The sequence below is a fragment of the Alligator mississippiensis genome, chromosome 2 (assembly GCF_030867095.1).
Source record: "Alligator mississippiensis isolate rAllMis1 chromosome 2, rAllMis1, whole genome shotgun sequence".
Classification (NCBI taxonomy): Eukaryota; Metazoa; Chordata; order Crocodylia; family Alligatoridae; genus Alligator; species Alligator mississippiensis.
In genome coordinates this window covers 75157146-75229234 of record NC_081825.1, presented here as the reverse complement: position 1 = coordinate 75229234, position 72089 = coordinate 75157146, and positions in this window count along the sequence as shown.

Genomic DNA, 72089 nt, shown 5'->3' with positions numbered 1-72089 from the left:
CGGCTGCGCCTGGACTTGGACCGAGGAGCGCCGGGAGCTGGCAGTCTCCCTGCAGCCAGCCCCGCACGCCGACTCCGTGACCGTGACGCCCCGCACGAGGACCTTCCTGGAGAGGTTCCTGAAGGACGCCGTCCGCAACAAATACGCCGGCAACCTGAGGGCCAAACCCGACCAGGGCAAGGTCTTCGACGTCACCTCGAAGTGGGACGCCAGCAACCACTTCATGCCTAGCGGGAGCTTCACACGCTTCGCGGACTGGCGCTTCCTCCACTGCGCCCGCCTCAACTGCCTGCCTCTCAACGGGGCCGTCCGCTTCGGCCACCGGGACAAGAGGTGCCAACGGTGCGGCTACGCGGCCGAGACCCTCCCCCACGTGCTGTGTAGCTGCAAGCCGCACGCCAGGGCCTGGCAGCTCCGCCACAACGCCGTCCAGGACCGGCTGGTGAGGGCCATCCCGGCCGCCGCGGGGCAGGTCTCCATCAACCGCACCATCCCGGGCTGCGAGAGCCAGATGCGCCCCGACATCGTGATCACCGACGAGGAGGCCAAGAAGATCACCATCGTGGACGTCACCATCCCGTTCGAGAACCGGCGCCAAGCCTTCACCGACGCCCGGGCTCGCAAGCGGGAGAAGTACGCCCCGCTGGCCGACACCTTGAGGGGCCACGGCTACGACGTGACGGTCGATGCGCTCATCGTGGGAACGCTCGGAGCCTGGGACCCCAGTAACAAGAGCGTCCTGCGTGCCTGCCACGTCTCCCGCCGCTACGCCAAGCTGATGCGCTGCCTCATGGTGTCCGACACCATCCGGTGGTCCCGCGACATTTACGTGGAACACATCACGGGCCACCGCCAGTACACGGACCCCAGCAGGAGAACAGCCGCCGGACCGGACCCGGAGGGGACCGCCTGAACCGCCCCCCCCCTGCAACAGACGGACCTTTGCTTCAAGAGGACTCATCAACAACGGACGACGACCCAGCGCCACCCGAAGAGGACCCCCGCGATAGACTATATCTAGACTGAGACACTTCATCTTCGGACCACTTCTTCCACCATTGCGGACCATTGTCACAGGTATGTGTGTTTCTATCCTCTTTCTCTCTCAGCGTCGCGAAACCTCCCCCTCCCTCCCCTCCCCCACTCCCCTCTCCCCTTACCCCCGGGCTTAGTTGGCTAACTTTGTATCGCATGTAACCTAGGTGCGTTCCCAACCTCACCCCCATCCTTCTATTGTTAGTCCCTCGCCCGGGCGTTCTGTATTTCCCTATCGGCTTTGTCATCTTTTTTTTTTTGGATTTACCATCCTTACCATTTACTAATAAAAGTCAATCAGTTCTGATGAGTTCATCAGCTGCTGTTCTAGGCCAAGGAATGCTTTCAGTTTCTGAAGCTGCTCTGTAAAAGCTGATGGAGCCTACCACTGTTGTGGCCACCCTGCTTGTCATGGTTTGCTACCATAGTGACCACCACCTGGCCCAGGTCAGTCTCAGTCCTGCATGCTCCTCCATGTAGCACAACTGCATGGCCAGGATCACTGCGGCATCTCAGGCTCTCTGCTACCGTGATGCTTCCACCCAGACCCCTGCAAGCCAAACACCTTCTCCTGAACACTCCACTGTAGACCTCCTGCATAGCTGGCCCCAGCCCCCAGCCCCTCTGTGCCCCACCAGCACCATGCTCACTGTGGACAGTTTTCAGAAAAGCACTTTATTCCCCTTCATATACACAGACACTGTCCACCCTCCCTCCCCAACAACAGAGCCTCTCCCTCCTTTCCCCCATTGGGATGAGTGGTGGGGCAGGACCCCAGCAGGGGGCAAGTGGTGGCTGACGGGGGACCCAGGGCAGGTGCTGGGGCAGGGGCATCTGGCCTGTGGAGATGTCCCTGCACCTCATCTTAAGCCCACTGGGGGACTTGCTGCTGGCTTTTGGGCAGCTGCCAGGGGACAGACAGGGCCATGGCTGGAGGCTGGCCAGTGAGCGGCATGAAGGTGACCGCCAGGGCCAGGATGGTGCCCAGCACCCAGAAATCCTCCTCTGTGACCTCCACTTCCCTGGCCACCATGGCAACCTACCACTCCTGTGCCTCCAGGTGCCTCTCCTTTAGGTCCAGGAGCCTGTCCCAGAACAGCATTTTAAGGGTAAGGGGCTGCTGCAGGCAAAAAACTGCCCCAGCTCTGAGGCTGGAGAAGCTCCAAGCCCTGTGGCCCTGGGGCTAGCTCCCTGGTGTTAGGGATGACTGGAAGCTCCTGGTTGGCATCTACATGTGCACGACTATGCAATAATTACTCCACGGTTAATTTGCTAACCATGGAATAGACTACTTGACAGTGCAGTAAGTGTCTGCATGTGTAGACAGTGATGCTTTACTTCACAGTCAGTTAGTCTACTGTACAATAAATCATCTCATGTAGACGTTCCCCCAGACACTTCATACACAAGACCCTTCCTTCCTAGGTAATCTACTCATGTAAGTACCTGTGTCAGGTGGTGACCTGTCTAGTGTGGCCTACTTCAAGAGTATCAAATCTTTCACTAACAACAGTGGTAGGCTCCATCAGCTTTTACAGAGCAGCTTCAGAAACTGAAAGCATTGCTTGGCCTAGAACAACAGCTGATGAACTCATCAGAACTGATTCTACTAGTGGTGCAACACCTACTGGTGTTACAGAGGTCAGATTGTCTGAGACTCAATCCCACAATTCATCAATATGCTTGAGAAGCGCCTTTCCATCTGAAGTCCTGGTCTAAAATGCTTCTGGCCCTGTATCTCCAAGGACAGATGCAGGCACCCACTGCAGTTTTGGATGTATACACCTTCCTTTGGTTCAAAAGTTCTTAGGGTGAAATATTCAGTTTCTTAAATAACTTTATTTCTTGCCTTATCTAGTATTCAGCTACCATATGAATGGAGCTGCTCCAAACAGGTTTTCAGCTGGCAGGTCATGGAGTAGTTCTGCAGGGCTATCAGTGAATGGAGCAGTGAATGGAGTTACACACTGCCATAGTAAGAAATTAGCTAACCATTGCTTCCAGTCACCATCAGTGAATTGCTTCAATGCATCTTAGTAGCTTGGACCATCATTTGTTTTGGCCACTTAATGATGGGTGGGATGGTATGGATGTGGTATGATAGATAAGATTCCTCCCCATAAACTTATATGCTTCAAAAATGAATCACCCCACATTGTCAGATACAGTGGTATCTGAATAACCAAGTATTATAAACAGCTTCTGTAAAACTTGGATTACCATACATGAAATTATTAATGCAATGGAAACAACTTCCAGCAAATTTTAAAAAGTTTTCTCAATGTCAGCTTCTGTCTCTGGCCACCAGACAACTTCTGGCAAGCACTTTCATATGAACAATCCCCAGATGTCCCACATGAAAAGCATTGAGAACTCATGTTCAGTCTGCAGTAGGAATGACCACTCGGTTACCCCATAGGAGGCATCCCAGAGGAAGCATAGGCAGGGCAGAAAATTTATGTTGTTTTGTAACATATGACTTAGATTCATTTGTGACCTTTGCCATAAGCCACCCTTTTCTACCCAGTTAAGAACTCAGGCTAAAACTGGATCCTTAACTGTCATACAAGCAATGTCATCTGCCTGGAGAGTAGGATCAGAAAAGGAATTTAGCATTAGAACTTCAGAGAGTGGAGGAAGAGGCCAGGATTCATGGAAGGCTAATGGCAAATGACTCAGTACATCTGCACAGGCTATTAGCTTCCTGGGACGGTGTTGAAATTTGCAGGCATATGCATTTAAAAGTAAGGGTCAGTGGAGCATACATGCTAAAATGATATTGGGTGTTGTTCCATTCTTGGTGAATAACCCTAGCAAGGGTTTACTCTCTGTCACAATTGTGAATTTGAGGCTGTATATGCCATCAAGGCATTTCTGAACCACAACAATGATTGCAAGAGTATTATTCATAGTTAATGAATAGTAGGCAATGGGAGCTTCATGTCCATTTTTCTGCAGGTGACTGAAGATAGGCCCCATTTCATATGATGAAGTAACACAATTCAGGAAAATTGGCTTCTTCATGTCATAATTCTTAACAGACTGGCTGATGGCAACATCCTGAGGGATAGCCAGCACGGGTTTGTTGCAGGTAGGTCTTGCTTGATCTATCTTATTTCCTTTTATTACCAGATGACCTATCACCTGGACAAGGGAGAAGAGATTGATGTCATATATCTTGACTTCAAAAAAGCCTTCAATCTGGTATCCCATGATCACCTCTTAGCAAAACTGGCCAACTGCAGCCTCAGCTTCACCACAATCCGCTGACTGGGGAATTGGCTCCCTGGTCGAACCCAGAGGGTGGTGGTTAACAGAAGTCAACCACTGTGGTGTGCTGTGACCAGTGGGGTCCCTCAAGGCTCTGCTCTTGGGCCTATACTATTCAACATCTTCATTAATGATGTGGACACTGGTGTCAGAAGTGGACTGGCCAAGTTCACCGATGACACCAAACTTTGTGGTAAAGCATCCACACCTGAGGACAGGAGAGAGATCCAGGCTGACCTGGACAGGCTCAGGAAATGGGCAGATGAGAACCTGATGGTGTTTAACACTGAAAAATGCAAGGTTCTCCACCTTGGGAAGAAAAATCAGCACCATGCTTATAGGCTTGGCAGTGTTACACTGGCTAGCACTATGGACAAAAGGGACTTGGGAGTAATGATTGACCACAAGATGAACATGAGCCATCAATGCAATGCTGCAGCTAGTAAAGTGAGCAAAAGGCTGGTTTGCATCCATAGATGCTTCTCAAGCAAATCCCAGGACGTCATTCTCCCCTTGTACTCAGCCTTGGTGAGGCTGCAGCTGGAGTACTGTGTCCAGTTTTGAGCCCCACAATTCAAAAAGTACGTGGAGAAGCTTGAGAGAGTCCAGAGAAGAGCCACACGCATGATCAGAGGTCAGGAAAACAGACTTTACAATGACAGGCTGAGAGCTATGGGGCTCTTTAGCCTGGAAAAGCACAGGCTCGGGGTAATCTGCTGGCCACCTATAAGTCTAATCGGAGTGACCACCAGTATCTGGAGGAATGTTTGTTCACCAGAGTGCCCCAAGGGATGACAAGGTCAAATGGTAATAAACTACTGCAAGAAAGTTTCAGGCTGGACGTAAAGAAGAACTTCATTACTGTCCGAGCCCCCAAGATCTGGAATAGCCTGCCATCAGAGGTGGTTCAAGCACTTACATTGAACGCCTTGAAGAGAAATTTGGATGCTTATCTTGCTGGGATCCTATGACCCCAGCTGGATTCCTGCCCCTTGGGCAGGGGGCTGGACTCGATGATCATCTGAGGTCCCTTCAAGGCCTAGTATCTATGAAATCTATAAAAGAATAGTTTAGTAAGCTGTCAGATAACAATAATTGCTTCACATCAATGAAAGATTTTTTGTGCAGGTTAGTCCATTTCCATGTGGCATCCTTATCTAATAAACAATGGAAAGTCAGCAATTGTAGCCTTGTCTTTTAGGAAAGAATAGTTGGAAATAAGCAAATCTCAGAATGCTTGCAGTTCCTTATTCTTAGGTGTTGAAGTCTTATGAATAACTTCTACTTTTCCACTAGTTGATGGAACCAAAATTCACCCAGCTCAGAAATTTAGGAATTCAATACTGGTTATCCAAAAAGCACACTTCTTTTTCTTGAGTTTTAGATACATTTCTCACAGTCAGACAACTAATTTTGGTATGCACCGTAGTCTGATGAGGACATCATCAACAGATGACACAACTCCCTTAAGACCTGAAAGTCAGTCATCCATAACATTTTGGAAAACTCCTGGTGCAATGCTTACTCCAAATTGTAGGCTCTTGGCTTGGAAGGCTCCCTTATACTTGATTGTAATTGTCTATGCATCACCTGCTTGATCATCCACAGAGAGCTTTTGATATACTTGGGCCAAGTCTAATTTAGCAAAAAACTTCCATCCAGCAAAAGTGGCAAAGAGCTGGTTTACTGCTGGAATCTGGTATGGGTGTTTGTGTAGTGCTTTGTTAACGGTACACTTGCAGTCAGCAATTGGATATCACAATTGATTTCATGATAAGTACAATATGAGTGGCTCATGTCAGATCTAAATTTGCTTCTAAAACACCTTGTTCCACAAGTCAATCTATTTCCAAATTAATTTTTGGGTGAAGGTTAAAGGCAACATGAAGAGGCTTCTTTTGAATCAGAGCCACGGTTGTATCCAACATAAATGACAACGGCTGGCCCTTATTGGAACCAAGCTGTCCATTGAAGACCCTGTTGAAATCCCTTAGGACATCTTGGGTGCATCCAGATGAGCGTGGTCATGTGGTATATGGTGCTGCAAACACATTTGTAGTACCAAATACTGCACAGTCTGGAGTTCTCCACACTGATAGGGCATGTTGCCCAAGTGTGTGCTATTCCATTTTTTTCTGTGTTTTTTTTTTGACCCCTGGATACCCAGCACTGGGCAGATTCATGCGCTCTACCTTCTACCACCAGGCTGAGCTCCATGATACAACCCCCCCTGCCCTGCTCTATATACATATAACCTATATTCAGTTAAACATATTAATAGTTCTCCCAAAATGCTCATAGGCGTAAATCAAAATTTTTTGTGACTTCTACTTGTGAATGTTGATGCATCTTGGTGTTTTGAAGCGTGAAAGGACAGAGAATAATTACAAAGAGCAATCATAAAAATAGCATGAATGTAATCAAAGCAATTTTACTTATAAAGTCAAGTTAATAGTTACAAATATTTTTGCCACATACATCTATCTTTATCTTCTACTTTTAATAGTATTTCAGTAATATATTTTCCTTAGAAAGTTTAACAGAAGTTTTCTCAACTCCCAAACATTACAAAAATAGCTGCATGAAAAATTACATTACAAACAAAACATTACAAAAATAGCTGCATTTTTCAAGGACTCAAGCAGTGTACACTTAGGCACCTAAGTTTATTTACAAACCTAGCAGGTGGAATGGGATCTGGCCCCCACTGGTTTGGTTTCTATTATTCAATTATAATAAAATTACACATTGAACTATATTATCCAAGTTTGGATTTAAAACTACATCTATAATACAAATACTACCTCATCTGAGGTTAAAAGTTTAACTAAACTTTTCCCAAGGATTAATTACATCCTCTTGTTCTTGTCTGAATTTTTCTGCAGGTAAATGTGGTGACTTCAAGGCCCCACATTTTCTATATAAAGTATTCTTCTAGCTCACTTGACATTCCTTGACATTCCTTCAAAAAACATTTTTATCTGTCAACCTTTTCAGCACCAAATATTTACTGATAGCATCTGTTAAGCTCTCTTCATTAGAGCATGGTACTAATAACACTATGGTTGCAGGTCCAGTCCCTGGTTGGATTGGATGATCTCCTGAGGTCCCTTCCAGCCTTACTTCTCTGATGATAGTGAAGCTCTGTAACAATATTTGATTTAGAAAAATGGTATTAAAAGAGTTATTAAAAGCAAGTCCTTTTCTATCAGTTCTTTCTCCCAAAACCTGCTATCATCAAGGCATGAAAACAGGAAATTATAATTTAGTTACCTATGTGATTATAAATTCCTATTTTGGTGTAGCCAAATGATCATGATGTTAATCTTATTTTTCCTCTTTGGGAAAAGCCTCGATTCATCTAATATATATATAGTATTTCATATTTGTAAAAAAAAGGATGATCCCAAATTAGTATAAGAATAGTTTTCAGCTAATTAAATCACCATTTGATTCAATGACTGTTATTTCCAACTCTGATGGTATCATTACTATTACATCCTCCAAACTGAACCGACAGATAATGTTGGGGATGAAGATACTATATTTTATGTATACAAGATAAACTTGACAAATGTAAGGTAGGAATCAGAAATGGCAACTCCCTAATTGGAGAGCTCTCTCTACCACTGTATGGCATACAAATACATGAGAAGCCAGAGCAATCATCACATTTCAAATTTTGGTTAAAGTTTGAGGGAAAAGACTCCTTTAAAACCCTTAATAACTCAGAAGTAAAGTAGATAGGGTTCAACTTGTATATGAACAGTATTCCTAAGCTTGAAAATCTCTTATTCTACCTTCATAGAGTAAAAGGCAGCAGCTATTTAGAAAGAAAACATAAACCAAAATTTAAAAAAAATTCTAAATTCTAAATGAATGATGAAAGAAAAAATGCAATTGTTAAACCCATAAAGTGAGTCTCCAAGAGGGCATACACATCTAGGAATCCAGTTTCCCATTACTTCTCTGAGGCTTGACAAGTGAAACTTCCAAAAATGATAACAATGTATATATTTATAAACTCTCCTTCCAAGAATAAATTCCCTCTGTTAAGACTTCAGAGGGGAAAACTTAGGTAAAATCCAAGTATGCACTTTTAGGAATTTGTTTTTCAATCATTGAGTCAATCCCCATTGCAAGCGAGCAGCTGTAGGGTAGCTACAACTGATGCTTATACATTTCAGCTGTGGCTGCCAGTTGAGAACTGAGATCATGTAGTCAGTTTTTGTATGCATTATATGCCCATCTGTTCTTCCGTCTGGCAAAAAACATAGAAGTGCTTTATAAACTCCTTTTACCAATACACCAGTTGTTAGCTTCCTGCTGATAGCCCTGGTGTAGGCTTCATTGGGTAATTATTTCAAGCAGAAAACAACCAACCCACATGTTCAAAAGTAATTACTAGTTCAATTAACTAACCAGAAGCAGGTGATTTTTTTTAGTATCCGGAAACAGATAGTATTGTAATATCTGTGTATCTTAAATGTAAGTATTTAGATAACATCTGTGCAGTTTTATACCTGGACAGATTTTGTAAATGAGACCAAAATGTAATAGTAACAGGAATTTTAGAAATTAGATAATAAACAATAGAAGGCTATCTGAACTTTCCTAAATACTAGTTGGTATTGGCTCAGTATCAAAATCTGTTCTTATTCAGCATCTTCATTAATGATTTATAAGATAAGTAAATAGCACTGGTAAAATTTGAAGATAGTATTAAATTGGGAAGAACTGCAACCCCAGGGAGGACAATAATAACAGGGACCTGAGAAAGCTGAGACACATGGGCAGGAAACAACAAAATACCAGTCGTGGTATAATCCAAAAGAATACATTGGCGGTAGAATGAACCAAAATTGGCACAGTCTATGAGAGAAACATTGAAAACAGAAATATTAACGAAGAGTTAGGGGTAACAGTGGACAGCAATTCAGACATGAAAATATACCTAGCCAGAAAGCAGGAAGTAAGAAAGATCACCTTATCAAAAGCAACAATAATTCATTTTCCTCCTTGGAGCAATTCTTTTCTGGGACACCTCCAATTTCTTCCTTACCTGCCTGCCCTTACAGTTTCTTTCACATGAAGCAGCTGGTATTTCTGTGTAAAACAGAATATTGGACTATATGTTCCCATGATATAGCTGGACACCTAAAACCGGATTGGATTAGTGTGGTGATGGACTGTGGTCCTAATGGGCATTTCCCATCTCCAATGCCTATCATTCATCAAATACTTTTCCAACTTAGAAACTCAGAAATGTCAATAAAAATATAAGTATCTTTCCCAGCTAATATTTTATTGTGTTGCATAAAAGTAATCAAAAAGACAATCCTCAACATTTTAATATAAAAAATTTTTTTTTTTCAAACAAACCTAATTTTCATTTTCCATATCTTTTCCCATCAAGTCACTATAAAACTGAATCAGTAAAATTTAACCTTCCCTTAGAAGGCTAAGTTCAGAATTTAGTTATCACTTCCTTCAAAATACTCTCAAAATCTGCTTCTTAAAAGTCATCATACTATCAGTGCTTTAAAGCATGTTTTCAGATATTTATATCATACTTTTGATCATTTAATTTTTGTGTAATGTACAACATATTTCACTTTTCTTGCCTTCTGAGAAAACAAGTGGCAGAAACCAGACTCCCAAAGTATTTATTTATTTTCAGCATAGGTAGTTATAAGTTTAATTGATATAATTATGAAACAAATTAAATATTTATTTCTTGCTCAAGAGCTAATGAGCTGCCAGTAACATAAACTGATTTATTAATAGATTAGTACTATAAAAACTGTGTAAGGATACTAGGAACATTATCTCATGTATTAGATGACTTTATTGGTAGTGAAATACCTGGCATAATTCTGATATATCTTGTGATGGTGGATTGTGGAAAAGGCCCTCTTTCTACCATCCTGAAAGTGCTGTGTAAGATCGACGGAGCACACATAACTAATGACATACAGCATTTATATCACCAAAGCACTGCAGAGACATTCATTAATCAAGCTCATATACATTCCTCTGAGGTACAGAAGTGTGTTACTATTCTAGCTATGACAAGTGAGGCAGAAAGACAAACTGATTTACCAAAGGCCACATGTGGGCCAGAGCCATCATTGGCACTCAGATTTTCCTGCATCCCATAAAATCATAAAAAAAATACAAGTGCCATACTGGATCAGACCAATAGTCTGGTATTCTGTCTTTGACAGTGGCAGAAATTGATGCTATAGATGGAGACTACTGAACTGGATTTCTCTAGAGTGATCCATCCCTTATTCAGTATCCTCCCTGTCATTTACCATTATTGGCTTAGAGGTGCCAGAGAAAGCACCTCCAACTATTTTGTTCATTAGCCATTAATAGATCAATTGTCCATTAATTTATCAAGTCTCTTTTTGAACCTGGCTATGCAACATGCATCCATCACCTTTTACGGCAAAGAATTCCACAGGTAAACTATGCATTGCATAAAAAAGTAGTTTATCTTTTTAGTTTTAAACCTGTCACCTACTAATTTCAGAGGGTGTCCTCTAGTTCTAGTATTCTAGGACTTTGTGAACAACAGTTCCATTAACTTGGTCCCTGTCCTTCATGATTTTACAGACCTCAGGCTTCTCTTTTTCAAACCAAAGATTCCTAGCCTTTTTTAATCTTTCATAGTATGGCAACTACTCTGGCAACCTGATCATTTCAGTTGCCTTTCTCTGTACCTTTTCTAATTTCACTACATCTTTTTTGGAGATGTGGAGAGAAGAATTGCACTCATTGTTCAAGATGTGGACACACCATGGATTTGTATAACAACACAATGATGTTCTCTGTTTTGTTTTCAATTCCCTTCTTAGGGTGCCTCCCCATGAGTGGGAACATGCATTTCCCCGGGAACAAAGAGCAGTGTCACAATGTGTGCCACTGCAACTTATCCCAGGGGAATCACTGTACACTCTGGCATGCAGCATGTTGCTTCAGGTGGTGTAGGGGGGATGGAGCTGGGGCCAAAACCTGGGCTGGTCCCAGAAGCCTTACCTGGCATTGGGGGGGGCCTCCAGGGGCTGCAGCTGCAACCATCCTGCAGCAGGGAGCCTGGCCAGCAGCCAGGGCATATCTCCACCTAGCCAGGCTCCAATTTTGGGCAGCATGTACTGCTGCCATGTGCACCACCCTGATTTTTTTAGGCACAGGGTTTTTTTACATTAGGTTCTCCTGATGTCAACCTCTACCTCCCCATGCTGAAAATTAGAAGCATGATGAATGCCTGCATGCATGGAACATGCAGTGTACAGCGCCACAGACAGGTCTGTGGTGCTGCATATCACATGTGCACGCTCATCTGGACACTCCCATAATGATTTCCAACATGTTATTGGATTTTTTGGACACTGCTGCACATGGAACTGAGTTTTTTAAAGAACTACCTACAATTACTCCAAGGTCTCTTTCCTGATTCATAACAGCTAATTCAAAACCTAGCAGTGTGTACATATATTTAAGGTTATTTTTTTCCTAGAGGCATTATGTTATACTTGTTGACAGAACAATGGTCCAAGGAATAGCAAGGGTTAATAGGTTTCTAAAAGTCTGTTTGTGACAAAGTATCACATTCTCAGCCACTGTGTCTGAAGCAAACAGGCTGGGAAACAAGCAAAAAGTCTTGGAAATTGAAGACATGCAACACAGTGTTCCCTGAAAACCCTTAACAAAGATTAGGTAGCATTAGGTCACAGTGACCAGCTGCAAAGCCCCTAGGATTTCTGGTTTTGGTGGACAGACCAAATTAGGAATCCAGACATGCCCAAATTAAGACAGTGATAAATAACTAAATTAAGATGTATGTGTGTGATGAATTTGTGGAAACAAAGAACTAAGTTAACAGAATAGGATGTGGACAGTATGACGACCACAGGGAGACCAATCAATGATGTCTGGAAATAAAGAGTCATCAGAGGAGAAAGAATACAAAAGGAGGATCCCCAAGGAGGGGAATCCCGAGGCCACCATGGGAGAAGGGCACACCACTGGCCCATCTCACCCACCCCATTGCAGGAGGTGGATCTCTGCCCTGGACCTCTGAGGCTGCTGACATCTGACATTCAAGAAAGAACCACAAAGTGAAGCTCACATACTGGCCAGGAGTACTTCTCCTCTGTGAACCCTGAAACTGGTAGATAAGTAGAAATGGGGGAGGGGAGGGATTTTGTTTGCTTGCCTGAATGACTATCTCTTATCACTGTGTATCAATAAAATTTGCCTATTATTGAATGGAAGAAGTCATAGTCAGTCTGAGGGTTTGGGCCCACCCAGAATAAGGTATCTGGGTCATAAATCCAGTGCCAATGCAAGACAGTATCCATCATAGGCAATGCACCTATCCATCATAGGCACATGCCCCCCAGAGATTGGCCACCGCTGAAGCTGCCACTGGCTTCTGTAGGTGGCCACTGCCCCACCCCCTCGTTGCCAGTGCAGCCACCAGTGGCTGCTGGCAGTCTCCACTCACCACCACCGACAGTGCAGATGGTGGCTACAGTCAGTCACCACTTGCCACCCATTGCTTGCCACCACCCCTACACTGCTGACACCACTGCAGCCCCCTGTGGATGCTTCCTGTTCAGCCTGCCCTCACCACCAAGGTCACCACAGCTGTGTGTGGGTGATCCCCGCTCACTACTTGCATGCCTCCAATTCTGATGCTGCCACCACTGCCTGCAGGCAATTGCCATGCCCTCCCAGCCTCCAGGGGCATGCGTCATTCATGGTACCCATCTCACTAAGACAGGCTCCCTCTGGCTTGCTCTTTTTTTCATCCTACACAATTTTCTCTGTTGGCTTCCCCATTACCCAGCCTCAACAAGAATGGTGGAGAGTGCCCTTCTTAGCCCACCTACTTAGCCCATAGCCTGGTGGTTAGGAAACTTTGCTGGAAAGTAAAAGATATGGGTTTAAACCTACCCTGGTTCAGGGGGCCTAGAATATGGATTTCCTTCTCCCTAAGCAGGTGCCCAAACTACTAGGTTACTTGGCCTAGTGATTTGTGGTACATACAAGCATTACATCTCAACCAGTAGAATTGCAGCATTCAGAGTACAAGCATTCACTACAATTCAGCCAGACAAAATGGCCAACATGGTGGAAATCTCCACCACATCAGGTGAGGATGAACTTTTTTCCAACTGAGATTTACCATTTGAAGGATACCTTGTATACCTCTTCAATTACTTGGAGCTGCTGCAGTGCCTTCCAACACCCTAGTATGCTTTGCTCCCACCACCACCCCTCCAGAGAGAAAATCTCAGACTTGAGCTGAACTCTGTACACTCCCTTGTATAGACACTGACCAATCCAGCCCTTTCATGAAAATACTGAAGACTCCCAACATGCATCCTTCTGTATGGACATGGTCTGATCTCCCTTGCAACCCCTACCTATCCCCCACAAGACATTTCCTTAAAGTATTGGCCATGTACATGGAAAAGAATAGGTTAGAGGTCATGGATACCAGAGGGGACAGGATCCACACTGCTTAGGTATGGGAAAGGACAAGTTTTGGTGGACCCAGATCCATCATACTCAACCTCCTCCTATATCCAAGCTTCATTGATCCCACCCTTATTGAGACTCCTTAACCTCCCCTGCCCCCACCACTCAGCTGCAGCTCAGTTTGACACAGTGCCCCCCCCTTTCTCAGCCTCCAGTCCCAGACCCACCCCACCATTCAGATATTACTTGAAGAACTGGAGAGCTGATGCAGGAAGGTTTTTTACTGACCTGCACTAGATTGTATTGGGGTACAAGAGAGGCAACGATCCATTAGTCTGCTGGTGAGAAAACTGACAGGTTTGAGACAGCATAAGTCCTACTGTTTGTCTGCTGTCTGACAACCTGACAATTTTAAGGAAGGGAGGAAATAGTGTAGGGAGGGGAAGCATGATCCCACTTTCTACAGCCTGACCTGTGCCCTAGGCTTCTGTTATCCATCTCCAGGGAGACAGGGGGGGCATACAAAGCATGCTGGGATGGATGTACACTCTGTGTTTCCCTGGCTGGATTCTTTCATCATTGCAGGCTGTCTGCAGAGCATGCAGATAGCTTTTTGAACATGTGTACAGGCTTAACCCTGTTGAATTTCATACAGCTTAAGGGCTTTGCTATGCATTAATTTTAGGCACCTCAGGGAGCTCTTAACTCCTGTACTATTCACACATTAAGATGTAAAAAGTAGTTTTAAGTGCCCTTTAGGTATCTTAAAGTTAAACCATTCCAGAGCAGGGTTATCTTTATCTATGTTATCCAGCTCATGTTCCATGAATAAGTCACCACCCCCGCCCCCCCCCCACAGATACGTTGCCAAAGTCAAGTACACCAGGATCCCAGGATGCTGCATTCCCACCATCCTGTTCTGCTTTCCACCCCCTGAATTTACTGACACCAAGCCAACTCCCCCTCCAACCTCAGGCGGGAGGGGGTGGGGTGAAGGTGAACTGGCTAGGAAGCTCACAGGGGAAGACTGGTTTGGAAGGGAGGTCGGGGGGGGTAAATTGGGGAGCAAGGTAGGTGGTCAGATGAGGATCCCCATGAGCTGGGGCTACCAAATCCCAATCCCAATTTATTAAAATATAAGACTTTCTTTAATTTACCCCACTTTATATCTTTTTTAAATATTTATTTTTTAAAATTCTTTTTATTTTATCCTTTATGCAGTGGTTCCCAATCTTGGGTCATGACCCAAATGAGGGTTGTGGGGTCAATGCTCATGGTATCACATACAAAGGATGAGCCATGTTGTGTACCAGTAGCTTCCCCACCTCCAGGCCACCGCTGTAGCCAGTGCCACACTCTTGCTCCCAGGAGAAAGTTATCACCAAAAAAAAAAGGTTGGGAACCACTGCTTTAGTGACTTCAGTGACTGGCTTCCTTCATTTAACAACCCAGCCTCCAGTCACCATTCCCACCCACTGCCTCTCCACCTTCCATTCCACTACCCAGTCCCCATCATTAAAACTCTCTTCCTTCCAACATCATGCTCCCATCACCAACAACCTATCTCCCCAACCCACCCACATCTAAAACAGAGATAGAAGCCTGTTCTGGCTCATCAGTGGCAACTCACAGCTGTAGCTCCTGGTCAGGTCCCTGCTAACAAGGTAGCAGGGTAGGTTGTCACTTTTCACTGCAGGGTAGGTTGTCACTTTTCACTGCACAGTTTATATTTTCCTTAGGACAAAAGTGTCCCCACCAGAAACAACATAAACCAGAAAACAAGCAAATACTTAAACAATAAACAAATAAACCAAACCTTGAAGTCCTTTCCCAAACCCTGAGAGAGTAATCCCAACTCTGTACAGGTTCCTCTGCCCTCCCTCTCTCCTTCAGGGCCCTTTCTTCAGAGCCTTTAACTTCTTCTGGGCCATCCAATCATCCCTGTCAGCTGGCCCAGTGCTCCTAGGCAGGCAGGCAGTCCCTTCCAACAGCCTGCAGCTGGGCTGCAGCCCCTAAGCCATTCATCCTGCTATACCAGCCCTCTAGTGGCAAGTCATAGCTGTGCAGGTTGGGGGCATTCAGAGAAGATTTTTAGCCTAAATGTGTGACTTTAAACTTTAAATACAAGCTAACACTAAAACCAATCAACATTTGAGAAGCTTAAAGTATAATATGTAACAAAGCTAATGATAAACTGCCAAACTTCAAGTGGTTGATTCCAATGCCTGTATGTACACTAAGGTGGTGCCTTCTTTTTTCTCAAACTTACATTGGGTTGTATGTCCTCTTGGGGGGATGCAGGGGAGTTGAATACAAAAATCTATGTAAATGAGTAAAATGCCACTTACCAATGTAAAGCGAAGTTAGATTTGAGCCCATAAATCCAGTACCCATTTAGGAGATTGAACTATTTGCAACAATGGAATTAGATTCAGTTATATATTAAAAAGAAAAGCTAACATCTCATTTTCCATAAAGTATGAAGTATGTATGAAATGTATCAACATGTATAGGTACTGATTTAAATGGATATGCATAAGTCATGCATAAGTTGTACTACACCATACATCTGGGTTTTCACATAAAGGATAACCTACAAAAAGCAACTTTTTTTTTTTTTTCCTTTGGAAATGTACCCATTCTGAATCCAGACATCTTGGGCACAGCTTACTTTAAAATTCTAGCCATTTGCTCTCAGTATTGACTTCTATCTCTTTATCAATATCTTTTTATCTACTCTTCTTTAAAATAAGTTTCTATTCTCTAAAAATGTTTTTGTTACACCTTTAGTCCCTAATCTGTATGCTAGACTTTCTTGCTGGCCTTCTCTTTTTTGATAGGGAAAAAAAGTCTTCCATAAACTTTCTGTCTCACAACCCATGCTATAATGGTGCTGCATTTTTAGCTGACAAAGCTAAATGTAGAACTAAGTTACTACTTGATGCTTCTCAGTAGTTTTTAACAATCTGTATCTCCATTTTCTGCCTTGTTTACAGTGTTGGAGCCTTCCTTGATTATTGGTATTTTCAAATTAGCATAGAAATAATTTCTTCTTCCATTGTCATTCTGAGTTTCTTTTCAATTTTTATTCAGCATTTCAGTTTCAGTTAGAATAGCAACTTTGTACAAATGATGGAAAAGACATGATACAGTAGCAACACTTTACAGGAATGTTCTTTGAAACATATTAGGGAAAGGAGATCTTCAGTGGTGCATGCTCATGATTCTACCTGCTAATCCATTCAGACAGATTAAATTAAAATCATTAAAGTAAAAAAGCTTTCCTAGTTTTTTCAGATACATTGCAAAAACAGGCTTCTTGGATATTTCTTGCTCTTTCTTTTCATTATTGATTACTTTTTGAGTCATGACAGAGCTGTGAGAGCTGTATTGAACAAAGGCCCCTTTCCTTTGGCCTAGTCAAATTCTAGAAAGAAATAGCTCTCCGTGTATCTGAAGACAGATGGTAGCCAGTGCTGTTCCTTAAAGAAAGTCTAATTTATGACTCCCTACTCTATCCCCCAAAGGGACCTTAGAACAGCTGGTAACTGCAGCAACATTCTGCAAACATACTAGGTCAGTTTTCAACCCTTTTGCATAGCTGAATCAGCAAATACTAAGACCCCAAATCTGTGCCCTAAGGACCTCACATTCTGAAGATAAGAGAATTACCTAGAGATGCCATAGGTGGCAAAGAAAGTATTGATTTAAAAAAATTGCTGGGCAACAGGTTAATGGTCAGATGTGGGGTAGGTTACATTTCTAGTACCCTATAGGAAGTGTCCAGAAGACTCCAAATCTAATCATCCTAGCAGAGTCTGAATGGAACCTTTGAGAGCAGCCCCCTCAGAAAAGCCAAAGAACAAATGGCAAATAGCCTGTTACCTGTACTGATTTCCTCCAGCTCAGATCTGAGATACATGGAGAAGGCAGGGGGGGAATGGGCCTGAGGCTTGCTTATCATTAGACTCCTAAGTAAAATAAATATACATCTATTTTAAATTCCTGGGACCCTTGCAAAGTCCTGCTACAACAAAGGATTCAAATTATGATGAAGTTTAAAATATAGAAAACTAACATGAGGAAAGACAAAGCTTTGTTCTCATTTTTCAGACTTCACAAGGAAACTTGAATTCTCAATTTCTTTGAAAATCAGGTTGCATAGTTTTGCTTTAAGAAATTATTGTTAAAAATATGCAACAGACTTAAAACAAGGAAATGAGACTGGCATTTACTTCTTATTACTAAAATATTTACTTATTTTATTCACAGTTTTAACTTACTTATCATTTGGTTTGCCAACTGTTAGACATTAGACAATCCAAGCTAGTAAGCCTGGCATTATACTTCAGAGTAAAATTACAGCTTTATTCATACAGTATTTTTTAGCTATTATAAAACCTGCAGCTTTTGTGATTTTTTAAAAAAGAATTTTAATTTGTGAGTTTCAGTGAGGGAATTCTTTTCCTGCTGAATTTGAAAGTGAAAGTAATAAAATGTAATTATCTTTTTAATGGCATATTATAAGTAAATTAGTAATATATATAATCAGCTGTTATTATATATTCTCCTTTGAGGTGTCAGTCACGTTAAGGATTTCAATGCGAAAGACCAGCATGTTCAAGAAGGTTTTCTGAGATGATTCTAACTACTACTTAGAATTAAAGAATTAAACAAAATCTAAGTTTAGATACATTACTAGAACAAATCACTACATTGAAATGATATATTTCATTTCTAATTTTACAAATTCACAAGCTTACAAATGTATTATGATGCTTTGAACTAGTATATTTCCTGTGCAGAGAGACTGGTACTTACTATTATTCTGTATATCTTTTTACTTTAAACACACTGCTTATTTCTGTAAATGACATAGGGCTATATCCCAATTCTTTTTCTAAGTGTCTAGGAGCAATGTCTATGTAGAAAATGTACCATGCTAGGCAGTGCTATCCTGAAATACGTATACCTATATATACACAGCATAGCTGTGCCTGTAAAAAGCTGAGAGTGAGCTAAATAACACTGCTGAGAGATGGTGTTCTTTAGCCTGCCTGTGTGTTAACAAGCCCACCTGCCATGTAAATGAAGCTACACTAGCTACACTGCTTCCATTTCAAGAGACAACCTACAAACATCATCCTGTGTCTGAGGTTTTTGCTGCCTAGCATACTAAGTCTGCAGAATAGACCTTCGCTGGCTCAAAAAAATGCAGATCAACCCCACTTTGGAGGCCACAAACTGCTCAGGTGTCTGAAATTACCAGGTACCTCCATTTTGGCTTAAAAATAGATCTTTAGGCATTTTGACATTGCTCTTTTGCCAACAAAACCAGTTGGTCACATAAGCATCTTGCTGTAGGCTTTAGTTTATGCACAGAAGAGATCCAAATAAAAATATGAGTGCCTCTCCTGCCTTAGCTCCATTGTGACCCTGATCCAAGCTGGAAAATGCCCCAGTTTATTCTAAGTCCTTAATATGCTAGGCCTTCCAAACACCTAATTGATACTAGTGGCACTGATTTCGATACAAAATTCAGTAATCTGCCTACCCATTTACTCACAAAGGGGACGTCTATATGAAGCTCTTTACTGCACAACAGACTAATTTGCAGTAAAGCATCACTATCTACAAGTGTGCAACAATTAGGGTGCAGTAGACTACTATACTGCGCTGCCAGATAGTGTCATCAGATACAAGTGTTATCCAGCATTGCAGTAAATTACTGTGCATAAACATTTATGTGGTGATGTCATGATTAGTTTACCCCAGCACAGATAGAGTCAGAATATATTGAGTTGTATTAATTGCATGTGTAGACATGCCCGAAGTCTAGTCATCTTTTGCTTAACAGACTAGTGCTTAGACCTGTGGTTCTAAAACTTGTTTAGACTCATCAAGGTCCCCCTTGTTAGACTCAAGATGTCCCTCCGTAAATAACAACATTTTTGTCACTCATTTTGACCAGAAAAATAGTAGATCAATTTTTCTGTTTAAAGAACTCAGGAACACAACAACAGGTCATAATGCGTTTGACACTGTATTTCTATTTGAAATCTCTGTGTTTATCTCTGTGTAATTGTTGGTTTGGACCATTTGCCAAGGAATTGGGAGGCCTGATTTCTAAGCCCTATTTAACTTTGGTGGACTCAAGCACACATTTTTCATTTCCAAGGTGAGATTCCTATCCACCAGGTTATAAGTAAGGCTGGATGAGGTATACTTTCCTATTGAAGCTGGGCCAGAGAGCAGTTAAGAGCACAACAGTCATGAGACCAGAAGGAAAAAAATAAAGGAAGTCAGGCTCTTTCCCTAAAAGGGAGAAGACATGTGCTTTACTCTTTGCTGTCAAGGTAATTTCTTTTTTCTGTCTAATATGAAATGTATAAATAGTGCTGGCAGTTAGGATCAGAACCCAAGGGACCCCTCCCCTCAATCCTGGGGCTACACTCAGCTATAGAGTTAGACTCCCTCTTCCTTACTCTCCATCTGATCCATTAATCTTGCATGTGGAGAGCTCACAAAATATCTATGTCTCTTCCTGTCTGAGGGGCTGCTTGGTGATAACCACCACTTTCAGTGGATTTACATTGTTGGTGTTGTTATAGTGTGAATGAAATGAGCCAGTGTGGATGAGTGGACATGGTGATATTCTGATGGTCAGAATAGTCAAGTCAGTTCCAAGGCCACTGCAACTCTTGGGGCACCTTAGACACTATAATAGCACTCCTCCATTCAAGCCCTGTCCAGTCCTTGATATTGGTTCCCTAGCTCTTCTTGGGTCTACCTCTTTTTCTCTTTCCCTCCACAGTGCCCTGCATTATGGTGCTGGCAAGGGTATCCAGCCTTCTCGTGACATGTCCAAATCATTGTAACTTCCTTCATCACATAACCTCCAACAACAATTTGTAGGTTTCAGTTTCGTGACTAATTTGTTGCTTGACAGACTCATTGGTCTAGTGCTTAGTGTACGAGACAAGCAGAAGTTGGAATAGTATTTATTAAATCCCAATTCAGATAATTTTTTAAATCAGAAATGGTTACATTTTTGCTTAATATAATGCAAAGCCATTTACAACAAAATGCATATGAAGTCAGGAACTAATCACTGTAGTGTTATTGTCTCCTGACAATATTTTAAGGGATTAAAAAAAGGATTTTTTTAAACCTCTTGACTACAAAGATATGTTTTGAATATTAAGAGACGTTGTGCCTTTCTGACTGTTCAGAAGGGCACACTGAAACAATAATGGAGATCATAAGAATAACTCCAAAGGGATGATAACCCTATTTCTCTAATTTCTTGCACATACTCATACTAAACTGAACCTGACTCTATTGATTTTCATGAAAGCAAGGGAAAGTCTTATGTGTCTGTCATGGGAATGCTAAACTCCAGTACTATCTGGCCAGTTTGGAGTATCATCCCTTTTTTATTCTGTTTTATTTTATGGGTCTATGGACTATTGCTGGGGTGGGGTTTTTTTCAGTTTTTAGTCAATTGTATACATGAGCAGATCTAGGATTTTGAAAGGTGGGGTGCAGATACTAGGATACATCATCACATATAACATAACACCTATTTTTTCTGCAGTTTAGGAGTTCCATTTAAAGAGAAACTAGATGCTCTACTAATATGGTAGGGATGTAGCAAAAACAAATATAGAATGTACACTGATTTGCTAAACTAAATATAAAGTAAAAAAAAACACAACAAACTTGAGTAGAAATAATCAAAATAAATAGTTTTATGAGCCCTTTGGCCTTTATAGTTTAAAAATATTAGATTTGTATAACAAAATCTAGACTATTTGAGCATCTTGACCAGAGGTGGGCAAAATACAGCCTGCAGGCCAGATCTGGCCTGTTCTAAAAGTTTTATAAAATTAATTTTTATCTGCTCCTGGCTGCCTATCAAAGGTAACAGGCAGCCAGCAGCAGTGGGACCCAGTGGGAGCCTGTGGCTGAGCAGCAAGGCCAGCCCAGCTCCACCCCACCCCCAGCCCTCCACCCTACTTCCTACCTCAGCCCCCAACTGGAAGCTTCTGGCCTTATGACCCTGGAGCTGTTCCCCCCCTCCCTCCGTCCAAGTGGAAAGTAAGATAAGACTGGAGAGGGGGGCAGTTCCAGGTGCTCCCCCTGCCCCCCCCCACCACAGCCACTTCCCTCTGACCCCCTGCCTTCTGCTTCCTGCTCTGACTCCAGCCTGGTCTGGGAAGCACCACAGGGCTCCCAGCTGCTGGGCTGTTCACAGCAGTTCCCCCCCTCCCTCTGGACAAGTGGAAAGTAAGGTAAGATTGGATGGAGGGGGGGAAACTGTTGTGAACAGCCCAGTAGCCACAAGAACCATGGTGCTTCCCAGCCCAGGATGGAGCTAGAGTGGGAAGCAGTGGGGGGTAGGGTAGAGGGAAGTGGCTGCAGTGGGGGGGCTGCAGAGAGTGGCACAGGGAGCAGCAAGGGCTGCAGGGAGCAGCACAGGAAGTGGTGGGGGCCACGGGGAGTGGTAGGGGCTGCAGGGAGCAGTGCAGGAAGTGGCAGGGGCCATGGGGAGTAGTTCAGGAAGCAGTGGGGGCTGTGGGGAGCAGTGTGGGGAGCAGTGGGGGCTACAGGGAGTGGCAGGGTCCACAGTGAGTGTCATGGTGAGCAGCAGGGAGCAGTGAGTAAGTGTGCAGGATTGAATTTAGGGATACGGCAGTGGCAGGGGGGGCACAGAACCTGTGCAGGTACCCTGGCTAGGGCCAGCAGGGAGCCAGAGTGGGTCAGCAGGAGTGCAGAGCCTAGGTGTGGGGTCTGCCTGAATGTATCACATGAGGCTTGCTTGCAGTTTGCTAGAGCTGCATGTGATGGAGCTGGCAGCCTGGCCCCATTTCTCTGTCTCTCCCACCCCACTCACCATAACCCCAAACCCTCCCACAGCCTCCACCCCAACCACATACCCACCCATCATACCCACACCCCACCACACACATACACTCCCCAACCACACTGCGCCACATACACACCCTTACTGTCCACACACAACATACTGTAGGATTGTATTTTGATCTATTATGCAGTCACCCCTAGATACACTTTGTAAACACATTAATCAGTACAAAAATGTTTTTAAATAAAATTAAAATAAGTTATATTTATGTTTTAAATATGGGGGGGGGGTGTATATAATTTGGGGCTTTTTTCTGATTTCAAGATTGCAGCACCTTCTTCCCAAAAGGAGTACATCCAGGGCAAGGGAAGAAACTTCCAGTGGCAAAGGTCAGGGATTGTGGACAAGACTTCTGGTCCAATTATGGTGACTGGGGGCGGGGCAGCTCTCAAGGGGCAAGGATACCCATGCAGCCCTTGACAGCTACTCAAATCATGGTAAGCAGCCCTCCACCCAAAATTATTGCCCACCCCTCATCTTGACAGTGCATCCAACACTTCCACACCTGAGTTAATGTATTTAGCTAGAGTTAAAAATATTTTGCAGGACTGTTAAATAAAAGAGTGACAGTACCAGGTATGTTTTTTAAAGCAAAATTTCAGAAGAAAGGATAGCTTGATTAATGAAACATCAAGATCATTACAAAATGAGAAAAGGTCATTAATACCTGTGAGGTGAAGATAGTTTAGCAGGGATCAGGTAGATTATAATGCCCATAAAGTCAGTGGACTGCCTCGATGCTGCCTTGTTAGAAATGTTACTTCCCCTCCCAGGAATTTGGTTTGAAAATTTTGGTAGAGCAAGAATCATAGAGTGCCTATATACATGCTCTGGTGTGTTCTAATTAGAATGCATTGGAGCTGGAGCATTCTAATTAGAAGACTCCATTGTGCTTCACCATCATGTGTGTTAAACATTCCACATTTCAAAATGGCCATAGGGATGCTTTAACTTTAGCTCATCAAATGAACTTTAGCCAAAGCATCCCTGAGGCCATTTTGAAATCCAGGATGCTTAGTATATGTGGTGCTGTGGTATTTTAATTAAAGCTGCTGTCCAGGAACCACTCTAATTAAAATACCCCCCTCCACCCTGGAACATGTGTATAGATACCCAAAGGGAGGTGTAACTGCACAAAGCACCCCATCCCCCTGCATCTGCCTCTGGTTTATAGCCTCTCTTTTTTCTCCCAATTTTGTGTTCTAAAAAACATTAATGGATGAATTTGGGTACAATGTGAAGAACTTACTAGGTATACAACACAAAGTACCTAAGTACAGCTTAAGATATTGTGAGGTCATATAAACCCTCTTGTTAGCAGGCCAACTGGGAAAATCATGTGCTACAAACTAAATTTTTGCATCTAATTGCCTGGATTTAATATACAAATTTGACTGTGGTGCTCAGATGCTCAGATACGTGAGCATTTAGGTATGTGATCTACTGAATGTGTTAAGAAAAATAGTTTTAATTAAAAATGCTGTCAAAAATCTTCCTAATAACTTGTCAGTTGCTTTTTATTATTCAACAGTGATATGCCAAAGAAACATGCTTTTCTTTATAATTCTAATGAGGTATTATTTCAAATTAGTATATTATTTAAATGTATAAATTGCAAATTGACATCTGGTACTTAAATGCAGGATGATATGACACTGATTGTAAGATCAAGGTTATAGAATTTGACACAAATTCTTTATAGTGCTTAAAAATATCTGTGATTAATCCAAGACTGAAATTGACTAAAATTGGATTCCCTTTGAACTTTAAAATGAGAACGCTCATAGTATATTCTTAATTGGCACAGAGTGGTGACTGGAATGAATTAAGACAGCAAAAATTTACCACAAATTATCACTTGTTTATCATTTCATAATCTCCCATGTAATATACCTTTCCTTAAATATAAATTCAAGATAGGCTTTTTAAAAAGAAAAAACTGTAGGCAGGTTCATTAGGATTCACAAAATGACTTGCTACTAAATTAAATGTATTATGAAGTAATTATATAAGCATTTTGCATAAATTAATATACTTAATAAATAACATTATGGTATTCAGTAAGGAAAGATTAGTAATTTATTCTTAGATCCAAACGGATTTTTCTTGCTATACAACAATTTATATTTGATTGATTATGATGATATTGAAAAACACAGTTTTATTATAGCTTCATAACTGTATTTAACTAGTCAAATTTTAGCATTGAATGAATAGGAGGAAACAAATACTCCATTTAATCCATCTACCAGTACTGATACTTAGCTAAGGAAAGGAAACCCCATAGTTATAGCCAAGGAAAAAATCTTTGCATTTCTTGAGGCCATTTTATTTTTAAAGGTTAATTTACAAGGGAAAAAAAGCATTAAATAGAAATACATTTAACTGTGCTCATTAGGGTTCTATTGTCATTTGGTATGCAAACTGCTCAATAGGAAGCATTTTTTTCCACAGATTATAAACATGAGTACATTTTGTTAGCATAAGGTTAAAAAATACTTAACCTTTTTAGCTACTTCAAGTAAATGTAAACATTAAATATAATGCTAAAGGCTAAAAAGAAAACAAATCAGTGCGCTTATGATAAAGATATATAGTAAGCAGTACCATTCTGTTATTATACATTAATCCATATATTATAGGATTTCAAGAGTTATGATGTATGCTTCCAATGAACTCTCTCTTATGAACAATAACAAAGTTGGAAATATATAAACAATATAGTAAGAGGTTTGAGTTATAGAGTCCTATGAATACTATTATTAATTATTTCCTATGCCAAATATTTGAATTTAAGTAGCCAAATTAACCATTGGTATATCTCCAGTGAATACAGTGATATTACAGCAGGAAGTAATTTATCTCATAATATTTTATGGGACTTCAACCTTGGTAAAATATTTTCTCCCAACTTTGCTGTTTAAAAAGCAAGGTGGAAAAAATAATATAAAATTAAAAGTATCTAAAAATGGAAAATAGGAATGAACAAAAAAAATATAGCTCATATTAAAAGAAAAAGACAGAAGTAAAAGTTTGCTTTTTTTTCAAAATGGTTTATAAAATATTCTAAAATTTAGCAAATACAAAGAAAACAAGGTTGGAAAAAGTTGCCAGGAACAACTAAGAAGATGCTTCATTAAAGAAACCAGAAAACTCGGACTTAACTCTTTGGTCATCTGTTAATCAGGAACAACTCTGTTGTAGTTAGCTAATAAAAACAGAGTAAGGAGGAATGGGCCAATAACTCAAAAGCAAATAGACTATAAATCTTTCAAGCAAAAATCTTGTGACTACAGACTAAACTACTGCTAGAATGTTTCTGTATTCCAAATAATTCCAATATACCCATGAGTGGTGCAGATAGAAGTGACAATTCCCACTCAATCTGGCCACAGAAAGCAGTTTATAGCCATGACCAAACATAAATGAATAGCTGCAGACAGCTTAAAAAATGGCCGATCAGGTAAAAATTGCACGATGGGTCTGATGAAGATGTTTCAAAACACAGTGTCTTCTGTAACTTCTGTCTATGCTACAGAGGAGAAAATTACTAACATGCTTTGATTTCATTGAGCCCCTTTAACAATTTCTCATTTTGACAAAGTTAGATTACAAGCCTTTTGTGGCAGGAATAATGTCTTGTTTGTGTCTATGTTTTCACGGGGTTTAGTAGAACAGGCTTCATGCCTGCTGAATGTCCCTGAATATTAATCGTGTTTGCTTTGCTTTTAGTTGGTATTGGGGCTATGTGTAGAAGCTCAGGCACTGTGTAACAAGCACTGGGCAAACAGAGCAGAGAGAGCAATAATCAACAATCTTAGGGTATGAACAGTGTGTTCACAGTCTCGGAAGCTCAGGGGGCAGTGACAGCTCAGCTCCTCCAAGATCAGGAGGAGTAGAGCTGCCACGAAATTCCCTCAATTTTCCCAAGTCTCCTGATCATGGAGGAGTCAAGCTGAAGCACACAAGTGCTCATTCTAACTAGTGCAACGCTCTCAAAGAGATCTTTCAAATATGTTTCCTCCAGGAGAAATTGAATGAATACTTTTAGACTCCTATATCCTACCTGGAAAACACTGATTATCCTGGTAAAAATATAAGGTCAAAGTATAAAATGGCATACAATGTGGGATTAGAAAAAAAAAAGGGGGACCAGAAAGTAACAATGTGAATATGCTGCTCATTCTGAAAAGAAGTGATCATAGCACACCATCTGCCTAACCACAATACTGTATAAGAAATTAAGAGGAACCCTAATTCTTACAGCAAATTTAGCTTACACATACTCAATATTATAGTAGCAGCTAAGAAACTATGACAGATCCCAATCCCTCTCAATTCCAGTCTGGTGCCACACACATAAGATAATGTTTCTCTTCTTAGTAGTACTTCTTTAGTATTTCCTAGTTACTTTAAAAAATACAATCTGAAAAAAAATAGAAATTCTTTTACATGAAACCATATGAGTAAACCTTTGAATAGGTCATCAGCAGGATTCAATCAGTACAACTGAGTCCATATATTTAAGGAAAGTGATCCACTGGACAGAAAGCTAATTTAGGACTGAGGAAAATGCAGTTAATTTCCTGATATGCCCAGTACTCCCTGTGTGACCTCAGTGTCTCAAGATAATAGTCAAGATAATAGCATTTCCCTTTTTCACAGCTGTATTGGGAGAATAAATAATATTTGGACACTATTGTAATGCTCTCTGTCATGAACCCCACTATGGTCTGGGGGATTTGTAAGGTGTCATGCTTGTTTTCTTGAATTTGTTTTATTGATATGGTAGGTGTAATCTCTAGAGATAGGTTGTGTCAAGTTGTATTTAACCTTATTGTCCTTATGTTTATATGAATTGTGGTATTTGATATAAAAATATTTTTATTTATCTTTATATCTGAGCCAATACATTTTTAGTAGGGCAGTGATTAACTTAAGTATTCCACATCTATTCACACATGGAAGAGGCAATCACTGAGATTTAGGACATGGAATGAATTGTTTATTCATCAGACAGACCCTTCCAGACAATGACAAATTTACATTTGAAGAATATCGACAATAATACCTCCTTGAAAGATATCTTTCAGAGTGGGGAAACTAAGAAGAAGAATTATTAGGATATTGAATTACAACATGGCTTATAAACTACGGTAAAATTTAGTAAGTACAAAAAACACAGGATAGGAAAAATTAACAAGGAACAATAACAAGAAATAAATAGTAGGGCTGTGTAAAGTTTCAGTCCCTGATTCGATTTGGCAGAGATTCAGCCTGATTCGGTGGCCGAATCAAAGAATCCAAATTGAATCAGAGTACCCTTTAATCTCTCTGAATCGAACTGGAACCCTCCAAATTGATTTGGAAAGATTCGGAAAGATTTGGAGATTCAGACATAGAGACTACTTTAAATGTTTTTTCTACATACCTCTAGGTAGCAGGGGCTCATGAGTGCTGTGATGCTGGGGTGCATGGAGTGTCCCACAGAAGCACAGGGTGCTCCCCAATGCGCTTATCTGCAGACCCAGAAGTGGACCAGAAGCACTTCTGGTCCACTTCTGGGTCTGCCAGCGAATGCATGGAGGCCCCCCCCATGCCCCCTAACTAGGTGACAGTTGCCTTCTGGGTTTGGGGGTGGCACTTGGGGTCCCCCTGTGGCCGATTGCCGAGCCAGGGAGGTACAGGGGGGCAGGGTCAGCATACTCCTCAGAAGACCCAGAAGTAGACTGAAAGTACTTTCAGGCCATTTCTGGGTTCACTGCTCAGCACGTGGAGGGCCCCCCACACTCCTGTGGGATGCTCCATGTGCCCCAGCATTGCAGTGTGCACAAGCCATACCTGCTAATTCAAGGTATGTAGAAAAAAACTTTTAAAGCTGTGTCTATGCATGAATCACTGATTCTCTGAATCAGCATTGAATCTTCAGATTTGGATTCAGCTGAATCAAATCAGGGACAGTGATCTGAATCAATTAATCGAATCACTGTCTCTGATTCAGCCCGAATCTGAATCAAATAGGGCCCCCTTCGCACACCCCTAATAAATAGCAGTGTAAAACAACATCTATCAGAAGAAATAACAAGGAACAATAACAAGGAAAAAAGATCTCATCACCCTTTGGACTGATGCTCACAGATTTGACTCCTCCCTGCTAGTCCTTGGCAGAAGACTGGTGATCTGAATATCTTTCTTGTCCCATGCATCTCAATTGTCCTGAGAGACCCAGCACTCCCCAGGATGCCTTGCAAAAAAGGCGACATACCTACAACACCACACAGTGCCTCAGGAAATGCACTGGCTGCTACTGGACATTGTGAAAGAATTGTCAGGAGTTGGGGGTCTTGTTCCTCCCAACCCCAAACATCAATAGTATCACCAACACTGCCCATGTCAGGACCTGCATGGAGAGTTTCCTGAAGAATGCCATGCAGGCAGCTACACCAGTGAACTGAAGGAGAAAACTGACCAGGGCAAAGTATTTGAGGTCACCTCAAGGTGAAATGCCAGCAACCACTTCATGTCTCAGAGGAACTTCATGTGCTTCACAAACTGGTGCTTCATCCATCAGGCCCATTTCAGCTGCCTTCTGCTAAACAGCACTGTCTGCTATGGAAACCAAGACAAGAGATGCAGGAGGCACAGATTCAAAAGCAAAACTATAAGCTCCACATGACAGCCTGACAACTCTACCGCAATGGCATACAGGACTAGCTCATGAAAGCCATCTCAGCATCACTGGGGGGACAGTAGCTGTGAAACATGTCATCGTAGCCTGCAACAGGTAACTGCATCTGGACACTGTGGTAACAGATAACAGTAAAAAGCTTTTGATGATTGAAGTAACCATCCCATTCAAAAAGCCAGTGGCAGGCTTTCACTGAAGGCTGGGAGTGAAAGCTATACTTGTACAGGCCACTGGTTTATACCCTGAGGGAGAAGGGAGAAGATGATGCAGGTGTTGATTTTGGAGCATTTGGAACATGGAACCCAAGCACCAGCAGCACTGACTACCCTGGCACTATTTGAAACTGATGAGGTGCCTCATGGTGTCCAGTACCATCCAACAGTTGAGAGACATCTGGGTTGAGTGCATCATGGATAATCTCTAATATGAAGACTGATGGCCAAGATCACCTACCAGAAGTAAAACCGAGGTGATACACCACAGACTTACGAAGACTGAACATTCCCTTGAACATTCCCCATCCCAACAATTGTATACCACTAAAATCACTGTCTGAGAATGTCTTACAACTCTTCTGGGAAAGGTGCAAGGAAAGAGGAGGTTATTGTTCTGATATTTTCTTTTCTTATTATTCTGATATCTCTCTCTGTATCTCAGTATAAGTTTACTGATTTCTTGTGCTTGTTCTTGTTTTTATAATAAATCCTTCTGTATCTCTGTACCTACTCTTTGTCAGTGATAACTGTGATTCCAAAGCACTTGACAATACAGGCAAACCTTTTTCTGGACTGGACGATGCATCTTTTCTGAGCATATGAGCAAGCAAGGATGTGATTTTTCCAGGTGTCAGAATCCCCTCTGTTAAGTCTTTAAAAGCCTTAAAGCCTGGGTGAGACAGGTATAACAGAGGTGCTATACATCAGGGTGGTGACCTTTGGAGCATCTTGGTCTGTTCTTAGTGGTCAAGCAGCATGTGGCTGGGAGGGGTTTGAAGCTGAAAAAGACACCCCTGAAAGTGTGAGAGCACCCAAGACTGTATCTCAGAGTTGCACGCAATTGCATCTAGGGCTAGGGCATGTCACACTAAAAATAAACACATATTTAATAGATCTGGCCTATGCATTCTAAAAGAAAGCATTACTAAATGAACGGGTCTTGAATCAAGATATTCTACATTCAAGGATAAATTCTAAACCTCACTCCAGTGACATTTAGAGAAAGGCAAGGGCTGCATATTATTTAAAGTGGCCTTTGGCTTATACATGCTTTGCTGCGCTTCTTGAGAAATGCAGTATAGCATCTTTCCTCTGGGTTTTGTCCCCAGCTCTACCAAGAGCAGTTACTCAGTCTGTAAAATGATGTTTTTTCTGGTTCATATAGAGACCTCTAACATCAGCCACAGGAAGAGTTAAGACTTGAATGTTTAGTTTGTCCCTTACTGTCAACACATTACCTCCTCCTGGTTAAATTTCCAGGCTTTTTTCAGGTTAACCCTTGCCTTACCAGATAGCAAAGCAGCAAGAAGCAGCTACTGATAAACCTACTTAGTTGTTCTGCCTCGTTCTCTAGCAGTGCCTGTATACCTGATTTTTAGGGTTGCTATCTTATAATTGCAGTTTCATGTTATAATTAGCATTTGTTAACTCTAAGGAATGTTAGGCTGTGTTAAAAGTTAGCATGTGCTGTGAAGAATAATATGTTAAGGATTAATAACCTCTTTAATGGGGACAACAGTGATTACCTTCTCATGGTCCCTCCCATAATTAGCTGTACAGTGAAACTAAAAGCCACTACCAAGGCAATCGGACTTTCAGTTTTTCCAATTTTGATACACAATACTTTTCAATTTGGATATACTAACTACAGGATGAGCCAGAGCAAACTTTCCTATTTATGGCCACTTCCAGACAAGCACAGCCATGTGGCATGTGGTGCTGCAGACAGATCTGCAGCATCACATACCACATATTCCATTGTTCTCCATGCTGCAAGGGTGTTTTTGACCCCTGGATATCCAAGAGTCAAAAAAACCCATGGAGAAAAAAGATGGAGTGGTGCACGTGATGGCAGCATTTGGAGCCCAAAGCCAGAGCCTAGCTAGGCAGAGCGGTGCTTCGCTGCCAGCCAGGCCCCACGTGGTAGGATCACAGCTGCTGCAGCCCCAGGAGGGCCTCAGAACCCCAAGTAAGGTCACTGGAGCCAGCCCAGTGCTGGCCCCAGTCTCCCCTATCCTACCCAGGGTAACGTGTATGCACCACCACATGAATGGCACAGGTGTTCACCAGGGAAAAGTAGCAGTGGTGCAAGGTGCACCACCACTAGTTGTCCCCAGGGAGCCAAATGTCCATACACATCTGGACACATCCTATGAGGAGAAAGCTTGTCTGCTCTCCAACTGAATTTTGAAGGCTAAACTTCACTCAAGCAATCAATGCTAGAACGCATCACGAGGCAAATTAAACCACCATGCAGTCCTACAAGAAATGCACGTAGAGCAGCTGTGGAAGACGAAGCTCTCAGACTACAGACTTGCAAACTCTGTAGCCAGCAGGATCCAAGGCCTTGCTACTTTCACCAGAAATTACCTGCCATACGTTACTGAGGGACATAACACCTCTCAGAGTGCAACAGAACAGAGTGCCACTCAGGACAATAATATAATCATTGTCAACATATGCAAGCCACCTTCTGCTGTGTTGTCATTCACATTTCTGCCTATTTATGACTAAACAACCTTATATGTAGGTGACCTCAACTGTCAACATCAAGTTTGGGGATACTCCATTAACAGTAGAAACAGCAAAAATCTTATCTCTGGGCAAGCCTTAATGATATAATCCCCATATATGACCCAAAGGAGCCATGTACCTTTCACTCTGGATGTTGGAGCATTCAGACAAGCCCAGATGTTGCATGTTGGAAGGGTGAGTAAAGTAAAGCACTGTTAAGAAAAGTAGTCGACAACTTTCTATCATCTCAGCACAGATCCTCACTCATTAACATTGACTATATGACTTTTCAGTCCACATCATCCAGACCAGCTCCAAGACGGAACTTTTGAAAGGTGGATTTGCAGAAATATCAAAGGCTTACCAGCAAGAGAGTAAATCAATTAAAAGATCCATCAGAAACCAAAACTGATCAAGGCTACAATACATTTACAAACAACCTAATTGAAATAGCCAAACTCTGTGTACTTAGAGGCTATAGAAGCCATTATGTGCCATGTTGGGACTGTCATGACCCAAGGGTCTGATTTTTTGTGTGTGCTTCGGCACTAGAATTATCCCCGTGGGATTACAGCTTCATTGCACGGAGGAGTTCTGCTGCGCAGAGAACCCGCGTGCAAAGGAGTGTTCCCGCCACTTTGCAGCTGTCTTTGCAGGGTGCATTTTCTTTGCAACACAGAAATGCACGGTGCAAAGAGTTCCCACTCGTCGTATGCAAATTCGTGCCCTGCAATTGGCTAGTGCTAAATTATTCCCACGTGGCGGCTAGCGATTGGCCTGCTAGCCGTATAAGAGGCTTGAGCGGTTTCCACCCAAGCCGAAGAGGACTCCGCATCCATCTCGTGGGAACTCTGGGTGTGCGCAGCAGGGTAATAGAAACCCTGTGTGTTGCTCAGAGGAGTTTGGTGGCCTGATCAACCGCCCACCTCTTCCCGTCTTCGAATGGAACCTTCTATAAGACGTATTGACGAGTTTTATGCGCGCTTGTCCTGGACATCCGGAGTTCTGTCTGCGTGGAGCCTAGCAAACTCCACGTGATTGTTCGTGTTTTCTGTTGTAACCGCAACTCAAGCAAGTTTTCCAGCCTGCACCGCGACCATCTCGGTGTAAGTAAACAATCTTAAAATCAACCGTTAAGTGTCTGTTCCTAATTCTAGCTCGGCGCCCGCCCTCTCCGACCCGGCCTGCCCAGGCTGCCGGCCACAGCCCGCGTGCAGAGCAATGAAAAGGGCTCGGGGCATGACCCAGCCCGTACAGGGACGAGCAGTGTGAACAGATCTTTAATATCATCAAGCAATGCAATGACCCTACAATTGCAAAAAGAATTACGGTCAGTATCGTCACTCTTCAACCTGGACAACTGTCAAGCCAAGATCACTCTGAATATCAAAGTACATAATGATATCCCTCTCCATGAACATACCCCAACCTACCTAGAAGTCACACTAGACCATTCCTTCACCTGTACACATCACATTCAGTAGGTTAGCAATAAAGTCTCTGCAGGGGTAGCTGTCTTAAGATGTTTATCCAGCATAACATGGGGCACCAACTTCAAAGTGCTATGAGCCAACACACTTGCAATGGTATATATCGCAGCAGAATATTGTGCTCCTGTATGGTTCAGAAGTTGTCACACTAAAAGCTTGACATTATACTTAACAATGCATTGCACACATCTACATGAGATGCTATACTGTGCAGTAGCATAGTTTACTGCACAGTAAGCATACGCATCTACATGTGTTCATGCTTACTGCAAAGTAGATGATGCCACTTGTGAGTAAATTTGCTACCTGCAAATACAAGTAGCAAATTTACTTGTGATTAGTTACTGAGCAGTAATCTACATGTAGATGCCAACTGAAAGCAAATTTGCTTCTGGTCAGCCCTGCCACTAAGGGGCCATCCTGAGGCCAGCCCCAGGGCGCTAGGCCTGGGATCTTCTCCTGCCCCAGGACTGGGCCACCTCTATGGCAACCCTAGCCTCAGGCCCTTACAAGCTTGAAGGCATTTTGAGCCTTGGGGAACATGTGCAGGGAGTCTGAGGCCACTCCGTGCTCCTGTGTCTCCCTGGGCAGACCATAGGCCAGCTACACTATCCTGCCTGCAGCCCAGCGCTACTGCCTAGCACCGCAGTGCCATGCACCTGCCAGGCCTGTATCATCCAGGATGCTACAGGATCCTGCCAGGCCTACCAGCACCCAGCCCAGCTGCAGGCAGCTCTTGGCCACCAGGGCTAACTCCAGCTGCCTGCAGCCCACCCCCAGCAGCCTGCCCACAGCCTGAAGATGCTGTAGGGCATTGCCTCGCTACTTGCCAGACCTGCACTGTGCACCTGCACTGGGTGCTGCAGGCAGCTGCCCAGACCTGGTAGCACAGAAACAGCCATGGGGAGAGCCCTAAGAGCTGGCGTGGGAGCCTGATGACCTCATTATTGCCCACACCCCCACCACCGAGGGCCCCAAATGGTCCATGGAGGAGACCGGCAACCTTGTTGTGCTGTAGGGTGAGGTAGAGGTATAGTGCCAGTTTACACAGGGTGGCAGCTCCAGTGGTCCAATGCCCATATGTAGGAGGGGCTTTCAGGCCAGATGCAGGAACATAGGCACACCCAGTCATTATGGCAGTGATGCATAAAGGTCAAGTGGATGACCACAGTGCGGGCACAGTGGGTGACCATCACTGACCAAAATCATCAGTCAGGGAGTGACCACAAGTCCATACCCTTTACATGGCAACTGTCAGAGATCCTCGCACCCCAGGACCCAGGCCGCAGCTGTGCTGTGTACAGCATCAGGGGTGGCCTGCCTGAGTCCCTGCCCCAGCCTGTTACCTGCTGTGATGTGTCACTGGGGGAGGGCCCCTTGGGGCACCAACAGCCCATCCCACCAGACTCCCTGCCTGCAGCCTCCACCAGCAACTCAGGGATCTCAGGCCAGTGCCTACCCTGACAGCTCTGCAGCCTCCCTGAGGAACAGCCAGCCATGTCACTGCTGGCTGCCAGCAGTGCTAGCTGTTTCCCGGGGGGGTGCCCTGGTCAGGCACTGGCACACTGTGCCTCACCACCTGAAGATATTGCCAGGAGCTGCATGCTGTCACTGCCAGCCAGGAATGACTGGAACCACTGTCCATGCCAGCCCCAGCCATATGATGGTAAGCCCCACACTGCGGGGTACAGAGCTGCCCTCTCCACCCCCCACCCATAGCATTCAGGGATGAAGGAAATAGTGCAAAACTATAATGAGCATCCCAGGCCCCACAGCTAGGTGGGCATGGGCCTCTCACACACTGAGGAACATGTTGATGTCAGCAGTGGTGTCCTTCTCAGCTGCGGAGAGTCAGGATGTGTAGCACAGCCATAGGGAGCCATTCAGGCAGTAGGACTATGCAAGGCTTCGAACCATGCTTTGGATCCAGAGAAGCTTCAGATGCTTTGGCATCTGAAGCAGTATGTCCAGATCAAAGCTCTGGTTTCTTTAGGTTTTCCAAAGTGGTTCAGAGCTTCCGAAGTGCTTCAGAAAAGCTTCAGGGCTATCTCAGAGATCTGGCCATAGGGTATAATAGGGAATCAATGAAATATCTATAACTTTGTTGTTTTTTGTATAATTTAGATGAACCTTGCAGAGGTGGTAGCCTCTGTTGATATCATAAAGTCTGTCAAGCTTCAAGAAGATCAGTGTAGAGATTTGGGGGAGATTCACCCCAAATTCTTGAAAGCAAACCTAATGTAACATGTACATATTACACCACAAGGGGGTGAAAACTGCAGGGGTGGTTGCCCCTGGTCAGGCCACAAAGCCTGCTAAGTTTTAAGAAGATAGGTGCAGAGGTTTGGGGGAAACTGCACCCAAAATTCTTGACAGCAAAACTCATGTCACATGTACATGTTAAGCCACAGTGGGGTCAAAACTGCAGAGGTGGTGGCCCCTGGTGAGGCCACAAAGCCTGCCAAGTTTCAATAAGATAGGTGCAGGGGGGTTGTGGGGGACTGCACCTCAAGCTGCTGACAGGCAAAAATTGTGACATGGGTGACACTGTGTGTGTTAAGGCACAGCAGGGTGAAAGCTGCAGGGATGGTAACCCCTGCTGAGGCCACAAAGCCTGCCAGCTGTCAAGGAGATAGGTGAAGGGGGGTTCTGGATTCTGGTGCCCTGCATCTCTAGCTGGTGACAGGCAAAACTTGTGACATTGTATAAGCCACCAACCACCAAGAAGACTGGTGACCTGCAGTGGCGTTTGCTACACAGCATCCTAGTCACTGGCATGGTTGCATCCCACTTTTATCCAGCTGCCTCGATGGCCTGCCCCTTCTGCCCCCGGGGCATGAAGGAGAGCCTCTTTCATGCCTTCCTCAACTCTCTCCACCTGCAGCCGCTCTTTGTTGCCCTTGAGCCACCTCTGCAGACGCTGGGCAGGAACCTCTCGGAGACCATCTACACTTGTACCTATCCATACCGGGCAGCCAAGCAGGGCGCTATCTGCCTGGCCAGCTTTCTACTGGGTCAGGCCAAGATGGCTATCCTCAAGAGTCACTGCAACCAGCTTGCTGGGACTGGGTCAGATGATACCCTGTGGCTTTTCGGCCTCCTGGTGCAGGCGTGCTGGGCCCTTGAGGGAGTGTTGTGCCACGTGGAGGGCGGCTGTCTTCAATACGTGCTCTGATGTCATGACTGGTCTGGGTGACTGGGCAGGCTCAGTATTGGACTGTTACTCCCAGCTCATGTCACGCTCTGGGCCCTCACCAGGCTATTTTTTGCTTTTTTGTGTGAGGGAAGTTGAAGGTATTATTATATGTATGACTGGATAGAGCAGGGTAGGAATCATTTACTTACAGAGGACTTTGGTCTGTACAACCGTGCGGCCGATGTCCCGACCACATAACGGCATGTTAGGCATGATGTGTAATACAGTGAAGTTGTCTATCATAGTGTGATGTTATGAATGTAATGACATAATGCTCTTGGTTTGAGATCTGCAAGATCAAGGCTTTGACCTCCATTTATAGGTATATACAGGTACACATGTACTCTTCTCTGAAGAACACAGGTTATTTAAAAAAAGGAGGGGAAATGGAAGTTGGGCCATTATCTCTTTCCTTTTTGTAAATTTTTTTTTTTGCTGCTCTCCTCAATACGCCAGTAGAAATTGAAGGCCATAAGACAATATAACATAAATATATATATTTATGCCCCAAATCTACTGTGTCTCTTTAAGATATGACCTTCTTGCAGCACAACAAGTGATTGCACAGCATTTCAGCCCCACTTGATATTAACTAATTCACAATGACTTCCAGTTAGATTGAATTCTAATAAAAATCATGTGCTGCATAATATTGCTTTCACTGTAATGCAAAAAATGCTAGGTTCTAAGCAACCAATTTACACAGACTTCTATTATTTCTATCACTTGAATTATCCTGTAGAATATGAAGGAAGCATGTTTAAATATAAACACGGTAAATGTCACCAACCTGAAAAATCACCTCAATGGTATTGATTTAATGCAATATATTTTGCTAAGAATCTCCTCAATTTTCCATGTTATTGACATTCTGGAGCATTAGCAATGCTAATAAGACAAACCTGTATTTTAAATGAAAACTAACATTAATGAACAATGCATGCAAGAAGCCTGTGGCAGTTAACCACATTGTTCCAAATTGTGTTTTCCACAGCAAATTTGATCAGTGATGTGGCATTTCTCATTAAAAATAAAAAATAAAAACAGAAAAATAGCTCCCTGTGGAGAATACTCATGTGAGATAAAAGATTGCTAAGATTAAAATATATGGCTATTTTTCATCAACGATATACTTAATCAGTAAGAACCAAAATAGCTTTTCTTTATCATTCCAGTAATGATTGGGGGAAATACATAAAGATGCCTAGTTGGGTTATTTAAATCTCTATGGCAAATAGTCTCCTCATCATCTTTGCTGTCATCCTCACCTTCAATGTCCTGTATAGTTATTAGGATCAGGAGCTTACAACTTGATCGGTGGAACTTGTGAGTTCCTTGAATTGCAGTTCTTGGGTTCAGAGAGTTTGAAAGCCCCACAATTTTCTCTAGCTGTAATTTATAACCTTTGCAGAGAAAAGGTCCAGCCAGAGGAAATAAATGTGTAAATTTCAACACAGAATAAGTTTCTGCAATGAACACTAGCATCTTTTAGTGCTGGAGTGATATTGTAGCTGTGATGGTACAACAAATAAGCTAAAGGTGAGAATATTTTCGGATGATCTCTTATTGGACCAATTGAATGGTTAGGATAGATGTTTGGATGCAATGCATTCTTCTTCAGGTCTCCTTTAAATGTTATTGTTCACAGTAGAGTCTACATCTAAATGCTCAGTTGTTGCTACAGCATATCAGAAAAATTGGTTTAACCCTTCTCCTTCTCCCACATATATTCTATTTTAGTTACATGAAAAAATAAATGATCCTAGGGATTTATGTGAAAATGCTTAGTTGTTCAAATATACTTAACTCAGGTAAGAAGATTGAGTTTAAACCTACTGGGTGCACCAACATGTCCACTTTACTGTGGAGTTGACTGATTATCTCTGCAGTAAAGCACCACCTTCTACACATGCACCAGTATTAGGGCACAGTAAATTAATTCCACTGTTGGGGACAGTACTATCATATGGCAGAATCACTTACAATGCAATGCACATGTGAAGTGTGATTGGGACAACAGCACTTTGAGCCAGGGTGGAGCAGCCACAGGCTGGCAGCAGGTTCTGGGGGTTAGCCACATGGCTCTGCAGTTTCACCACTCCGCCACCTCATTCTGCAACCTGGAGCCTGGGGCTGACCCCCTCCCTGCCTCACCCAAGCCTGCTGCCAGCCCAGGGCTGGTTGGCTCCAGCTCAAAGAGCTGCTGTCCTGGGCTCATGTGTAGATGCTTCACCTGGGAGCAATTTACTCCACAGCAACCTGGGCCAGAGTTTTTTACATCATATTAATTGCACATGTAGATGCACCCATTGGGTGCATTCAAACGAGCATGCATGTGCCTCTTGCCCCACCTCAAACCCCTTTGAGGTAGGGCAAGAGGCATGTGCAGAAATGAAAAAATGTTCCCCGCACTGCAGACTTGCAGTGCAGGGAGAAAATGAGATCCAGGGGTCTAAAAAAATTTAAACAAAAAAAGGCAGGGTCCCGGACCATGCCTTGAGGCAACTAGAGGCTGGGTTCTCCAGGGAGATGCTCTGGCTGACAGAGCATCTCCATGGTTGGCCCCTTGCCCTGGTGCTGAAACATGCAGCTGGCCAAGCCACATGTTCAGCACCAGGGCTCCAGTGATGGTGAGTAAGGGGCTGGGGGAGCTGGAGGAGGGGAGAGGGGACCATGGGGGGACCCCTGCCAGCCCTGCCCATTCCCCCGGCCCCCCAGACCACTGATCCCTTCCTGACCCCTCCCCTGCCAGCTCCCCAGCCCCTTGATCCCTACCCAGCCCCTCCCCCCACCATCCCCCAGGCCCAGCCCCTCCCCCTGCTAGCCCCCAGATCTCCCTGATCCCTGCCCAGCTGGGTCCTGCCACCCTCAGGGCCCCTCTGCTGCCTGGCCAGGCTGGGCCTTTGGTGGCAGGACCTAGCGTGGTACATGGGGATTGCATGCCAGGCCCAGCTGGGTCCTGCCAGCTCTGGGGTCCCTCTGCCACCCAGCCAGGCTGGGCCCAGTGCAGCAGGACCTGGCTGAGGGACTGGCAGGGGGCCGGGCAGGGATCAGGGGTCTGAGGCACTGGGGGAGCAGGCAGGGCTGGCGGAGGTCCCTCCCATGGGCCCCTCCCCCTCCAGCCCCCCCCAACCCCTTACTCACCATCACTGGAGCCCTGGTGCTGAACATGCAGCCTGGCCAGCTGCGTGTTTCAGCACCAGGGCAAGGGGCCAACCATGGAGACGTTCTGGCAGACAGGGCATCTCCCTGGAGGACCCAGCCTCCAGTTGTCTCAAGGCACAGTCTGGAACTGTAGCCTGCCCCACTTTTTTTTTTTGTTTAATTTTTTTTAGACCCCTGGATATCCAGGGATCTAATTTTCTCCCCACACTGCAAATTTGCAGTGCAGGGAACATTTTTTCATTCCCGCACATTCCTCTTGCCTCACCTCAAAGGGGTTTCAGGTGGGGCAAGAGGCATGTGCATGCTCATTTGGACATGCCCACTAAGTTTATTGAGGTTACTCATGTGGGCAAAGGTTGTAAGGTCAGGACAGTGAACTTCTGTGATTATTTCTACCATGACTGAATTATGTGTAAACAAAAACAAAATCTACCAATTTAATTAAAGTGCATGGTTAGGGCACTTAGAAACTTTTTTTCCTTGAATTATTCTAAGCTTCCACATTCATCAAATCCATTTTTTTCCTTCAGAATAAAGTTGCCCTGAGCTGAGACTACACATTGAAAATTTCCTCTGGAAGTAAAATATTGGGATATATTTCTAGATATTAAATGTGTCAACAAATATAAGAACACTTTGTACCATTACTTTAATGCTAGTATATATTATGAACCTCTGTCAAAATAAAGCACAATTGAGTTAGAAGTTTTTGGGTTATACCTTTTACTGATCCAACTGCATGGTGTGGACAGATTTAGATAAGCTTGTGAAGGCAGTGCTGGTTTGAGGAGAAAGCATGCATAGCAAGGACTAAAAACAGTCTACAGGGCTGTGAAATTGGAGAAGAGAGCAGACAAGCAAATCACAGAAGAAAGGATAATGTTTTTAGTGGAAGAGCAAGGCTGTACCAGAAGTCCTAGAGAAATATAACAAATAGTTCTGTGAGAAACAGCACTGTTTCATTTCGACTTCTGTTTCGAGGTTTCGATAGGACAGTGTTTTGTTTTGAATTTCATTTAATTTCAAAACTGCTGTTCCTTTTGATTTTGTCGAAACAGTTTTGCTGTTTCAACACTATTTCAACGCTGTTTTGATGCTGTTTCAATGTTTTGCCCTTAGGCTATCATGGGGAATCATGAAACTGCCTATAACTTTGCCAGATCCTTCCTGATTTGAATGAAACTTGCAGAAATGGTAACGCCTTCTGCAGCCACGATGTGTGCCAAGCTTCAAGGAGATAGGTGCCAGGGTTTCTGGGAAACTTTACCTCAGGCTACTGACAAGCAAAACTCGTGACCTGGGTGACAGAAAGCAAGGCAGTTCGAACAACGCTGCCTTTTATGCTGTTTTTCCATCCCTCCCCCAGAGCACTGGGATTAGAAGACACCTCAAGGAAGAATGACAGTTACTGGCCAGCTACACAGTCAATATGAGCGCAGTCTTTCTTCACTCTTTCCTCTCCCTCTCCTTACTTTCTGTTTCCCTGCAGGCAAGCCCAGCTTCAGTTTTGAAACTCGAAATGTTTTGAAACTTTCAAAACATTTCAACTGCCCTCATTTCATTACAAGACTGCTTTGAAGCCCTTCATTTCATTTTGATTTTGCTGTTTCAAGCTCAAAATTAGTTGAAACAGCACCAAAATGAAACAGCCAGCAAAATTTCGCACAACCCTGATAACAAACAAGATGGGTCGTGCCTCTACAAACTATTGATCTCACTTTCCTGAGAGTACAATTTAATGTTTAATGTAATGCACTTGTCAAAACATAAATGGCACTAAATAAAAATTCTACCATTCATCTAGTTCTCTTCAGAGTTATTGTTAAATAGTAGCTATTCCCCTCAGTACCATTTCAGAATAGGAACCAGAAGTATTTGCCTAATTGAATCACAGAGTTTGGAATACAAGAGGGGGACAGAAAAGTATTTTAAGACATTTTCCAACTCAATTCTCCCCAACAGAGACTTGACCACTTTTCTCTTTTTTTTGTTATCCTCAAACAGGGTAAACAAAACATGGTTTCCCAAATTATTTGGCATTCAGCTAAGTAAAAAGGCAAGTTGATGATCATTTTCATGCTTCCCATCTCAAAGCATCCTTAAACATATTACAAATAGAATGGCCACATATATGACTACAATATTGCTTCGAACTTTGTATGTGTTCTAATATTTTCCTACAATAACATGCTGTAAAATAGACAACTAATGGTCACCAATTTTACAAGGGGATACAACCCCTATAATATGCCCTATGTCCTCTGTTTATTTTCTGAAAAAATAGTCCAGACCAGAAGTAACAAAAGGGTGTGAAAATCTAATAAAATAAGCTTTGAAGACTACGGTATTCCCCAAATTGTATCTGGCATGATATAACTTCTTGCTTTTTTTCTACTAGGGCTCAGTTTTGGAACAGTAACTTAAAAGTTTTGGAAGAAGTTCAGTTTTTATCACTTCAGGGTAGTAAATTTTCTCATCTTTTGAATGTTCAGGGTTTTTTTTCTATTTGTTCAGGAAGCCACCTATACACAGACATAATAACAAGTGAAAGAAGATTTTCTGAACTGAATGTTTTGTCTCCCCATGGAAATGTTGAGATTGAGGGAACCTTTAATGTAATATAAGTGAATACAAAACAGCCAAGTCATCCTTGCAAGTCAAGGGTGAAAAAGACTCATTGCAGATGTGTAAAAATACTATATTCAAGGTTGGAATTTAAGTGCCACTTAATGAAACCATTGAAGGAAATTTTATTACAAGTAAGACTATTAGCTATAAAGTGAGAAATATGAAGCTGAAGGTGGCAAGGAGATACTCTAGGGATATCTGAAAAATAACCTCCACTTCTTGTGCATTCAAGCCTTGTTAAGTTTAGTGATATGCACTTCACTGTTATGATGGTAACAAAGAATATATTTGGGAGTCAGTCTAGCTGCTCTCTATTTCATGTCTGGAGGAGGCAGAAAGGGTCACTTCAACTTTGACAAAAATTCTGGAATCCTGGTTAGTGGTTAAACTGAAGCAACTGGCTAAGTGGGAATAATATCTCATCATAAAAGTATACTAGCATTTTTTCTTAGATTTTCAACACATGACTTTTCTCTCACATCAGTAAATTACAAATTCACATAATTCCTTGCCATAGCACTCTTAGACTTACAGAGCATATCCATAGGATGTATGTTTTTCCAGAGACAAGCTCTCTCCCTCCTCCTATTTTGTCAGACAGCCAGTTTTCTTGAACAGTCCCCTGGGGGGGGGGGGGGGGGGGAAGAGAATTTTAGATCCTGGGTTCCATAAAAGAAGGCTAGTAATACCATAGAAACATTACAACATCTCACAGTGAAAAGGCTGGAAAAGGGTATATATTATTCTCACTGCCTTGTCATATACATCTGATTAACACTAATGGAAATTATGTATGAATATTAAGAAAAGAGATTGAGAAAACTCACAAAAATGAGACTATTATAATACTTTATGACTTCAATGCAAGAGCTAAATATAGTTTTAAGAATTGGCCTGGTATTCTGGGCAAACATGGAATTAGTAATATGAATGAAAATGGCCAGCAAGTGTTAGAACTTTGTGCAAGTCAAAATCCATGTGTTACTAACACCTACTTTGATGGGAAAATCACAAGAAAGAAATTGTGGAAACATTCAGGATCAGGGCACTAGCACCAATTACATTTAGTACTGACTAGGCACAACCACCTGAAAGAAATCCTGCACATGAGGTCTTTTCACAGTGCTGACTGGCACACTGACCATTCCTTAGTTTTCTGCAAAGTCAGAATCAATGTCAAAAGGACCAACCATAGCAAAACTACCAGTTGTCCTCAGATTGACATCAGCCAAACTAAGACATGGAAAAATGCAGATTATTCAATGAAGAAGTTGTGAAAGCAAGCCTACCTAACAACTCAGCCACTGAGGCTTTGGAAAATTTAACAACTAACATATATGATGCTGCTGTAACAGTGTTTGGCAAAAAAGGAAAGAAAAATACAGACTGGTTTGAAAAGCACTATTGAACCCTGTTACCACTGATTGAGAACAAAAGGACAGGTCTAAACAACTATACAAAATCTTCTAACACCATGACCCTGAAAAATCTGAGGAAGTTTCAAAGAGAAAAAAGTGTAAAAGAATGATAAAAGGCATGGCCAAGATTTTTGGCTGGAACGCTGTAATATTATTCCAAATGAGGCTAATGAAGGTGATCACCATGGAATGTATGAAGGTGTGGAATGTATAAAACTGCAATTGGTCCAGTTGAGAAGAAAAGAGCTTTGCTGAAAGACTTAAACAGAAACACCATTACTAATTATAAAAAATGAACCTGAGCATTGGATTCAACGCTATGGAATTCTATATTCCAGAGACTGAAATAAAAAACGAAGCGCTCGAAGGATTATCATTGTTCAAAGTTATAATGGATATTAACAATGAGCCTGCATTAGAATATCTGCAGAAAACCATAAAATCAGTTCCTGGGACAACTGTTTGCCTGCTGAAATCTACAGATGTACTAATGACAAATTACTTCAAAAGCGTCATGATGTTATGCCTCTCTGTTGGAAAGAGGAAGCGGTACTAAAAGATTTCAAAGATGCTTGGTTGGTACAATTACACAAAAACAAAGGGGATAGAAGTGACTGTGACAGCTATAGAAATATCTCCCTGCTGAACATCATCAGAAAAATTGTCATTCACATCATACTCCCTAGGTTGCAATCTCTACATGAAAATCTGACATGATGATATAATATGAAATCATGTATATGAAGTCATTCAAATTATATTAAGTCATTCAATATCATAGAATCATAGCACTGAAGGATTGGAAGGGATCTGCAAGATCATCAAGTCCAGTCCCCTGCCATGGGCAGGAAGTTTTTGGGCTCAAACGACTTCAACAAGGTGCTTATCCAGCCTCATCTTGAACACCTCTAAGGATGGCGACTGCACATCCTCCGCTGGGAGCGTGTTCCAGATTCTAGTAAGCCTTACAGAAAAGAAGTTTTCTCTTATGTCCAGCCTAAATTTTCCCTGTATTAACTTGTGCCTTGTACTCCATTGAGGTGCTTTCCTGAAGAATTTCTCCCCTAGATCTTGGTGCTCACCCCAATTTGTAGGCGGCTATAAAGTCAATTCTTAGTCTTCTCTTACTCAGACTGAACAGGCCCAGTTCCCAGAGTCTCTCCTCATAGGGCTTATCCTCCAGGCCCCTAATCATATGGGTGGCCCTTCTTTGTACTCTCTCAAGCTTATCCACATCTTTCCTGAAGTGTGGTGCCCAGAACTGGACACAGTACTCCAGCTGTGGCCTCATCAATGCCAAACAGAGAGGGAGAAGCACCTCCCTGGATCTATTGGCAGCATGTCAGCAGATGCACACCAGAGTTCTGTTTGTCTTGCTGGCAACCTCATTGCACTGTTGGCTTGTGTTCATCTTCCAGTCGATTGTGAACCCCAGGTCCGATTAAGATGCTGTACCAGCTAGGGGACCACCACCCATTGCGTAGTCATGGTGAAGATTTTTCCTACCCAGATGAAGAACCCTGCATTTTTCCCCGTTAAACTTCATCTGATTTCATTCTGTACATGAAAACAGTCTGTCAAGGTCATCCTGGATTCTTACCCTATCCTCTGATGTGCCCACATTTCCCCACAGCTTAGTATCATCCACAAACTTAATCATTGAGCTTTCCACACCAGCATCCAAATCATTAATAAATATGATGTTAAAGAGCATGGGTCCAAGCACAGATCCCTGGGGGACACCACTAGAGATGGCCCTCCAGGATGAGGCCATCCCATTGATTACATCTCTCTGGGATCAGCCTTTAAGCCTGTTGTCCATCCACCTCACTGTAGACTGGTCCAGCCCAGTACCCTCCAATTTGGTTGAGAGAATCTCACTGAGAGAATATCAGTGTAGAAAGCTGGGAGGAGCACAGAGAATCCTATCCAATCTGGAGAGAACATCTGGCACTGGGTGCAGCTCAACATAAAGTGACTTTGATCCAGAAGATGGAAACAAAGTGAGAAAGAAGAAAGCAACATGCTCTAAGTTTGGTCTACAATTCAGACAACATATGGATCTTTGAAACTTGTAACAAGTTATGTCACTCTTAAATTGGGTTTGTCAGCCAGAAATAGATTTATCAAGCATCTGACTAGGCCTCTTACATATACACTATGATCCATAAAATCAAAAGTTGCCTACTATATCACTTAAAATATAATAAATAATTTCCTAGATTGTCAGTAACTCCAGTAAACTTATTGAGATAAGGGAAAGTATTTCATGTTAACTTATGTTATTATTTTTATAATTTTTATGAAAATATAAAGCTTCTATATATGTTTATACAGGATTCTAACACTGCAAAATATGCTAGGAACTTTCTTGGAAATGGATACTGCTGTATAGTGCAAAGGCTTTGTTCCCCATCTGATACAAAAGGGAATTTCAACCTAAAAATTAACTTTTTTATCCATTTTTTTCTTCTATTCTTTTTTTTTTTGTGTGATGTGATTGAAAGTAATAATTATGATGAATATTTTATACTTGGGCTCTTTTCATCTGGGTTTCTCTGTAGCCATCACACAGAAACTGTTCCCCTACATGTAATTAGCAATGTCTTTTTTTCTCATAATAATGATGCCTTTTCTTCCTGCGCATTCACTTTGAACTCTTGGACCACCACCATAGCTCTGCATTCATCTCTATTCTTTGCCAGTTGCTTCCATTTCTATATATATCAAACTGCCTGTCCTGTATCTTTGATGTAGGTGTTTCTTTTGACCTAAGAGGCTTCCTTCATGCACTCTCACTTAATACTATTTTGTTCTAGACCCCGTACCTCTTTGCCTGTCTAATTTTTCATTTGGGGTCATCTTATCACTAAATTTAATTATAGTTACCAGTTCCTGCTTCTGCTTCCTCCAGACACAGACTGCATCTGTAACACTGATGTGGCTCCAATGTGTGTAGGTCCTGTTCTGGTGAGAGTGGCAGGTTTGAATACTGTGGGGGTAGGAGCAGGCCAATCTGGGTCCAGGGGAGTCAGGGTCTGGCAGGTCAGGGTACAATGGAAAAGGGTTTGGGCACTTTGGCTATGGTGGAGGCAGGGACAGGCTGTTCCAAGTCTGGAGGGGGCATGGTCTGGCCACTCATCTCTAGCAATCTCCAGCACCCAAGAGAGCCTGAAAAGTATTCTGGAATACATGAACAGGGGCCCCCTAGCTGGGTGGTATCTCTAGTACAAGCTCCTTTCTTCACGGCCTCATGGCCTCTCTAGCATCTATACAGTGATCTCCCAGTAGGTATTGCTATCAGTAAAACAAAATCATGACAATTCTTGCAGAGCATATGAATGTATGTACACAGTCCAGTATAATAAAATTAATTTTTCATCGTATCATGCTCTACCAAATTTATTAAAATGAAATTGAATATAATAAAGTTCATAATTAGAACTGGTTTGGGCCTTTTAAAATGTGCTGAATATCCCATAATAAAACAAACAACTTTGACCATCAAACCTTCATTGACAAACCATCAACCCCTACCCTAAAAAACATCAATGCCCTGGTTGTCAACCAGGATAACTTCAGAGTAAGGCAGCATGGCAATGAGATGGGTGGTAGAACTGGATCCATCTGAATAGATGGATAAAATGCATCAAATGCCTCAAAATGCCCTGCTTTTCATTTATGCCATTAATATCTCTAGACAATAAACTTGATTTTCCTACATGTGGATACATTAATTTTAAAGAAACTGATATCCACAATAGGGGCAGAAGTTCATAGCAGTGGCTTTTAGAACTAAATGGAGCAGACAGTCTAGAAGGAACAATACAATATTGTAATAATAGGTCATTAAAGGTTAAAAAATTATATGAGAGTCATCTGGATGGCCTTTTTTGGCATTTTATTAAAAGTAAGTTGTTTAATTAATGTAACTCAATGCATAAAAGATGCTAGCACTAATAAGTGATCAAAGATTACTTACAGTGGGACAAATCCTATTCCTAGTATTGCTTACAGCTATAACAGTGTGAAGCTGGAAGACCTAAACTGACATCATTTTAATAGGTCAGTTAATTATCATTATCATTTTATGGTAGCATAGGATACATAGCTGTAATTATAATGCTCTTCAAAGTCTTTTTACAATATTCTAGTGTGTACAGACCTGTCCTTTCCAACCTAAAATTACAAGATTTGACAACATTGGCAACCAAATCAGTCTATGTAATTTATATATCTTCTCCAAACAGTGTCATTGGAGATTTGTTTCTTCTTGATTTCAAATTTGTGAAGCTCTATTTCTTTCCCTTGCTCTGGCCCTTCTTTTTCTTAGCTATTTTCAAAATCAACATTTCTACTTTTTTTATTTAAGAGACAATGGAGGCAGAAATCATGGTAATATTTTGGACCGGATTCTCATTCATACCAAGGGCCCTTAGCTTGCTCCAACTTTACTGTAAATATGAATGAGACTATTTGTCTCTGGAAGGCAAGTTACTTTGCCCAGTGCTTGTGTTTTCAAGATATAAATACCAAATCTCTTTCCCTTTTTCTCAGCATTTCTTTTTAATAACCTTTAGCAAGCTCCACACAAACAGTCCCCCAGCTGTATTGATTGTAAACCAAACAAGTTTATTAACCAAACATAACACAACAGAATTTTAAAAAGGCATTAGCACCTTAGCATTATCTGGAGCCCATTTGAGAAGTAGCTCCATAAACAAAACCTTCAGCTGCATTGATTTTAAAGTAAACATGAAGTGGGGCATGGAGCTGAGCCAAGCTGAGGATTATAAGAAAGGCTACTGGAAAATGACCAGGGGATCTGCAGGACAGGACTTTGCATTCTGGTCTTTCCAGAAGCAGGTTCTTCATCTTTCTCAGGCTTGGTGATAACCTGCTGGGACTAATCAAGCAATATTGTTTTACAAGACAAATTATTCCCAAGAAGTTCCAAAAATACCCTAATATATGGAGTTTAAAGCCCCCCCAAAATCATCAGACAATACTAAGTCCAACAACTTCCCTTTGACTAAAACATAGGATTGGGAAAACATTTTCAGTTGTTTGTTTCTTATCAAAAATGAAGATTTGACAATAATTGAAGGCTACATATTTTCTCTTAGTTTTACCAATATTTTTGTCTCAAGGGAGAAGGAACAGTCTAATCAAAGCATTTTTTACTGACAGCTTCTAAGCAAACCTTTGGATTTTTCTGTCTGAAACTTCTATTCAATTTTTGATTGCACCTCAATTTTTTTTTAAGTTAAATTCTGAAAATATAAACAAACATTTCATTTGGAATGAATGTAAAGAAATATTTTGTGTATAACATGAAAAAGACCTTTAACAATTATAGAAAACAACACTGAGCCAACAAAATCTGTTATTTCTATAGATCTACTAAAATACAAGTTTGAAAGACAGAACCTATTTTGAGGTAAAGACTAAAAAGATGCAGCCTCTACCATACACCTTGGTAGCTATTTTACTGGTTACATTTATATCTGGTTGGGCTTCATCTCTGTCTCATTTTGCATTTCTCTACTAGAATGAAGAGCTATTTAGTGTGTATTTTTTATTTTTTACAAAATATAATTTTGTTAAAAAAATTACAAATATAATTGTAATGAAGTTGTCTATATATTTTGACAAGAGAACCAGATTGAGGGATTTTTTTTTTTAAGATTAAGGTCTGTATCTTCTAGTGGAAGTTCTGGTCAATAGTGTAAGGATGGGTGAACAAGCTGGTCACAAACCCCGACTGCTGCCTAAGGGACCATACAGCTTGCAAATAAGCTTTGGATATAGCAAGCACAATGTGGCTGGCTTTGGTGTGAGCTACAAAGTTTATTTTAGATGGAAAAAAGAGGCAATAGGCCATTGAGATAAACTTAGTCCTGCACCTAAACACATGCAAAGGCATATTGTGAGTCTTTTGGCATGAAATTCTTTTCCTGCCTCTGACTATTTTGGAGGACTCTGTTGCATATTCTCTCTAATAAGAACATCCTGAAAAAAGGCTCTCACCATTGAGCTATTTATAGAAGTTTGCATAAGAAGGTAATGGTGCCCCTTTAGCTCCCTTTGAAAGAAAGTGGGTCCACATAATTTTGTAAGGGACATAGTCTACTTAGTATATCTGGACCCCCCTGAGAATGCCTATTAGATCAGTCCTGTTAGACTACTTAGGCAGAGTTGTTACCAGCTTCTGAATCCCAGGAAACTTTAAATTTGACAGGGAGGTACCTGTGAAGTTTAGATGAGTTCAGGGTTAGGGACCTAATGACTTAGGTATAGGGATACCTAAGCTATCTTTAAACTATTTGATATTAGAAGCAGTCTACCCATGGCAACACGGCAGAAGCATAAGTTAATTTGCCCTGTGAAGAAACACAACAGGAATACAACATATGGTACTGCCTACTTATGTCTATTGTGAATTTATCTTCATGGCCTTGGTTAAATTTTGCAAAAAATATATGGGTTTTTTTACTCTGTTCTTACCATTAAAACTACTTGCCTAATAAGATTAATATGGTATTTTTCCCCATTTCAGTCTTTAAATATTTTCCCTTTGCTGCAATAATAAAGGATTTTTTGTTAGAACATTGTGAAATATGAGACAGAGATACTTTATTTCTGATTTGTAATATAATCTGGTTTTGGTCCAAACAAGGTGGGGGTGAGGGGATTGGAAGAGACATATGCAAGACAAGAGGAGCATGAGAGACTTTAGAAGGGACACCTAGAGTCATTTACCAGATAATGTGATTGCCTGGTTTTTGAGGTCCAAGGATTCTGCCTGCTGTATGGCTGTTGATCAATAAATATTTTTGTTTAAAAAGAGCTGCTTGCTTCATTGTATGTGACTGCAGGTGCACTCTACTCTGTCCCCTTGAAAAGGTAAAATCCTTTTCCAGGAACTAAGCCATAAAATAGCTCTCTAAGGAAGACATGGATAACCAGGGTGGCCAGGGACCAAAGACTGGTTCTCTGAGTCTCTTCTGACCCTCTCTAGAAGCTATGCCTGGGCTGACATCAGGGGATAATCCAAGAGACTGTATAAGGCTGAGGGTCTTAAGCACTTGCTTTTCCAGGGACATCACGGCATTGCTTTTCACAGTTTAAGACATAAATAAGGAGTGCATATGCACACAAAACACTTTACACAAATCAGTATGATGTTTTATAAATCCTTATAAAGTAATTGTGTTTGTTTTTCTTTCTTAAATCCTTATTACTTGGTGGAGATTATTGGGCAGGCATGGCAGAAATTCTTAAAAAGAGAAGTGCCATCCATGAATAATGGGAATGGTGTAGTGCTGTGAAAAGCAGCATAAAACTTTACAACATGTTTTATAGATTTAATATGAGATCAACATTATCTCAATGTGTCTTTGATTTTTAAGTTAGAGATGAATGAACCTCAAGTTGCTCAAGGTTTTTTGAGTGTATTTAAACATTTTGTTTAAAAAAATACCTTTAATTATAGAACAAGGGTATCAAACTCATCCAGGCCTGCAGGCAGAATGAGGAGCATGGGGACAGTCTGTGTGCAGGATTGGGCCCAGCCCAGCACATCATATCCAATACATAGGATTGGACTGGTGCATGTACTGCATGCCAAGCATACCCTGGCACAGCCCTGTGCACTTCATGCCACATTGTATGGTGCATGGGGCTGGAGTTGGCACATGCTGCATGTGGTGTCCAGAGCTGTTCTGAGACTCATAGGCATCATTCAGAGACACATGGAGGACCACAGGCCAGACCCAGGCCAAGTAATACCTTTGACACGCCTGCTGATTCTGCTGGGACCAGGGGAGATATATATGAACTCTACTTAAACCAACTGGGCATGTCTACATGTACAATTAATTTTAAATGAACTCTAGTGTAAATCAGGCCAGAGTTTATTGCCCCTGGACAAGCTGTTTGAATGTGTGCCTGGGACCTCAGCACACTGAGCTGGGTCACAGCAGCTTTGGCTCACAGGGGAGTCAGCCTGTCAGCCCAGGGCTGTTTCAACCTGGCTCAATGTGCTACTGAGGGGCTGGCTGGAGCACGAGAGTGCTTCAGTGTGGGTATAGACAGCAGGCAACCCTCACGCTGAAGCACTCTCATGTCTAAGCCAGGAGGGTCAATGTCTACAAGTGCATTGCTACACAGTAAATAACTCCACAGGAGGATAGTGCTTGTAAATATGGCAGAACTTATTAGTTTACTGCAGCCTAATAGGGCTGCACGTGTACACATGGAGACTTTACTGTGGTGCTAATTAGGCAGCTCCGCAATAAATGTCTCATGTCGATGCACCCACTGAAGTAAACAAAAATATTTTTGTCATTGGTTTTGCCTTTGGATAAATTACCAGCAGCTTTAGTTATTTTATCAAGTGATAATTTCACCTCTGTCCAGTGGGCCCTTAAGCATATGTGTATCCTTAGTAAGGATATAAGATCAAAATGGGATTTAAAATTCCCCAAATTAAGCATATATTCCAGTGCTTTTAAGGAATGGACTTTGAATTTAGAGCCTCAGCAAATGAGAAATATAAAATCTTCTTATAAACTATTATTAAGACTCAGTTAGAGAACTAATTTAGCATTTTAAATGCACATCATGCCACTGCATGTAGTAAATATCTAAAAATCTTACTTTTTTAGATCCTCTCCTTTCTCAATAATATATTTTAATTAATCTCAGGACAACAAGGGTCAAAAATTGAGAAAATTAATTCACAAAAAGACATCTGTAGAATCTTTGTTAACGCTAGTTTTCCATGAGCATCCCTCATTTTTTATCAAATATATACTAATTAACCTGCCCGTACTTCTTTATAATTGTTCATGTAGAAGATAAAAGTTATTTAAATGCTAACAGCTTTATTAAATACACAGAATTAATTTCTTCACACTTTGAGGTCACTCTTAGATTATAGTACTTAAAAAATTATATAATACTTTACCTCTTCAATGTACTTCACGAACTTTAACTAATTGAAAACACTTTTCAAAAAGCTATTTAAATGTTTAAATTTATTAAATTGGATGTAAAAAGAAATTGCACTTTGTCCTTTTTTATTTTATACACCAGTAATGACCACTTAGCTGGATATTGGAGACCAAATCCTATTTGGGTGTATAGTGCTATAATGTCATTGACAGCAGTGAAACTACGTAAGAAAATGGCTGTGTATTTCTAATAAATTTATTGGGTTTTCTGTTTATTCCATGGGCATAAATAAATCGACATAACATCTATTAATAACAAATTGTTCATACAAGTTTTAGAAAATATTCAACATCCTTTTAATTTTATATTTTCCACTAAGCATTGGCATCTCCTACCTTTCCTGACCCTCAAACACCATGGACACATCCCCATATTCAGGGGTGCACATTTTGCAGTGGCAAAAATAGTATCCACACAAATTTGGTCTGCTATTTTTTGCCACAGCTCATGCCCCTGCACATGCACTTTGATGTGGAACAAATTTTCCTGTTTAAGGGAAACTGCCTTTTCCTCCTTCTCCTGGCTCCCTGCATACTGGAGGAGCTGGGGAACAACTAAAGGAACGGAGATGCTCTAGCCAGCAGCTAAGGCGTTTTCCTGGAGGACCCAGCCTCCATGTCTGCTGGTGCACACTCCTATCAGGTACACTGTGCTGCTTTTTTCTCACCATTTTTCTTCCCTACCAGGATTTTTCCTGGTAGCAAAATTTACCCCCGCACTGCAAACTTGCAGCATGGGGCATGTTTTAATGTTCTGGGAATGCAGTTTGTGGCTCCACAAACTGCACATGCCTGCACTTCTGATCCAGACCATAGTTTAATGGTGAGCAATTCACTCTGAGCATTTAGGACAGTTTTTGTTTTTGAAACCATGGTGCTGAGATTATTTTCGCAATCCACTCTGAAATCCAACAGAGCAGCTGTAGCTTCTTGATGATTAGTTTAGCTTGTCTAATAACCAGTGGTGTTACTAGGGCAGATTAAAAAGGGCAATCACCTCAAGAGCCAACTTGGGCTGGGAGGTGTGTGTGAAAAAAGTGCCATCAGCCGCACAGTCACTATCACAATTGTGATCGTGGCAGCAACTGGAAGTTGCTGCTGCCCCTGTACCTCATGTGCTTCACTGTGTAATAAGGTTAAATATTGCCAGAATCTGGGAATCCAGAGACCTGGAGAAACAGAACTGTTTTGTATTTGATTAAGTAATGGAAAAGGGACCAGGAAAAAGAAAATCATGCATGTGGCATAAACCCAAGTCAAAATGCTAAACCTAATTCCAGTAGTTGAATCATTAATTAAACCTCACAGTATTGAGGTTTCTGAATAAATCTCTCTGTTTCTGCTTTCTTGTGTAAATACAAGATCATTAGTGAACACAGTTTTAACTATACATGATTTAATTAGGGAGGGTAATTCCAACCCTCATGTATTGCTGAAATTTTGCTGGATGTGGAACTGGGCCAGTTTGCCAAGTTGCCTCTGTATAAGCAGGTATTCAACACACCATTGACTGTGGCAGGAGACTGGCAGAGCAGATTCTGTGGGTTTTTTGTGGTGCATTTAATCTGAATTGTAGGAGATTTCCACCCCCAAACCAGATATGTTTATATTCAAGTACTCAAATATGCAAGTGGAGACCTTGCTTTCTTCATCTTTTGAAAAATCAGAAAAAGTAGGTTGTCCCCACGGAACCCCCTTGCAATGCACACTTTGGAATGCGGCAAATTACCCTGGGTGGAGTAGACAAGGCTGGGGCCAGCACTGGGCTGGTCCTATCAACATTATCTTGGTTCCTGTGGACTTGCTGGGGCTACAGCAGTGGCAATTCTGTGGTTAAAAAAAACCTGTGGGGGAAAGGAATAGAGCAGTGCATGCACTGGAAGTGCTCACTTGCAGCATGAAGAACATCTGAATGTGAGGTATGTGGCACTGCAGACATGTTTGCAGTGCCACATAACGCACAGCCGCACTCATCTGGATGTACCCCTTGAGTCTAAGCAAGTGCAGTTTTTTAGGAAACTATCAAACACAATTAAAAAGGCACTGGGCCTGAAAGGAGATAAGGGAAGACCATACATTAAATAATCTACATATGTTATATCATAGAGGGTGCATCTACATGAGATATTAACTGTGCAGTAGCCTAATAACACTGTGCAGAAGCGTTCTGGGCAAAAACCATGCTAATATGCTACTGCACAGTAGTATGAGGTTACTGCATAGTAAGCACCACTATATACCTATGCACCAGTGCTACTGTGCAGTAGTGTAAGTTATAGCACATTGAGTTAGTAGATGGTTAACCAAGTACTAACCTTAATGCACAATAACTACAGTGCACAAATGAATGTGTAGATGTGCCCAGCTTTATCTTAAAGTAATAGTAGTGATTGATGTAACCAAATGTATTGGATGCTATTTTGCTATAATAGATATATTTTTGTTAAAATGCTTAGATAAGTTGTAAAAATAAAAACAGCCTTGTCAGAGAAGACCATAAAGTAAGGTAAAGAAGCAACAGGAACAGCATTCCACAATGGGGGAGGAAATGAGATAAGAAACCCTCCCTCTTTCCCCAGGATATAAATTCCAACTAATTGACATCATCCAAGTCCACAAGAAATCTGGTTCAGTCCAGTTCCAAAAGTTTCAATGAAACAAAGATATTTAAATAAAACCAACCAGAGATAATTCATTAGAATATTAAAACCAGCCATCTATTAATATTGAACATAAACTGGAGGGAAATTTGAAGAACTCATAGAGTGAGTCCAGATGAGCGTGCATGTGCCTGTTCCCCACCTCAAACCCCTTTGACATGGGGCAATAGGCACGTATGGGAATGAAAAAATGTTCCCCGCAATGCAAGTTTGCAGCATGGGGAGAAAATTAGACCGCTGGATAACCAGGGGTCTAAAAATACCACTCCGCAATAGAGTGGAGCACAGCACAGTTCAAGACCATGCCCAAAGCCAGTCCTCCAAAAGAGACACTCTGGTTTTGGCCAGAGCATCTCTTTTGTGTTCTTGCTGCCCCTGGCGCTGTCCAAGGTAAGTTGGGGGGGAGGGGGTTCATGGGTGTGAGGGGTGTGAGGGGTGGCAGGGGGATAGGGGGGCTTGGACAGTGGCAGGGGGGGGATGTCCCTGGGGCTGCAGGGGGGGAGCGAGGACCTGGCCCAGATCCCTGAGGCTCGCTAGTCTGCCTTTGCACTGGAGCAGGTCACATGGCTCCGGGAGGCGCACACAGGAGCCACGCCTCCTGGAGCCCTGTGACCCATTCTGGTGCAAGACCGGACTAGCAAGCCACATGGGGCTGGGCCAGGTCCTCACCCCACCACAGGCACAGGGGGCAGAAGTGGGAGCTGGCCCTAGGGCCCGGCCCATGCTGACAGGAGCCGACACGGCATGCAGTTCCCGCATGCCATGCCTAGTCCTGCTGCCTGGACGGGGCCTTCCTATAGCTGCAGAACCTGGCCCCATGTGTGGGGACTGTGCAGAGTCAAGCTGGGTCCTGCTGGCCCTGGGGCTGCTTGTGCCACCTGGCAGCTGGGCGGCACGAGCAGCTCCAAGGCTGGCAGGACCCAGCTTGGCTTAGCATGGTCTCCGCACGCCGGACCGAGGAGCATGAGCCACCCAGGGACCGCGGAGCTCATGCTGCCTGGCCTGGCCTGGTGTGTGGGGACTGTGCAGAACTGAGCTGCGTCCTGCCGGCCCCGGGCAGCTCGTGCTCCTTGGCCCAGCGTGCGGGGACCGTGTGGAGCTGAGCTGGGTCCTGCCAGCCTTGGGGCTGCTCGTGATGCCCGGCTGCCAGGTGGCACAAGCAGCCCCAGGGCCAGCAGGACCCAGCTCAGCTCTGGGTGGTCCCTGCATACCAGTCCATGTCCTGCAGCTATAGGAAGGGCCCGGCCATGGCAGGACTCAGCGCGGCACACGGGAACTGCATGCCGCACCAGCTCCTGTCAGCATGGACCAGGCCCCAGGGCCAGCTCCCACCTCTGCCCCCTGTTCCTGCCTGGGGGTGAGGACCTGGCCCAGGCCCATGTGGCTTACTAGTCCAGCCTTGCACCGGGGCGGGTCACAGGGCTCCAGGAGGTACGGCTCCTGTGCGCACCTCTCAGAGCCATGCAACCCGCTCCAGTGTAAAGCCAAACTAGCGAACCTCAGCGATCTGGGCCCAGCCTGGCTAGGCTGCAGAGGGGCCCCAGGACCTGGCTGGGCCTGGCATACAGTTCCCGCATACCACACTGGGCCCTGTCACAATAGGCCCAGCCCACCTGGGCTGCAAAGGTGCCCCAGGACCCGGCTGGGCCTGGCACATGGTCCCCACATGCTGCACTGGGTCCTGCTGCCACAAGACCAGCCTGGCTGGGCAGCAAGAGCAGCCCCAAGGCTGGCAAAACCAGGCTGGGTTCAGTGCATGGTCCCCCCACTGCTGCTGTTAAAGGTTAGTTATGGGCCCTGGGCAGGTGGGCTGGGGCCCTGTGGGGAATAGGGGCCGTGGCCCTGCAGGGTGGACCTGGGACCCTGGGAAGGGGGGCCTCCAGGGTCCCTGGGACCATGGGCAGTGGGGCTGGGACCCTGTGGGGGATAGGGGCTGTGGCCCTCCAGTGGGGAGCTGGTATCCTGGGGGTGGCATTCCATGAGCTGTGTAGGGGGGGCTGCACCCTGTGGGGCCAAGGGACCCACCTCTCCTGAGCAGCCCCCACACCAGGTCTCCCACACCCACAGTGCCCCCAGCAATTGCCCCACTCCTACTCACAGGCCAACAAACATCCACCCACCTGCCTTCCCCCAGGCCCCTTATCACAACACCACATCCCCCCATCACACACCCATCATGTATGAAGAAAACCAAAAGCACAGATCAACACATATAGGTATTTAGAATTTTTTTTTTTTTTTTGTGATGATAGAGACACTGGTAGGCTTCCAAATTGTGTTAACATTGTAAATATACCAAATAAAGCATTACCCAACATCACTTTCTCTCTCTCCCTCTCTCTAGATGTGTGTGTGTCTGTGTGTGTGTAGAGTGGTTTTTTGTTTTAAATGTGGAAGAACATGGATTTTGGGGTATTTTAAAAAATGGATTTGGGATGCTGCTGCAGCAGTGCAGCTGGCACAAGGGGTAGTGTCCCTAGGTATCAATTGGCTGGGCCCCAGAAACTCCAGAGAGCAAGTAGCCCTGAGCTGCTTGCCAGAGCAGCTTTTCATATGGATGGGGCCAGGACAGGGCTGCTTCTTATACTGCTGGGGACAGCACAGGTGCTGACCCTGGGCTCTACCTCCCCCTGGCTGTAGATCCAGGAGGAGCCAGGCAGGGTTATTTTGCCCCAAGTGGCACAATTTGCTCCACACCAAAGTACATATCCGAGCACATGCGCTGAGGCAAAAAGCCCCAGCTCAAATTTGCACCGCTTCTATTTGAGCTGCTGCAAACGCACGTATTTGCATGTGTGTATGTGCCCAGAAAGGTCAAGAAGACCTGCTGCCAATCTGTCTACCACCCCCATCCCACCTCTTGAGTCTCCCCAGTCAGTATAAGTGAGAATCTATGTTGTGTTGTTGCAGGTAGCCAGGTAGATTTGGAGATAAATGTTTGCTTTTGTGCAAACAAATAAAAGGTTAGTCATAGACCTGTTTCTGCCTCTTATCAGTAGCCTATTCACAAGGTTACCTGTAATCTGAGGTAACAATCTCCAGTGCAAATTTTCCCACTGAAACTTCAGTCCATTGATCTCTGCATCATGCATAACTAAATTGCTTTCCACAATCTGTAACAAACCTATGGTTTCTCTTGATTTCCTTTTACTTATGACATACTTATACAATCTCTTTTTATTGCCTTTTATGTTCCTTGCCGGAAGCATCTCAATTTTTGACTTGGCCTTGCTGTTGTTCTCCCTATCTTCCCATGCAATGCTCTTATACTCTTCCCTAGCAATATGACCAAGTTTCCACTTTATATATGATTCCTTTTTGAATTTCAACTCATTGAAGAGATTTCTGCCCAGCCAGGCTGATCTCCTGTTGCATTTCTCATTCTTCCATCACATTGAGATACCCTGTTCCTACACCTTTAAATGGGGTTCTTTAAAGTACAGCCAACTCTCCTGGATTCCTTTTCTCCTCAGCTTGCCTACCAGATGATCCTGTCCTACGGTCCCCTAAGATCACTAAAGTCTGCTTTTCTAAATTCTAGTGTCCTTATTTTGGTGTTCTGCTTCTTTTCTCTCTTTGGGATCTTGAACTCTATCATTTTGTGATCACTGGGTGGGCCTACACATTCATTAATGCACTTTTGCTACTGCACATTAAATTTAGTACCTCTAATGTGAGGTACTAAATAAATGTGCATTAGGCTGCTGTAATGCACAGTAATGAAAGCTCACACTTTTTTAGTGATGCTTAAGGCACAGTAGCCTATTTTTACTGCACAATAGCATTTTAGCACGGTTCTGATGTGGTGCTTTAATGCACAGTAAAATAAGCTACTGTGCATTAAAGCATGTGTAGATGCATCCATTGTGACCCAAGTTACTATTGACCTTCACATTCTCAACCAATTCTTCCCTGTTTACATGCAATAAGTCAAGAAGAGTTTCCTAACTAGTTGTCCTCTCTACCATCTGTATCAAAATATTATACCCAATACACTATAATGTTGGAATTTCTGTTTCCTTGGTAATTTTGACAATTCAGAATTTACTTCATTCTTAATTAAATAAGACCAAACATTTTTTTTAACTTTGTAATGAAACAGAGTTTTTAATATATACATTCAAGAAATAATTGTTGGGGCATTTTTTAAATTCTATTAAACAATTTTTATTTCAAAGTTTGTATTTTGTTTTACAATGTTTACATTATTTGATAATATAAAATAAAATCAGTCCCTGTTTAGGTGTTGCAGTCCAGCTCAAGCAATAATTGTAATAATTATGATAATTCCAAGCAGTAAATATATTACAGACGAGAATATTTTCTTGCTTTGGATGAAGATGAATTTATAAATGTAGAATAACAAGGGGAAAATTAGTCCATCTGAAGCTAAAGAAAAAAAAATGTTTTATGAACAAATTTTCCTTTGGGGCTCAATATAGAGCTTATACATCTTAAAATTTAGCTAGGTTAGGTTAGGGAATTACAAGTATATAATTGAGAGATTGATTATTAGGAATTTTATGGTGGGAGTTCTTTAAGAAGCATTTCTTGAATGGCGTAAATACATGATTCCATAATCCAGGTTAAATGCTAAAAGCCTATTTTCTTTCAGTGGTGAAGTGAATGTAGCAATGAGAAATAAAAATGCACTATATAACAAGGCAAACTTTGGGCACTCTATATAAATTAGAAGTTATGCCATAGAAAATTGATGAGGGAAGCATCAGACTTCCAAGAAAAATCTGTAAGTGGTATAGCTAAAGAGAATAAGAAGACATTTATTAAAATAAAAGGTATAAAATAAATCCTAGCAAAGGCCCATTATTAGGTGGAGATGGTAAAAATGGTAATATTGCAGAAAGGATAGCAGTGTTCTATACAAATTTCTGTTCTGTGTTCAGAAAGAGACTGGATAATGTACTTCTATCACATGATGATAAAGTACTTTTCAATCCATTAGTAACCAAGGAGGATGTTAGATAACATCTACTAGTTATAAACATTTAATGATTATATTAATTTTTAATAAATATTGGAGTATGAGGGAAAATCCAGAACTCTGGAAGAGTACTAGTGTTGTTCCTATATTCTAAAAGGACAAATTGAAACGACCTGGATACTTGTAGAAAGTTACTCTGAATCAATCCTCTGGAAATATGATGGAAACACTAATGTGAGATTCAACTGATAAACAAACAAATAAATAACAAAGAACTGGAATCTATTTAATTCCGGCCAACATAGTTTTATGGAAAATAGACTCTGCCAAACAAATATGTTAATAATTGGAGGAGATTGCACAATTGTTTGTTTTAAGTAACTGTGTACAGGTAACTTACAAAATCTTTTTAAGGCATTTAATATAATTTTGAACAGTATTTCAAGTAAAAATATAGTGCACAGCCACATCAATACACCACACATAAATAAATTAATTGACAGATATGGGGATGTTTCTAGTGAGATTCTAAAGAGATAGGTATTTGGTTCATCTGATTCAGTCATTTCAATGACATAAGTAAATATAAAATTATTTCTGACAACATTTGCAGTAGCAAACATAAAAATTCATTCTGACCAATGATTAGAACAGAAGATCCCAATAAATATTAGTGAAATATACTTAGACAAAACATATAAAGCTCATCAAATGTTGGAATTTCTGTTTCCTTGGTAATTTTGACAATTCAGAATTTACTTCACTCTTAATTAAAGAAGACAAAACATTTTTTAAATTTCAAATGAAACAAGAGTTTTTAATATATACATTCAGGAAATAATTGTTTGGGGTATTTTTCAAATTCTACTAAACAATGTCAATTTTTTATTTCAAAATTTGTATTTTGTTTTACTATGTTTACATTATTTAATAGTATAAAATAAAATCAGTCCCTGTTTAGTTCTGACTGAAATGTTTTATTTTATTTTCTAAACCAAAGTGTGTTCTCTACATTTCAATGAAACAGGTGTCTACTTTGACAAACACTGTCACATGCTATCACTGTTTCATTAAATACAAAGCACAGGTACTCTGATGTGGAAAAAAAAGATAAAATTGTTTGATCAGTACCGAGTAACATCTGCTCTTATGGTTTTTTAATTTTTTTTAATAAAATGCAATTTGCATACAATATAACAGTGGACATATCATATTACAATATGACATAGCCTAATATCTTATTCCAATAATAACTTGTCATGAATACTAAATATAATAGAAAACCACAAAATAAAATAAACATAAAATTAAAAGAAATTTCATGTAAAGCAGTTCTATCCTGATGCAGAACTATTCCTATTTCAGTATAGTCACATACAAAGTTATATATTTAGGAAAGAGCAAGGCATTTTATGCTTACAAAAAGGGTGATCGGGGTTTAGAGGTCCTTAGTAGCTAACTGAAAGACTTGGGGCTGTTCAGCCTGGAGAAGGGAAGACTCAGAGGGGACTTGGTGGCAGCTTACAAGTACATCGGGGTGTATATTAGGGCTTGGGGAAGCATTTTTTTCACCAAGGCCCCCCTGGGGAGGACAAGAAATAATGATCACAAACTCATTGAAGATTGCTTCAGGTTCAACATAAGGCAAAACTTCTTCACAAGGCAAGTGCTGAGGGTTGGGAACAGCACCCCCCCGCCCCCAGAGGTGGTACAGTCACCCAGCCTAACAATCTTCAAGAGGTGTTTTGGGGTGGGTGGGGGTTGTGGGTCTGGGGGAGCATGTGGAGGATGGAGCCTGGCAGGGGTAAAAAAAAATGCTGTCATAGGTAAGTCCTTTTTGTACTCTTGGAGCTCTAGTAACCATACCATTGCTTAGGGCAAAGGTTGTCAACCGGGGGTACGCATACCTTCGGATGTACTTGAAAACATGCTAGGAGGTATGCGTGGGTGGGTGGGTGGGTGGGGATGGAGTCCTGCCACCCACCACCCAGTGCTGCCACCTCCCAGGAGCAGGACTGGGGTGGGGGGGTGAGGGCAGCGGCTTACTTCTGTGGACCACACAGTTGCAGCCCAGCTGGCTGGACACGTGGGGGAGCTTTCACACAGCAGCTGCCACCACCATCCACCACCCTATACCACCACTGCTGCATGCAATCCCCGCCTGCCTGCTCTACACCCAGCTCCCGCCACCTCCCCCCCCACTATTTGTCCAGCCACTGCCACACCTTCCTTCCACCCCCCACATTTGGCCACCACCACCAGAATGGGTACACTCCTTTAAAAAGGTTGAAAACCCCTGTCTTGGAGCCTGAACATCCTAGGTAAGGCATTCATAGGATACAGTTTCTTGGGTCTTCTCTGTAGCCTAACACTGTAATAATTAACTTTCACCTTCTTGTGTAAGAGGTAAGTTTGATAATGTGAGCTATATATGATGAATATTTGTAATGAAAAGTAAAAATACCAGTAACTACTGATTCTGAGTTTTTCTATTTTGTCACAGGACAATGAAAAGAATAAATCTATTAGCATTGTTATAATATTAACAGATTACAGGCTCTTCACAAAAGAGAGATACTTCCTACCCAAAAACGATTGCAATCTAAGGCCTCTGGTAGATGTTACACTTAAGATGTAACCTAGACACACATTCATTCAACTGATAGCATGATAAAACAGGTAATAAGCCACAAAGTTATTATACAAAAATGGATCAGCTACAAGGCCCGGTTGGCGGGACTAGTTGCAGGGGGGCACATGCCCCCCCAACCAAGGCAATACCAGTCGCCCATGCCCTGAACAACTGACCAGCATTCCCAGCTTTGACAGCTCTACTTGTCTGTGCAAGGGCTCCCCCTGCACCAGCTATCTGTCATGATCGAGATATAATCTTCGATACCACCTCCAGTAACTGTCTCTTCCTGGGTGTGTAAGTGTAGCATGACAGGGGGCACAACAGTTGGAATTACAGATCAGCTCACATTGTGTCTTTAACTGAACATCTGCCAGAGGCCTACATTTTAGTTATTAACACATGTGTGATGAATAAGGAAAGGTTGGTATAGGAAAATAGTAATAGGAAATAATGCATAGGCCTATGCTATTCATGTCATTTTTTTAGTTTTTGTTGTCAGTGGCTGACTAGCAATACCCCAGCTAGTGAAATCCTTGACACTACCTTGTATCTCAAACTCAGCTTTGAGGACTTTGGACACTCCATGGTAGTCTCATAGCATTCTACTCTACATTTCTATGATAACTGACTTCCTGTCCACTGGATGATATAAAAACTGCCTGTTACAGGCACTCATACTTTTTTTAAATGGGTTTTAAATCTAGATGTAATTACCTGTTGTTGGTCATGGTCTTTTGAATTGTTTCTAGTGGCTTAATTTCTTAAAAATACATATCAGTCAAAAATAATTTGCTTCATTTTTAATGTAGAAAGATGAAAGATAGTGTTTTTCTATTCAAGGCAAATACTTTGTTTGGCAGGTATAGTAACCAACACTGACTGCACATATCTGTTTTATTTGATTAAAAGCTTCCAATACAGAGAGTCTGCAGTAAAACCCAAATATAGAGCAAAAGAGACAGATAAATGGGATATTTGCTCTAATATACACACATACCCAAAATCATTCATTGTTTACAGTCACCATTACAATTGGCAAAAAAAAGATGAAGAAGATGAAGAAGTGTACAGTGAAGAATCAAAATGTACATGCTTGTTTTAATTCCAAAATATCTGGAATCCACATCCTAAAACAGTTAACATACTTCATTTATGGAATAAATTTCAATGGCAAATTTACAGGAATTAAAGACTATTCCAAGATAATTTGCGGGAAAAATGTTAAATGAATTAAACAAATTTGGACTGAATGTGGGAGATAAGATCCATTTCATCACTTTTAATATATATTAGTTGGATTAAGCTCTGATAAAAGCATCATGACATTATTAGCATAGTCCCTGTTCAAAATTCATTCCCTATCTGCCAGAGTCTGAGCCTAGAGACAGGCATTCAATTCCGGCACTCAAATTCCCAGAAATGTTCAGCACAGGAAAACATGGCAAGAAGGGGGAGCACACTGGCATTCCAGCCCCTGGCTGGAGAGCAACAAAGGTCCCTCAAAGGCAAGATCTCCAGCCAGGGGGCAATAGGAAGCTACTATGAAACAGAATCTATTGTGAAAGTCATGAGGTCAAGTGCCTAGTACGCTTATAGTGCTACAGAAGCAGATACTTATTAGATATCCTGTGCCCTACCCATAGTTACTTATGCATACTATATTACAGGTACTGGTAGGTATACACCCCAACATATTAGCTTCTAGGAAGAAGCATATGTTATTGAAAATGACGACTTTTGTTGGTTACTTGGTTTGCTGTTAAGACAGTACATTAGGTCAGTATATGTTTGCTTCACCAAATTATGGTAGGTGCGAGATACTGGGCACATCTACATGTGCAATTAATGAAAATGAAATAACTCTGGTGCAGTTTATAACATAGAATCAGGGGGTCAGTTTGCCAGCCCAGGGTTGCTCTGACCTGGCTCAGCCTGCTGTGGAGGGGCTCGCTGGGGTACAAGGGTGCTGCCAGCAGGCAGCCCCTGCACTGAAGCACCATGTGCTGCAGCTAGCCCCATCAGCCTCTACACATGCATTGCAGTGCACTAAATAATGTCACCATAGGATAAGACTTATGTTAACAAGTATTAACCTATGGCAGCATTTTTTAGTTTACTGTGACCTAATGGGCTGTATGTGTAGATGCTCCAACTTTATGGAAGAGCTAACTAGTCAGCTCTGCAGTAAGTGCCTCATGTAGATGCTCCCACTAACTACTAACTTGACCCCTATACAGTATAGGTGATATAGACAGAAAGAAAGCTGGGAGCCCTGTAGAAGGCCCTGTAAACAAGAAAATCTATCCTGTTTCTCAAGCCAACTACTATCACTCAGGGATTCATTTAGTAGAAACTTAAATACAAGAGTTGGCTGCAGGGGGAAACCAAGGAACACACAGAAGCTGGAGCACCTACTTACTCTTGCAGATAATGGGAAGTTGACAGGGAATTTTCTTCTTTGCAAAAACACTAGTGAATAGCTGCCATGAGTTATGCAAATTTGTTTCTCAATTTCTTGTGTCTCTCATTTTGACACATACCACACTACATAATATGTTAGGCTGACATATAACACACTATATAAACATGGGATTCTTCAGCTAATATCAGAACTGAGTCTGTCTTCAAAGTCTAGTATCTATATTCTTATGAGAAATACATGTTAACACTCTAGCACTATTTTGGTGGTTATTCATAGCAGAAAATGAAAACATAATTTTCAAAAATCCAAATAAATATGAGTTATTTAATTTTTTTAGATATCGACATAACATCATTCAAAAGAGAATATTATCCTGGCCAACACAAAAGCATGCCAATTTAAATTTTCCAGGGACTAGATCTATGTCTCTTCTTAAGTTGTTTTCCAATAAGAGATTTCAAATGACCTTAAGGCAGCAATATCCTAGAGCAGACTGCCAGAGCACATGGATTCTTCACCCAGGAGTATCCTATTAGGTGTGCTTAACACAATGAAGCCCCTGCTACTGTATCACGTGGCAGGCCTGCCAAATATAAGTGGAGGTACAATGGATCCCACAGACTGTGACAGGCAAACAAACTTCTCCTTTGAGAGCGCTTTACAATCTGTCTTTAAAACACCTAGGAGATATATTAAGATGACTGATCTCAAAACAAATAGTTGGAAGATTGGTCCCAATTTTACCACTGTTCAGGCCTTTCATGCCTACATGACTGAGCTACATATTCTTTTAGATGGAAAGTAGCTCAATGAAATGAAACCAAACCAGGACAAATGACACTGACATTTTGCAGAACTGATTAAAACCATAGGACCACTGCAATGTTTCAGCATGTCTTGCTGAAATGCACATGCTCAGTCCTCCTGGATGCATTGTTGCTTTTAAATAGTTGGGGGAAAAAAGAGCAAGAGATAGATTTAACCATTTCATGTTGGCCAATAGCCTTTCCTGTCTAATAAGCCAAGTTTTTTACTATGTTTTTAGTTGTTTCTGCTAGACCTGAGTATACCAGAATCCCATAAAGAATGCTCATCTAGACTACCATGGAATAACCTAATTCCTAAAATATGCTGGTTGATAATAAGACACTGTTCTGGAGATATGAAAACTATACTGGGTGCAGCTACATGAGACATTTACAGTGGAGCTGCCTCATTAGCTTTACAGTAAATGTCTCAGCATCTACATGTGTGCCCCTATTAGGACTCAGTAAACTAATAAACTCTGCCACAGGTTAGTACTTGTGCTGACAGCATAATCCTATGCTGAAGTGGAGTGTTTTTTAGTGTGCAGTAATGCATATATAGACACTGCACCCACTGGCTGGGCATGAGGGTGTTCAGTGCGGAAGCTGTCTGCCTGCTAGCCCTGCGCTGGAGCACCCTTGTACTTCAGCCAGCCCCTCTGCGGCAGGTTGAGTCAGGTCAGAGCAGTCCCAGGCTGGCAGGCTGACACCCTGGTCCCCCTGCCAGCAGAGGCTGTTCTGACCCAATTCAACATGCTGTGGCCCCAGGTGCACATTCAAACACGGCACCTGGGAGCATATTGTGTCAGAGTTTATTGCTTCAAATTAATTGCACATAGATGCACGCACTGAGAGTTTATTTACTTTAGAACAAAGGACCTAATTTAAAGTCCTATGGCATTATAGCATGGGGCGTCTCTGAAACAATGTGCCACAATAGTTACCAAGAATAATGGAGTTAGGAGTAAAAAAAGAACAAATATGATTAACGGATTTGGTTTTCTCAGTCTTTGCAACCCATCAGACATCAATTCCACTGTATTTTACCATATTTGGAAGTGTAATTTTTCCTTACTGATTATTCCAAGAATAGCTTGGTGTAGCAAGCCAGACCAAGGAGGAAACTGAAATACAAAAGGAAGGTAAAGGAGCAGGAAGAAAAAAAAAGGTGGGAGGGAGAAATTGCATATTATACCCCAAAGATACAACAGAAGAAAACAGTGGATAAGAAAAAATATTTCTATTGGTATGTCTAAATAAATTTGTTGGCACTTAGACTCAAGATAACAAGATAACGAGCGTGTTGTAACTAACTAGAATGATATTTCATACAGAAACTTGAAATAAGCATGATGCCTCATCTGACATTTACTGAAATAGTAAGCCTTTAAGATTCTCTTCAATGGGAAACACATCAGACTCTTAGAAAGTAAATTTAATAAAGCATTGTAACGGTGATAGTCAAAACTTTAATGGGGAGAGCTTAATTCTTAGACATTTTGTTGACTTTTTTGAACTTTGAGATAATTGGTCCCCATATACAACATAGACTTTTGAAAGTCAGTTTTAAACATCTACATTCTAAAATGAGAATACTGCCCTTCAAGGTTGTTATTGTCTCATTTTAATGTTTCTCACTTTCTTCAACAGTTATTCTCTAAGAGGTGCTGAATCTTTTTGTACTGGCCATTTACTACTTCAGTGGCCAGAAAATGTCTTTTGTTCTGTTGTTATAAACAACATTTTGAACAGAATCCCAGTGTTTTTGAAGATCTGTGTGACACATCCTATTATGAAAATGGGAAAAGATCTGCTGAAGATCTGTTTATACCAACTAAGAATCATAGCATTATAGAGAAGTAGGGCTGGAAGGGACCCCCATAGGCCATCTAGTCCAATCCCTGACAGAGGCAGGGTCATCCCTATCTGAACTATCCTATAAAAATCCATTGTCTAACCTCTGTTACGTCTCAGCTCTGTGTTCTTGGGCAACCCTGGCACAGGATGCAGTCTGTCTGACTCACAAAGGACTCACCCCCCCCCCCTACATAAATGAAACTGATTAAGATGCAGTGAGAGACGCACCTAAGACCCTCACCAGATAAGGGTGACAAGAGTGAATCAACTGCCCTAGGTCTCATTTACATCCAAGATGGAACCAGATGACCATTCATTTACATGAGAGATGGAAAACAGAAAGCCTGAAGCAGAGACTGCAGTGAATTCTGGGAGCAGAGAAGCAGGAGAGCACTGCATGATGGGGAATCTGTGCTTCCAATGTTAATCAACCCATGTTCACACACACCCAGCTCAGCATTTATCAGACCAATTCTAATCTGGATTTGCTAAGGACTCCCCCCCCCAGACACACACACACAGCTCTAAGTTTAATAGGCATCTCGGGCCGTACATTCCCCGGTCCCACTATGGCAGGCCTATTTAAACTTGATTGACTAAAACTCAGTTGCTGAGTTAGGGAATACTGAGGCAAGAGACTGAGTCAGAGGGGGTATGGGCAACATTGGAACAATGGTTAAGGGTTCATCACAGCATCCAGCCTGCTGGAGCCCTAATTCCAGGTGTTGTCATATCTTTCCCGAGACGACTGGTGGGAGTCCTCTCCACAAAAGGTTATGAGCACCCCAAAAATTGCTTTAAGTCTGTTAAAAGACTATAGTAAGATCTGGAAAAGTCATGCTAAGCTGAGGCTTGTGCACAACAAGTAAAAATCCAAAATCCTGATGCTGTAAGCTATCTATTGTTCCTGAAGAAACCATGAGATATTCCATCAGTATATCTGCCATCCATAGGAATCTCAAGCTGGCTCCTAAGTATTTGGGTTACTCCCTAATCTTAAGTGTTTCCTGATTATCAATCAGTTTCCTGAGATGGTCCAAACCAGATAACCCCTTGTCAATAGAAAAGACAATGATTTACACTACTGAGGGTGCTTCGAAGCAGCTGAACTGAGGGTATAAAAATCTGTAAGTGTGTGTGCTTGAAAAAGAAGAAGAAGCAGGAGGAGAAGGAGAGGAAAAGGAAAGAAGAAGAAAACTCCTGTGCTGACACCATCCCCTGTCGTTCTTGGGATGCTGGAAGAACAGATCGTCTCTCTCTTCAAGGATTGTGCTACGGACTGTGCCTGTCAGCTTTGCAGCCTGAGTACCGTGGACTAGGTGAGAGCCCAGCGCTCGATTTCTCTCTCTCTTCTCTCCAGGCATAACTTCTGAACCTGAACTGTATCAGTTAAGCTTGAGTTAAGCAGGCAGACCTGGATAGGCTGGACAAGTGGGCAGAAAACAACAGGATGCAGTTCAACAAGGAGAAATGCAAAGTGCTGCACCTAGGGAGGAAAAATGCCCAGCACACCTACAGCCTAGGGAATGACCTGCTGGGTGGCACGGAGGTGGAAAGGGATCTTGGAGTCCTAGTGGACTCCAAGTTGAACATGAGCCGGCAGTGTGACGAAGCCATCAGAAAAGCCAATGGCACTTTATCGTGCATCAGCAGATGCATGACAAATAGGTCCAGGGAGGTGATACTTCCCCTCTATAGGGCGTTGGTCAGACCGCAGTTGGAGTACTGCGTGCAATTCTGGGCGCCACACTTCAAGAAGGATGCGGATAACCTGGAGAGGGTACAGCAAAGGGCAACTCGTATGGTCAAGGGCCTGCAGACCAAGCCCTACGAGGAGAGACTAGAGAAACTGGACCTTTTCAGCCTCCGCAAGAGAAGGTTGAGAGGCGACCTTGTGGCTGCCTATAAGTTCATCACGGGGGCACAGAAGGGAATTGGTGAGGATTTATTCACCAAGGCGCCCCCGGGGGTTACAAGAAACAATGGCCACAAGCTAGCAGAGAGCAGATTCAGACTGGACATTAGGAAGAACTTCTTCACAGTTCAAGTGGCCAAGGTCTGGAACGGGCTCCCAAGGGAGGTGGTGCTCTCCCCTACCCTGGGGGTCTTCAAGAGGAGGTTAGACGAGTATCTAGCTGGGGTCATTTAGACCCAGCACTCTTTCCTGCTTATGCAGGGGGTCGGACTTGATGATCTATTGAGGTCCCTTCCAACCCTAACATCTATGAATCTATGAACATAGACATAGCTAAACCTAACTCATCTCCAACCAGGCTGTCCAACCTCTTCTTGAACACCACCAGTAACAGAAAGTCCACAACTTCCCTAAGCAGCCTATTCCACTGCCTCACTATTGTAGCAGTGCTTTTTTTCTGATATCCAAACCTATCTAAACCTATTTTGCTGCAACTTCAAGCCATTGGTCCATGTCTTACTCCCTGTCAGTACAATTGATCAAGCACTCTTGGTTGGGCCAAGCACCTGAGCTACCACACCTGCCTCTGATCCCTGGTTAATGCAGCTGCCCCAGTTCTCAGCAGCTGGATTGGCTGGCAAAAGTGCCATTCTCCCCTTATAAGCAACACCTGCAACCTGAGGCTGCAGGAATGCCTTGACATAGCCTCAGTCTGTTCCAGTAGGCCTTACATTCACAACCCTCCCTGACTTCTGATCCTAGCTTTGGCTTTCCTGACCATTATCTTGGATCTCCCCTGAGACTCAGCACTGCCTCTGTTCTGGTCCAGTTTCCATGGCATCCTGACTCAGCTTGGCTTTCTTGACCCTGATCTTGGAACTTGGCAACAGCTCTCTGACCTGCTGTGGCCATCATAGAGGGCATTCCGGTTTTCTGCTATTCTATCCTTTGTCCTCTATTGATACGAAACCAAATGCCTTTATGTCCTCTATTTTCCTCTTGAAGAGAAATCAAAATTTTATATAAAACAAATCCAAAATTAGAGCTCATAAAAATGATTAGAGGTGCTTGAAGAGAAAAATAGAGGACATAAAGGCGTTGGGTTTCATATCAATAGAGGACAGAGGACAACCGGACTGTCCTCTATGACAGCCACCCTACTCTGATCCCTGGCTCCTGACCTCAGCTTACATCTCAGATTATATCTCTTGAATTTCCTCTCTTATCTTCCCTGGAACTAGGTCCCATGCTCCCTGCTCCATCAACCCAGGCCCTGACCTGGCAATCCAGTAATCCCTGTCCTGCTGATTGCCTAGTTGTTCCTCAAGGCCTAGCCACAGGCCCGGCTGTCTACATCCTGGCTGAACCCTCACACTCTCTACAGCAAAAGTGAAAAGGTACTTTTCCTCTTCTTTATGGCAGCCCTTTCCTTCAAGTATTTGAAGACTGCTATCATGTCCCCTCTTAAATGCCTTTACTGCAAGCTGAACATGCTTAGCTCCTTAAACTTCTCCTCGTACTACTTGCCTTCCAATCCCTTTATCATTTTTTGTCACCCACCTCTGGATGCTCTGTAACTTTTCCACATGCTTTTTTTAAAATGTGGAGCCCAAAACCTTACCTGACCCTCCGTCTTTCAGTGTACACTGGAAGTCTCTTTTGCCTCCTAGATATAGCTCTTAATTCCATCCTCACCCACTCCCCCACCACTTCCTTAGCACCACTAATCATTTTTTATGAACTCTAATTTTGGAGTTGCTATATATAAAACTTTGATTCTAATCTAAAAGTT